We start from the raw sequence: 72,089 nt of genomic DNA, 5'->3' as shown, positions 1-72,089 counted from the left end.
AAATAACAAGTAAACAGCTCATTGTCATTTTATTGAATAGAAAAATAGATACAAAAGAAGTAATAAGAAAATTATCTCTAAAAAGGATCAAATGATCAAGCAAACTCATTTGTTATGTTTTTTTGCCTAAATTGCTTTATAGTATTATTATAATAAGCTATCTAAATAAAATCTTGTAGAATGTTTAATACTATATTACCTAATTTATGAAAACTAAGGGTGGGCAACTACCCACCATAAAATCTTCTATAATATAGCTTGTACACTAAGCCAAATAATTTTATTTTAGCACAAGCTTTATGTCAGAAATAAATCAATAAAAATATTTATTCTACTTCTTTTATTTTATAAACAATTTATTTCAAATTATAGATTTTCATTACCTTAATTGGAATATCATGCATTCCAACCTAGGTTAGGACCAATCACAAATTATGTTAATTTTTATTATATAAATGTATCAAATCAGTGGTGGAGGAGGTTTTCTAACTTTGGTAGCTTTTTCAAAGGCATAAGCTATCTCAATCAATGTTGCATCTGAACCCTGCAACCCAGCAAAGGATATACCGAAAGGAGCACCAGAGTTATTATATCCAGCTGGTACGTTAATAATGGGAAAGCCACCGATCGCCATAGAATGTGACAAACTAAAGCCGGGGAACACCACAGCATCTAAGCTTTCCTCTTGTATAAGATCCTCCATTCCCTCCTTTGAGAGTTGAGCCATTCTCTTAATAGCAATCTTCTCAGTCTCGCCTATGCCATTTGTTTGTTGTGATGCAAGGAAGATTATTTGCCCATATTCTTTCATCCTCTCCTGTGTAAATTGATAATGAACAAGGCCAATTATTTAGTCTTCCTTACATGTAACTATAGATGCACGATGATTATATTATAATTACCTCGATCGAATGCTGATTGTTCAATTCTATGACATCTGCTAGAGATCGTATGGGAGACGACACGAGATCTTTGAGGTAGGCGTTCAATGAAAGTTTGAACTCAGCCAAAAGTGCAGTTGCTTCACCACTTGCCGTTACATTTTGCGTGATCTCCACATTCTTCAATTCAATGTTGTCAACTAAGGTTGCACCTTTTAATCTATGATAAAGAAAATAAATTTTAATTTTCAATTTGAATTCATTTGCTTTTCAAATATATTTACTTAATATTTAAATATTTTTTTCATAGCACCTTTTTTATTTAATTTAAAAAAAAAAATAAAACACCATGCAAATACATTGATCATAATATGCGAACCGCCATAATCAATAATAAGAAGTTGTTTTTGACATCCAGAAATTATAAATTTAGGTTTTTTTTTTTTTTTTGGAAATCGAAGGGGCTTTGAGGGTGATGGAGGGGAAGGGATAAAAATTGTGTTACAAGAAGATTTAGTGTGAATGATTGCATGTAGATGAGGGTATGACATATCTGATGGCTATAGGGGTAATGGAAAGGTTAGGCATGAGTGAGATGTTGGGGAATATGTTGATATGATTGTAAGAGAATGAAGAATTAAGAGATCTAAGTAATTACCTTTGGGGACAACTAAGTCTTCCACCATAAGAACCCGTGGGTTGGGGGCAACCAAGCACACAATCCAAGAAAATAACTAGTTTTTTTATCAAATACAAATTCTACTTTTATTATTAATGCCTGCAAGATTTAAGTTATTACATAAGGCATTATAATGTAAAATTAAAAAAAAAATGGAGTGTAATATAAAATCTACAAACAAATAAGAAAATGAAGTGACACTAATCCACAATTTGCTCCCCACATGGGGTGGTAGAAATCTCCTCATTCCATAACCATCTAATGCTAATTAAAAATGTGGTAAATACAATGAAAGTGTCTTCCACATGGTAATAAATATTAAAAGTTCAAATTTTCAAAATTCTAAGTTTAAAATACTAATAAATATTGAAAGTTCACATTTTTAAAATTCTAAGGTTAAAATTTTTAATTTTTAAACTCAAGTCATTGTAACAATTTTATTTATTTCCAAATCAAGACTTTTTCATCATGCTAGGTTGATGGTCCCCTATTGTCCCTTAATTTCAACCTTTGATTTTGATCTTATCAAAGGGTTATCATAGCTATTGATCTAATCTTGTACTTATTTTGTGGTCACTACAATCTATTGCTTGAAGTTCTACATCAAATAAGGAGCTACTTCAAAAGCCCTTTTAATAAGTTTGAGATCAACTAAGAGCGCAACATAATTCTCTACTTATGGCCAAAGTTCAAAAGATTTTTAATAATAATACCTAAAACTATATCTCTTTTTGGGCACCTTCTAAAATTTTCAAAAGAGTGCATACTTCATCACATCAACATCAAAAGAGGTTCAATTACATTTTTTGTCATAAAGTCTATTGACTTCATTTGCAAATGAGGTTGATAACAACCTCATTTACTTATCCTTTTCCATTAGGATTCCTTTCTTGATAAATATCTCCCTCATAAGACTCTCATGGGCAGACTTCTAATGACTAAGCATTAGTTAGCCACAAAAAAACTAAAAACACTAGGTTAATCGATACCTTATACTCAAACAATTGACTAAAGAAAACCAAATCCTTGAAAGTTACTCTACATTAGGATGTTAGGGAGAATTTTCTATTTGGACTCAATCAATTTTTTCTATACTAAGGAGGGAAGTTAACTAAAATTGCTTCAATATCTCTTTCAAATCTAAATAGAGACATACACACTCCTAAGTTTTTTTAACCTAATTAATTGGCTAAATCAACCAAAAAAATTTTTTAACCTAACAAATTGGCTAGATTAGCCAAAACATTATTTTTAACTAACTAATTGTATTATAGATGAGGAATTATTTCCACTAAGCTTAGTAGAACACACAAGCATAAAACCTAAACCTTAGAGGACAATAGGGCGATATGGTTTGTAGAATGATGTGGGTCTTGGCTAGGAAAACTATGGCTTTATTGGGAGAGATTTGCACTCCCTCTTACTTCTTGATTAAATGCTACTAGGTAGAAGCTTTCTATCCCAAACCAAGCCCATTTCAACTCCCTTAACTACATTGAGGAAGATGATGAAATCATGATTGTTCAACCTATTTTATATAGCTTATATGACTTTGATTGAGTAGAACACACACAAGTCCAATTTTAATTTATATTTTAAAGAATTACCTTAAATTTTTTTTTTCAATCTACATATCCAAATCAAATAAAAATTTAACTAAAAAAACAACAACAACAACAACATCAAGCCTTTGTCCCACTACGTTAGGTCAACAACATGAATCATTTTTCGTCATTGTGTCCTGTTAAAAGTCAAATTCACATTTAAATCTAAAAAATTTAATTTAAAAAAAGAAGATTAAATTAAGCAGAATTTGGGAAAAATATGTTAATGTCAAAATTCCATTATTTTCTAATTTAAAAATCATTCATTACCCTTTTTAATTAAATAATTGATCAAATGGATTGAAAAAATTCCTGAAAAACTTGGAAGTGTCAAATAAAATATAACAAACCTTTGACATAAAGGCTATATGAGCCATAACATACATGTTCATATTTTTAATATTGCTAAGTTTAAAGTTCAAAATTATTAACAAAAATAAAATTTTAATTTAAAATTCTAAAAACTTCATTGGTTGATCATGCATAGTTTTATTAATTACTACATTTATAGAGTAGTCAAAGTGTTTGGCAAATTAAAATTATTTGATTTTCCTTTTTTTTTATTTATGAAAACATATTTTTATAATCCCAAATATTCCCATTAAATTTGGGATGTTCTTTATGTCAAATAAAATAATCCTGAAAATTTTCAGCAATTAATTTGATCAACTGTACTTTTAAAAAGAAAATCAATATTTATAAAATTACCAATTTTTTCTCTTGTTGGGCTCACTACCATGACATTCTTTCTAAACATGTTTCTTTGTATCATAAATATGACATCATTTACGTACTAAGAACTATTTGAGGACTTTTATAATTTTTTATATTGAAAATATTTCAATTATTTGAATAAAAAAACTAAATTAAATACCATTGGTATAGTTTGACTCATTTTGTCATGTCATAGCATAGCATCACATGCAATGATATGACTCTCCAAAATTAAAAGTGTCATAAATGACATTATTTAATCTAAAGATTTAATTTTTTTGAAATGGAAGATTTAATTAAAGTATTAAATAATTTCTTAATATTTTAAAAATTATCATTTGATTTAATGAAACATTTTCATTGACATTATTTAATCTAAAAACATTACTATTGTTGGGTTCCAAGGTGTTGATGAGAAATGTGGAGGGTTTCATTAGGTAGTTGATCGCTATCGAAAAACTTATCTAACAATCATAACAAGAATCATTTAATACAATAAGTTAAAGTTGATGTGTTCCTTAGAGGTGACACAATATATGGCCTGAATATAGGAAAAAGTGAGCAAGGGTTGTTGCAGCAACACTCGAGTAACGTGTTAAATAAGCAAGGATTCCCATATTATGAATGAATGTGGACAAAGATGTTAGTCCATGAAACTAGAATTAGAATAAGAATTTGGAATGTATATTTTCTTACAGACAAATTAATAAAATTAAAAGATATGATACTTCATAGAAAGATAAATATTTTTTGTATTCAAAAAACTAAATGTGTTGGAGAAAGGTTAAATGAATTGATAGTTTATGATTTAAATTATGGTATTCATGTAAAAATCATACTAAAAACTGTGTAGATGTGATTATTATAATAAGAGCTTGAAGGATAATATTATAGAAATTGAAAGAATTGGAGATAAAGTTTGTAATAGCTTGAATTTAACCCAATTAAATAATTTTTTCATGAGTCTTATTAGTCTAAATCATAAACCGTCTTCGTCATAACATAGGTATTATAGTGCTTTAATCACACTAATTTTTTCATATTTTTTTGACATTGGTGTAAATTTTTAAAAAATTGATAACCTGTGAACTTGGATAGAAAAGTGAAGCTAATGAAGCAGAGAAGATTATCCTTCTTTCTTACTATTCAATGTATTACAACTGCTCTATTTATCTATGGAAAGTAATCATAACAGAAATAAAGCATAACAGAAAAATGTTAGTGCTGTGACAGAAGTTTGTTATAATGTAACGTGTAGAGCCAAACGCATGAGACATGAACGATCCTGATGAAGTAGTAACCGAAAGCTGCTGATGAGCGTGTGAGGTTGTTTACAAACCCCCTCAAACTGATGATGTGGAAGCATTTATCAATTTGTTCGACAGCATCTTGAACCGTTGAATGGGAAGGGACTTGGTGAAGATGTCGGCTAGCTGATCCTGAGAGCTGATGTGATGAACGGTGAGATGCTTCGCTTGAATGCAATTCCGAGTGAAGTGACAGTCGACCTCAATGTGCTTGCTACGAGCGTGAAAAATGAGATTATTTTCCAAGGTAATAGTTGAAGTATTATTTTTCATGGTTGGCTTGGATTGAGGAAGATTAAAGTCTACTAGCAGACGTCAAAGCTAGATAATTTCGAAGGCAACGATAGCCAAAGCTTCAGTTGAAGAACGAACCACAGTGGATCGGATTGCTTTTTATCCAGCCATGATCTAAGTGACTTCCCCAGGAAATTGCAGTAACAGGATACTAATTTGCAATCATGAATGTTGCTAGCCCAGCCCAAATCAGCGTAGCTGGAAAATTTGAGGCTATCATTATATAAGGGAAGCCCGATATGAAGTGTACCTTGAACATAGCAAAGTAGCCTCTTTAGATCTTCAAGGTGTGAATTGAGGGGAAGATGCATATACTGACAGAGTTGATGCATAGTGGACTGAATATCATGAGGGCGTGTGAGCGTAAGATATTGCAAAGATCCAATTAAGTGTCTATACAGTTGTGGATTAGAGAACTCAATATTAGAGGTTTTGGTGAGATGAGATTTGCTCGAGATGGGTGTGACTACCGATTTGGAGGTCTGCATACCAGCACTTTCCAAAATCTTCTGAGCATACTGCTGCTGACTTAGGACAATGCCAGAATTTGTTGAGATGGCTTGTATGTCGAGGAACTGAGCCAACAAACTAAGATTCTGCATCACAAATCAAGTGTGTAAGTTGAAGAGAAGTTTGGCTAGCTGCGTGGGTGAATTTTTGGTCAGTAGAATATCGTCAACATAGATAAGGATATACATGAGAACTGAGCCTTATTTATATGTAAGGAGGGAGGGGTCTACAGCACTCCAAATTACTGTAGGTGAGTTGAGAGGGTAGCATACCATTCGCATGGTGATTCTTTGAGTCCATAGAGTGCATTTCTCAACCTACAAATGTGCTGTGGATGAAGGGTATCCGGAGGCTGCTGTATATAGATGGTTTCAGATAGTGTGTCGCGAAAGAACACATCGGATACATCGAGCTAGTAAATGTTCTGATTATGATATAATGCAATGATGATAAGAACATCAACAGTGGGAATTTTTTCTGCCAGCTGAAAGTCTCACTATAATCATGTCCTTGTTATTGGTTGAATCCTTTGGCAACTAATCGGGCTTTGTACCTAGCAACCGAGCCGTCTGAATTGAATTTGGAGCGATACATACACTTACATCCCAAGAGATTTTGATCAGGGGAGGGAGGAACGAGGTCCAAAGTTCCTTGAGCCTAAAGGACTTGAAATTCGTGAGACATGGTTGATCACCAATGTTCAAATTTGACAGCCTGGGCATAGGTGGTAGGTTCAGTAGTTTGAATAAAGTGGGACATATCAAAAGCTACTTTGGGCTTGGTGTGTCCACTTTTGAAGCGTGTTATCATAGGATGGGTGGGAAGGACCGATGTAGTAGTAGGTGGAGATGCTTGAATTGTAGAAGTAGGCGAAGAGACCGGTGTATTGGATGGTGGAGGTAATGTGGATGAGATTGAGTCAGAATTGTGTACATAAATTGGAAAATGGGAAATAGGAGATTATAATCCAGCTGCTGGAACAAGGATTAAAGGTGGAGTTGAAGATATAGTGGATTTTTTGTGGAATATGAGTGTGAGAGAGTTAAGTTTGAGAGAATGGGAAAATTGCTTCGTTAAAGACAACATGGCAGGATGTGTAGATTTTGTTTGTGGTAGGAACAAGGCAACGATATCCTTTTTGGAGAGGAACAAATCCAATGAATACGCAAGGGTGAGACATGGGTGATAATTTGTTGGGTGAATAAGGTCGAAGCCAAGGATAGCTTATGCATCCAAATACTTTAAGATGTTCATAGGTGGGAGGAGTGTCATATAGCAATTCATAAGATGATACATTGCAGGTGTTACGGGATGGTAGATGATTGATTAAGTAGACAGCTGCATGAAGGGTGTCAACCCATAGAGATTAGGGAAGAGAGGCTTCGATGAGAAGAGTGTGAATGGTTTCAGTTAAGTGACGGTGTTTCCTTTCCGCCACTCCATTCTGGGATGGAGAATAGGGGCATGTGAATTGATGTATTATGCCATGTTGCTTTAATAGAGTGTTGAGTTTGTTGTTAATGAATTCGCCGCCACATTCTATGTGAAAGATTTTAATGTAAGCATGAAATTGACGTTCCAACATGTTTTCAAATTCAATGAACTTTTAAATGACATCTTATTTCTGATATAATGGATAGACCCATGTGTATTTAGAGAAGTCATTAATAAACGACACAGAGTAACAACAACCTTGAATGGAATCAGTGGGAGAAGGCCCCCAAACATCTAAATGCACAAGGGAGAATGGTGACTTGCTAACGCTTTGAGATACATTGAAAGGAAGTCAGTGGGTTTGGCCATCCGACAACCATTACAGTGAGTGGGGAGAGAAGAAATACAAATAATACAACTATTCTTAGCTAAGCTAGAGAGTGTTTGAGCAGAGGAATGTCCAAGTCGGCGATGCCAGAGGTCAGGAATAGTTTGGATGGAGATAAGAGCAAGATCCGAAGATGGTGAAGATGTTGAACGTTGTGAGTGGAAGGGATAAAATCCATTAATATATGGACCCATTAAAAGAAGTCGGCGGGTCTTCTGATCCTTGATTGCGTATAGTAGCCATTTGCATAGAAAGTGATGACATAGTTATTATCAGAGGCTAAGCGATGAATAGACACTACAAGAAATTCATCTATTACCGACAATTTTTTCCAGCGGTATACCTGGTATTACCGACGGTTCTGAAAAAAAACCGGTGGCTTTTCGGCGGTTATTAAGCCGCCAGAAAAAACTGCGTCGGAAACCGTTGCCGGCGGTTTTTTTCCTGCTGTTTTTTTCCTCGGCGGCTTTCCAACGGTCTATGGTGCCGGTTATCACCGGAGTTATTAAAAGCGGCTTTCCGGCCGTCCAACTGCCGGACAAGTTACCGGCGGTTCATGCCGACGGAATTGCAAGATTGGGAACAAGATTGAGTTGAGATAGCTGAAGACTACCTGATGGAGTTGGGAGGTTGATGTACCTTCCACCTCAGCACAAGGTAGACCTCCTCGGTCTGTGGACACATATGCCACAGTTTTACAGTTGCAGACTCAGATGGTTGAGATGGCTAGAGCCATGGCGACAATGACCGCTCAATTGACCCTCATAATATATACAAAATAATACATGAGAAACAAATTCTTACATCATGTGACATTACTGTAAATATTGTTTCACACACTATGATGAAATGTCCTAATCAAAACCAGTTGATGATCATCATACCATTAGAGTTGGTGGCTTACGGATTCTTGTAGCTTGCTCAAAAGCATAAGCAATCTCAATCAACTTGTGATCCGAACCCTTCAATCCACCAAAGCAAATGCCAAAAGGAGCTCCAGAGCCACTATAGCCCGCTGGCACGCTTATAGCTGGATAGCCACCAATAGCTAGAGCCGATGATGCCAAAGCGTCTGGGAATACTATAGCATCCAATCTGTTCTCCTTCATCAGCTTCTCCATTCCCTCATTCGAGAGCTGATCCATTTTATTCCTTGCTTCACGCTCAACTGCACCAATTCCATTCGTTTTCTGAGATGCCATTAAAATATCTTGGCCAAACTCTTCCGTTCTTTCCTGTTATAAATAAGGTGATAATACAAAACTTCTTTACTGCACGCAGATAATTTACAAAAATATTCAAAGCATTTGATTGTGCTATATATACTTACGGTTAGGGGTGTCAATATTTGACACCACCCGAAAATCCGACTCGAATTCGATCTGAAAATTCCGGGTTAGGGTCAACCCAGATTCGAAATGGGTTGGGTTCAAAAATTTGACCCGTTTAAATAATCAGGTCGGGTTTGTGTTGACCATTTGATCCAAGATTGACCCGATTTTGACCCGAAAACTAACAATTTTTTGTGTGCCCTCGAATCATTTGTGGTGTCGGGTTGACCCAGACCCGAGGCGGGTCAGGTTCGGGTTTGAAATACCGACCCGTTTGTAAAAACGGGTTGGGTTCGGGTTGACCCGAATAGTGCCGGGTCAGTTTCGGGGAAATTGACACCCCTACTTATGGTAGAAAAGTTCTTATATATTGCACCTCAACTGAGTGGTTGTTGTTGAATGCTATGATGTCATGAAGAGATCTGACTGGGGAGGATACTAGATTTTGGAGGTATGTCTTCAGCGAGAGCTTGAAATCAGCTAAGAGTTGTGTCACCTCACCACTTTCAATTTGGTTAAGCATCAGTGTCACATTTGCCAACTCCAGATTGTCTACTAATATTGCTCCTCGTTGCCTATAAAATTTACTTTTGTGAGCTAAAGATCTGACAAGATGCAGGTTATATATACACTGAAAAATGTAAGGAGGACTACAAATAAGAATTTCAAATATTTTGCAAAGTAAAACAAAATAATAATAAAAAGGAAAACCCTAAACACTTTTCAATTTTAGGCTTCGTTTGGGACGGCATTCTTACTGCTTTATAAAGCTGCTTTTTAGTGTAAAAATATCTTAAAAGTAAGAAAAAAATTGTGGTCTAAAGTTAGCTCAAACGAAACCTTGGGATGACTTTTTTATTACTTCTTAAAGCAGCTTTCTAATATAAAAATTAAAAATTTTGTACTAAAAAGCTGTTTTAAGAAGTAATAAAAAAGCAGTCTCAAATGAAGTCTTAGGCTTCGTTTGGGACGACTTTCTTTCTGCTTCTTAAAGCAGCTTTCTAGTACAAAAATTTTTAACTTTGTACTAGAAAGCTGCTTTAAGCAGCAATAAAAAGGCCGTCCCAAACGAGGCCTTAATAATCACAACCACCATAAATGTAAGAAGAGAAAAGCTCTCATTGCCATTAGAGAATATCATATGATCAGCATCACCACAAATATGAACATCATATGCTCATAAGGCAATCAGAATAATACAAATGAAGCTTTTATTACACTATTATCAAAAAAAAAAAAACTTGTTTTAACTTGTTATTAACCTTTCTGATAGTTGCTTTAGTGATATAAATCTATCTAAACAAAAACAAATTAATTGTTGAGAGAAGACTTTATAAAATGCATCATGGCTGCAAAGGAAAGAAAAAAAAAATTTCCCCCCAACCAGCAATTCATTAGTTAAGTTTATCAAAAAGAATCTGGAAATCACACATCATAAGCCTCAGATCAAAAATTAGGAGGCCAAAGTGAGTGAAAGGTAAGGTAAGTTAACCAATTTAAAACCAACAATGACAGTAAATCTTGCAACATTTGAAGCAAATGTAGAAAAACTGAAAACAAACTTCTGCCATTAGCATGAGTTTTCATCAAATCATTAAGATTTTGTTTGGAACAACTTTTCTACTGCTTTCTAAAACAGTTTTCTAGTTAAAAAAATTTTAAACTAAAAAGCTGCTTTATAAAGCAGTAAGAAAGTTGTACCGAACGAAGCCTTATACCGCTACATTTTTTCTGCTTTTAAGAGATTTTTGTATTAAAAAGCAGTTTCACAATTGTAAAAAAACTGTCCTAAATAAAGCCAAAATCTTTGGAGATAAGCAAATATTCGGAACATTGAGGAAGACTTGGCATGATAAATAAAAAGTAAATTGTCGACAAATATATTCAACACATCATTTTGAATGATAGATTTCATTTAACTTTTATTGCATATTTTTCAATAATAGTCGTAAGTTATCCATGATAATAGTAAAGAGAAAAAGAAAAAGTGAGCATCTTGGCCTCAAACAATTAGAGTAATTAAGATAACCACATAACTAATCATTTTTATAATCATAGAAAAAAGGCAAAAAAAAATGAAGAAAGTTAATTAAAAAACAGGAGGAAAGCCAATACAAGTTAGTCAAAGCAATCAAAAGCTTTCCTAAGATCCATCATAGCACAATCATACTTGTGAAGGATATGAAGTTAAGATTATGTAATCTTTTTGTTAATAGCTTTTCAATTCATATAGGCCTAAAACACAAAATTATATTTGTTGTATTTTTTAGGGATTAAATTATGACTAGGTTTCGTTAGGACAATTTTTTGTCAATATTTTTTAATTATTTTTCAAAAAAAATATCTATATATTAGAAAGCTACTGTAAAAGGCACTTAAGAAACTATCCCAAATGAAGTCTAGAGGTTTAGGCTTCGTTTGAGGCGGCTTTTCTGCTATTTCTTAAATCAACTTTTTAGTACAAAATATTTAGTTTTTGCACTAGAAAGCTGCTTTAAGAAGTAGTATGAAAGCCGTCCCAAACGAAATCTTAAAATAACTTATCATAATCAGATCTTAAGAAAAGGTTTTGGACGGCTTTAATAAACTGAGAGCAAAGTGTCTTTGAAATTTTTTTTGAATTAAAAGCATCATATCCATCCTTGATCTTAACTTGAAATGCTAGAACAATAAAAAGCTATTTTATAAGAATTGGGGGAACTCCTAAAAATATATATTTGGTAAAAGCTAAGTGAGAGAAACTAAGAGCATTCGATGAGTGGCCTTTTTATTCTAAAGTTCCTGCATTTCTAAAATTTTTGGGAGATCAAATATACTCATTTAATTTATGAAATAAGTTTGAGATCGACATTTGGTGGACCCTCAAAGACCAATAAATTAAATTCCAACACGTTTCAAAATTCTTTAAATATGTTTTACCTCATTTAAGTTAAGTGATTAAGTGTGATAATAAGTAATCCATGGCTATGAAAATTCCCAAAAAAAAAATGCAAATCAACTTCAGATCGATACTTCTAAGGTTCTTAAATCATGTCAAAATTGATCTCAAAATTCCCCTAAAATTGTACGAATGATTTCCCCTATTGTAATGAATCTGGGTACTCTCTTTTAGGAGCCCTCCTCTCTCATGTATGACGCTTTGGAGCCTCCAAAGGCTTCAAACACTTCACTGCGTGAAGCCTAGAACCCCTTAGGTGTTGGTGAACCCTTTAAATAAATCTTGGGTCGTCCTAATTTTTGTTGAACTCAATTCAACTTGGATCATCCCAGTTAGCCTCCCCTTTCTTGGTGTCTTTTTGGACACTCATAGGGATTCTCAAATAACCTCTAAAGAATTCAAGAGAGCACTAAGAATTCTTAGGAAAAAAACCTAAGTCCAACTGTTTCTTTTGTTGAGCCCAAAATAAACAATTGATCCTCACCTAAGGCAAAGATCCTAGTCTTAGCCTCGCATATTTACTGAACCCATGTTAAGCAAATGAACCTTCATCCTTTGATACAAAAGTAGAAGAATCCCCTGATGACCTGTATCACTAAAGTTACAAATCATTTCTTGTTTTAATGGACCCTGAGTCCTAGATAATCCCTCATTTTTCTTAGCCTCAAAGCCATTGAAGATCGTCCAATCTTTAGCTCAAAAAGCCATAGGTTATATTACTTATTCCTTAGCCCAAAAGGCTTTGAGAGCCCAACATCACCTTAGACTCAAAGTTATAGGTCCTTAATCACCTTCATTTGCTTGATTCACAATCAAGCAGATGATTTCCTAGCTCTAGGTCTCTGAGACCTTAGCTCCTTCTATTGAACCCAAACCAAATAGGAAACCCTCTCTCTTTGGCTTCAAAACCAAAGTCCACCTACCAACCCAATCAAGTAGATAACTTCTGCATTTAGATGTAAACTCTGAACTTTATCACTTAACTAAAATAAGTGATTTTACTCTTTATAACATTTAAAATATAAGCTTCTAGATTTCCTTTAGAAATATCTTCCTCTTGAAATTCATCTTATTCAATTAGATAAATTTCACGAAGTCCTAAGTCAAACCCTTAGACAGATTTATTTTACATTATTAAGCAAACATCTCTCTTATCCAAACATTAAGAAAATATCTAAAATCTATAAAATTACTTAGTTTTTTTTTGGATGCTAAGATATATCATTCCATCCCAATGTGGAGCATCCACATCTTGAATTTTAGGATTCCATGAATTGCAAATTTTTCTTAAAACAAGCAGTGATCATTTTATGGGATCTTTATAGCCCTCTAAAAATATGAAACACCCTAAAAATCGAATAAAAGTATTAAGTCATATATAATTTAAAGTGAAACCATCTCACAATTATTGGATTAAGAGTATTTAGTTGATGGAAAGCTTTTCCAAATTAAAATGTTAAGAGATTTAGCCAAAAAAGATCACATGCATAGAGGGAGAAGGGAGGGGAGAGAAAAACCAACCCATGGAATAGTAAAGGGATCTTATGAGGGAAGAATTAAGAGAAATCTTATAAGATTGAGCAAAGGAGAGGCCATTGAGAGAAGAGAGAGTATATGAGCAGCAAGACCTTAAACAATAGGGTTTTATGAAGATTAGGATAATAGGCTAATGCAAATTAAGATGGTGGTGGCAACTGGCTTCAGTTGGGGAAGATAGTAGCAGAGGAGAAAACCCTACCAGTAGTGGCCAAGAGCAAAAGAGTCTTAACAATCCTCATAGAGTCCTCATACTATACATTTTTTCAAAATGTTTTTAACTCTCCAAATTAACCATTATATAAAGCAAAGAATAATTGATTGACATGACCACTAAGATAGGAATTTTTCTCATTTATCCCCATCAGAATTAAGCATATCAAAATATAAAATATAGGATGAACTTCAAAATCTTAAATTTATGATAAAATTAATGCTACATATGATGTCCTCAATTATATTAATCTCAATACAAATAAAAAAATTTTAAAATTCATCATGATATATTTTACATTAGAATATCCTCATATAATTTCTCTCATAGAAAATTAGTTTCAATTAGACATATTGATGTGAAACAAACAAACGAGATAATTTCATATTTCTTTGTGCTCATTATAAATAAATATATGATAGGGGTGTAGTGAATCGAGCCGACTCATGAGTTAGCTCAACCTTGACTCGATAAATAGCTCGTGAGCTGAGCTCAATGAGCTAACGAGCAAAGCTTGAGCCAGCCTTGTCTCTCATTTAAGAAATATTAAAGTAAAATACAATTAATCAAATTTAAGAGTTTTAAGTATAAAACTATTAAAAAAAGTTTAATAACTATATCTCACTTTTTATATCAAGTGATTCCTTATTATTTATCTTCAAATTTCTCTTTTTTGACAATTTTAGTACAATAATCAGCAAATCATAGTTATTTTCTATCTTTCATGATAAATTAGCCTGTTCTCTTTTTCTATCTTATTATTTAAGCTCAAGCACCATGTCAAAGTCATGATTAATTAATGAAGCTCAAGCTCACTATAAGAATGATTCAAACGTAGCTCGACACATTTGTAGCTCTAACATATAAGGAATTAATTCATGTGATGATCTCTTTGATTAAAATCATGAGAAGATGCCACATAAAATAATAATAATAATAATAATAAGTAGAGAAGACTTGAATTGTTCCATGCAAATTAAAGTCAACTTAAGTTGAAGTAATGCTCAATTTTGTCTTGCTTGACCAACTTGCTCAGATTCCATGTCAAATATCCCTCACTTTTATTTATATATATATATATATATATATATATATATAGTTTTAATTGGCATATGGCACTTTTTTCAGCCAAGCATCAATTACATTTTTACGAGATTCCCTTTGCAATGCATTTATTTTATATTAGCTTTTGTGCTAAAATGAAGTAGTACCTCATATAAAGTGATGAAAATTTATGAAATGCTTATTTGGAATTTTTAATTTAAAATTAAGTATTTAAATTTAATTTTAAATTATAAATATTTCTAATATTTAAAATAATTTATTTGAATATTCAAAAAAAAAGTAAAAGTTGAACCGATTGATTCAAGAGAACTGTGACCGATTCAATGGTTTTCTGTTAAACCGGTGGTTTATATGATTCTAGCCGGTTTGATGTAGAAGCAGTTTTAAAGATGAACTGAACTGCCATAAAACCAGTTCATAATTGAATCGATGAGACCAGCTGATCCAGATCCGATTTTTAAAACATTGCATTTAACTATCAAAAGATTCATAGCATGATAATTAGAATTTGGAAGAGATATTAATTTTTTAATATCTCAATGTTAAATCTCATATTATAGAATTTATAAATTTAACTTTTATTAAAAGTTCTATTAAAGCATCAAAGAAACTACTAACCTCATGGTTTCAAAATGCGCCGCAAAGGTGGTAGCTTTCATGGATCCTGCTGCGAAATCAAAAAAATTTCGCCGCAGAATCCCCACTCTCTTCCCCTTCAACCCGTCCAAGTTCAAGAACCGCCGGAATCCACCAGACGGAATAAACCTCGCTGCCGCTGAAGTGGCTTCAGCGTCGCGCCGATCGAACCCCACGATGGCATCCAGCACTGTCACCGCGTCCGCCACCGTTCGGCCGAACGGCCCAATCGTGTCCTGTTTCGGTGAAATCGGTATCACTCCGGCACGACTCGTCAGCCCAACCGTCGGCTTAATCCCCACCACCGAGTTCTTCGCTGCCGGGCAGAGGATTGACCCATCTGTCTCCATGCCAAGCGAAACCGCCACCATATTCGCCGCCACGGCAATCGCCGACCCGCTGCTCGACCCGCACGGGTCCTCCTTCTCCGCATAAGGGTTCCTCCCCTGCCCACCTCTCGCGCACCACCCATTCGGGGATTTAGTTGACCGGAAATGGGCCCACTCGCTCATAGTAGACTTGCCGAGGATGATGGCGCCGGTGAGGCGGAGGTGTTTCACGACGCGGGCGTCGCGAGGGACGATGGAGCCGAGGAGGGCGAAGGAGCCGGCGGTGGTGTTGAGGCGGTCGCGGGTGGCAATGCTGTCTTTAAGGAGGATGGGGATGCCGTGGAGAGGGTGGCGAAAAGAGCCGTCTTTTCGTTCTTGGTCAGCGCGGCTTGCGTGGTAGAGGGCATCAGGGTTTATTTCTATGACGGCGCGGAGATAAGGGTTTAAAATTTTGATTTGTTCGAGGTAGTGGATGACGAGTTGTTGGGAAGTGAGGCTGCCGTCGTTGAAGGCAGCTTGGATGTCGAGAATGGTGGCTTCGTGAAAGTCGAAGGCGGTAGCAGTGGCGGCGGTGGAGGCGGCGGCGAAAGATTGGAGGAGGTGGAGGAAGAAGAGGAGTGAAAGGAGTGGGGAAGCCATTTGCCTGTGGGGATTAGAATTGGATTGCAGATTTCCGAATGGAGAAGCGAAAGCATTTTAACAGTGACAGTATATTAGAAACGGTCGGATTGTACGGCAAAGCCGCGCATATGTCGAAGGAAAGGAGGTTTGGCATATTATCTAAGGGTTTTGATAGGACCCAAATCTGATCTGGAAAAATTCGGGTTCCGAAACGGGTCGGGTTTAACAAATCAACCCGTTTTAAAAATCAGATCGGTTGGGGTTCACCAAGCAATCCGAAATTGACCGAAATTGACACGAAAAATCTTATTTGACCCGGAAACCCGAGATTGACCCGATTTTGACCCGAAAATCGAAGATTGACCCGTTTTTTGTCCCCAAAATCGAAGATTTTAGGTAAACTTTAGGTCATTCGTGTCGGGTCGGGTTAACCCGGACCCGAATCTAGTCGGGTTCGGGTCCGGAAACCTGACCCGTTTTAAAAATGGGTCGAGTTCGGGTTGACCCGAATAGTGCCGGGTCAGTCCCGGGTTCAACACAAACCCGACCCATTGACCCAAATTGAAGCCCCTAATATTCTCGTTATTTTTTATCTTTAAATTGTTAAATTTATTTTTTAAGAATAGTATAATATAAATTTAAATTAACTTTTTATATATTATATTCATATACAAGTAAATTCAATATTTTTTTGACTCATTTTGGGCCAATGTTTTAATTGGAATAAATAAATTTGTTACATGCTAAAAAAATCATGATCATAGAAACAAAAATATTTTATGTTATTGTCATTACATGATGATTCTGCACACATATAGTAAATCACGAACAGCTCATAGAAGACACTTGATTTTTTATTTGAAAATACAAAAAATGAAAAATAATAGAGATTAAGTCAATTAAAATGATTTCATTATTGTATGTTACAAATAATGGACCTCCTCATAATTGGAGAAAGTGTTTATATAATATAGTAAGCATGAACTATGAATGGTAGATTCTATGGTAGCAGACTGGCTATTTGGAAAGCCTTGAGGCATTGAAATTATCTTCATGAGATTGTTTATGATATGTTTGTCTAATTTTCTTTGAGAAAGGTATAAATCTTGTTATTGATGTAACGAGTTAGAGTTAGTGTTAACAATGTGCATAGTCCTTATTTGTAGTTATGTGCATCGAATTTGTTGATGAAGGTGGGGACTAGGGGTGTCAATTTTTGATACAACCTGAAACCCGACCAGAAAAAATTCTGGTTCGGGTTGACCTATTTGTGAAGTTGGTCGGGTTCGAGTTCAACAAACTAACACATTTCAAAAATAGGGTCGGTTCGAGTTGACCTGAAAATGGTCTTCTCACGTCTGCTACCCGCCCTGCCCGCTTCTGGTGCTTGGCAAGTCGTGTCACTTCGTGTGTGTTGTCCGACAGGTCGCGTCGCTTTGCTTTGCATCGTGCCTTCACGTCGCTTCGCGTGTTGCTGCTGCTACCAGCTGCTGCGCTGCTGCCCGATGCTATTGCTTCACTAATGGGAGCTCAGCTTGTGCTTTTTCAACCAAATCTCCTAAATACGGGTCAAGTCGTTTCAACACGACAATCCGTACGGGTCGAGTCCAGTTTGAAATAGTCGGTCTGTCTGCAAAAATGAGTCGGGTTTGGATTAACCTGTTTAGTGCCGGTTTAAGTCGAGTTCGACTTGAACCAAACCCGTCAACTCTAATTGACACCCCTAGTGGGGACAAAGCTCAATGGTGTTGGCATTGTGTTGACAGCATGCAATGACCTTATGAGTGTTTGCATTTTTATCGACAACCTACATAAGTCTTACATGTGATGGTGCGGATCATTGTTATTGTTGACAATGATAGACAAAAGTTGAGGGGCATTACCATTTCTATCAATTGCATGCATCATCCTTATAGATGATGGTGTGCATCGACTTTGTTGGGTTCATTGAGTGGTTAAATTGGAGAGAATGGATATCATATTGATGGTGTATAGAAGCCTTATTAATGATACAATATGTTGATGTTACTAGTAGGTGGTTGATGAAGTTGGAGGGCATCATAGTTTGACATAGCAAGCAACAAAGGAAACTTGTATGTCGATGCTTATGCGATGACATGGATCATCCTTATATTCGATGACATGTATTGATGTTTTGGCTGATGGCAGGTGACAAGGTCATAGTGCCTCAATATTTGTGTCAATACTTTGCATTGGTCTTATTGATGACGGAGTGCAGCGATAATATTTGCAATGGCGGTCGATGAAGTTAGTTCAAAAAAGTTCATGATATTATCATAAAAATGGCATCAAAATAAATTTCGAAATTTTATAAATTTATGCTAAGATTAATATTATATTGATATTTTGAATTACATTAATCTCGATATAAATTCAAAAAAATTTAAATTTATCCTACAATATTCTAAATCACAATATCCTCATATAAATTTTCAAATAAAATAATTAAATCTCAATTAAATTTAATGATGTAAAAAAAACAAATGAAATGATTCCATAATTCTTTTTGTTGACCCATTTGCAGGCCACGACAATCTTTGTTAAAACCATGAAAGGGGGCCCCATAAAAAATGAATAAATAGATAACACTTTAATTGTTCCATGCAAATCAAATCAACCTTACAATTTTGTCATTATATATATAGCTAAGATGTATTCAAATTTGTCCCCTTAGACAAACATTCACCTCAGGTCTACAAGATCCCCTTGAACGAAGCAACCCATAATTGACGACAATGATCCTTGCATTCATCATTTTATTTTTAAATTTTAATTCCAAAAATATCCTTACAACCAAAATTTGTTCCGGGGGCGCTACCCCCAGAAACCCCCACAAGGGCGCTGCCCCTTGACCCCGCGACCTGACCGGGTAGGTCGAACCCCGCTGGGGGCGCTGCCCCCTTGCACCCGCGACATTTATTTATAAGCTTGCCCCCCCTGAAAATTGAGGCTGGTTCCGCCCCTGAGCCTACTACATACGGGAAAAGCCAAAGGAAAGGTGCGGGATACTTGTAAAGAATTTTTGCATGGCTCTGTCGATTTTCATGGTGAAGATAGGTCTCACAATTCAGATTCTAGACTTGTGCAATATATATATATATAAAGCAATTTATAAGGTATTTTTCTCTTGTATAATAATTTAATTTAAAATAAAATTTTAAATTTATTTTTTTAAACAATAAAAAATGTTTCAAGATATTTAGATATAAATTGTATAAAATTGGGCGGGGTGATTATTAAATTTGCTTTGAGATTATAGTATAAATATTCATATAATCTCAAAAGAAATTTAATAATTCTCAAAAATATTTTGATAAATTTTATATTAGAATATCAAACTATATTTAATTTTGTTCTCCAAATTGCAAGAGGCATTGAGGTATAAAGCCAAAATTTCTCTAAGAGAGAGACATTAGAAAAACAATAGGAATCTTCGTAGATCGGAACTGGTTGAATACATATCTGAATAGCCAACTCTAACCCTAAAATCAAAGCTTCATACTATGCTTCACTATTAGTATAATGCTTTGAGAAATTGTATGAGAACTACAAAATATGACCCTCATAACATACAAATATAAGGCCCAAGCCTATCATAACCATAGGAGTTAATTGAGGACTTAGTATTTTAATAGAAGATGTGCAATCAAAGTAAAGCACATTGTTAGGGACTTCTGATTTTTTACACTCATGACTAGTTCATATGGTAAATCATTATTTCGTGGAGATTTTGCAAGAGTCGATGGGTGACAAGAAAATTAGCTAGAGCTTACCTTTTGATGGTCCATTGTGAGACAATACTATTGTCAAACTGCAATAAAATCATGGACTATCATGTTAAACGACCATATAGAGTTGGGCAAGCCATCAATTATTGCAAAGGATCGACTCGACAAATGACGTTGATCTTTTTTGAAATTAAATTTTTAGTAAAACAGTATCCATTGAGCATATAGGCGATGGAATACATTGACATTATCGCAGCCATAAAGTTATCATGCAGTACCATTTCTATCGGGGGGTTAATTAACCTTATTGATGATACTGTGCATTAATATTATTGGAGATGATGGGAAATAAAGCATATGAGCATCAACACTTATGCACGCATTCTACATCAGCCTTATTAATAATGACATGCATCAATGCTATTGATGATGATGGGCAATCAAGTTGAAATGTGAAGCCAACTTGATTCACTAACACCCCCTACAATGATATTTATTTTTAGAATTTCAAAATATCTAAAAATTAATTAGAGCAATTTTTCTAAATAATTTAGCTTATTTTAAAAATTATAAAATAAATAAATGTGGTTTAAAAATAAATAAATAAATAACGAAAAGCTTAAATCAGACTCACTACTCTATTAAATATGCAAAACCATCAGCAGCCCCAAAAAATAAAACAAAATTTCTGCATCTCTTCATTTTATTAAAATTCCATTACTTTCAACAGTACAACAAAAAAAGGGTGGGACAGCCATTAATTTAATAGGAGGTCATTATTATTTAATTTTTTTTAATTCCATCCATTATAATGAAATATCATAATCATAATTAGTCAAACAAACAATTTTTTTGATAAATTTTGTATTTATTATGTAAGGATCCACATTAAACCTTCAACAAAAAAAAAACATATATTGTATTTTTTTACTTTATTTTTTATTTTATTTTTTATTTTTAGTTTTTTTTTTTTAATTTTTTTCTTAAATTATTTTATTTTATTTATTTTTTTTTTATTTGAAGCCATTGAAATAGGGAATTAGGGTTTTTAATCTTACACATCTACAACATTGTTATGCTGAGAAAGACTTGATTTTTATTAGTAATGGAAGGGAAATTTGGCCGAAAGCTCATTTTTTACTAAAATAGCCTCGATATAGTATGATTTCTTTTATACGAAAAATTTACTTTAGAAAAAATAAGAAAGCTGTCCGAGACAAAACTTATATCACATTATATGAAGAAAATTATGTCTCTTGCTTTTTACTCACATATTAAGGGCAAATTATTGCGTCCGATCACCTGACATGCGAACATCCAATTCGGACACGCCACCTCATCCGGATGCACTGGGCCCCGGTATTTTTGAGTGACGTCCCGCGTTTTTATTGGTGTCCGGACGAATCCAGACACCGGACACAATAATTTGCCCATATTAAGGGACATTTTTGTTTCAATAAGGGTTTGGAAATTGCTGAAAGTGAGGGCATTGGACTAAGCTTTGATAATATTTCTTTGATTTGATTATGAATTACCTTTCTCTGAATCAGTTTTTGTATTTATTTGGGTTGTAATAAGTTCAATTTTTCCTTATTTTATTATTTTTCTTGTAATAAATTCTCTTCCATCCAGTTAATGCTCTGCTTGATGAGTAGCAATCTCGGATTTGAGGCCAGGATTATGTTCATCACTGTTGGGATTCATGGATAGGGACTTCTTACGATGGTTTAGCTATTATTGTTGTGAAATCTTTTAAGTAAAAGAAAGTTAAATTCTTAAATATTGAGGTACATTTTATTTTAATGATTGAAATTTTATTAAAAAACTCTGCAGTTATCTCGGATAAATTCTGAAATGGGTGAACATTATGTCGATAGTAAAGAATTTAGGTTGTTACAAATGTCAAGTAATTTATCAAGGTAATCTAGGTCACTTATTTTGGTTTTTTTTTTTTTTTATGTATTTTATGTTCGAATCTCATTTGTAGCTATTTATCTTATGTTGTTAAGACTGTCGCTTGGTACTAAGACGGGCACAGTTTGGTACACCCTGGGTCGCTTGCTTAACACCAAACCAGTTGTTCTGCCCACGTGCTCGTGATCATCTGCTAGCACATTGTTTTTAATTTAAACAACAAAATTTAGTCTTGCACAGGCGATGTGGGACTAAACATAAGAAAGAGCGGGAAGGAGACGGATATGCTTAATTATAATATAAACTTAATATAATTAACAAATTTAAACTAAATATAATTAATTTAACTGTGGGCGTATAATATAATTAGTTAATTTAACTTAGTTAATTAGTTAATTTAACTTAGTTAATTAGTTAATTAAAACTTAATATAATTAATTTAACCATGCGCTTGTAATATAATTAGTTAATTTAAACTTTTTATCTAGTCTTGAAGTGTCTCTGGATATTTTATATCTAACTTACTACCTTTAAAAATACTACGAGAAATTTGACTTTCAATTCAACTGCGCGGGCAGGCTGGACAACCGCTCGAGTGGGAGCATAGGATGTGGCGACCATAGCTACCGCGCTAGCTCCAGGTAACGTAGTATTCGCGTTTGTATTTGTTAACATACCCCCATAAGCTAATGATATAGGAGAGACCGTTGGCATGTCTTGAAGGAGAGAGGATCTAGCCTTAGACAACACTTTAGTGAATATATCTACAATCTGATCCTAGGAATTAATGTGATGAACCGTGATGGCCTTTTGTTTAATGTAATCTCTAATGAAATGATAATTCACCTCTACGTGTTTTTGTATGGGCATGGAATACATGTTTGTGAGCAAGAGAAACGACTGAAACATTATCACGATATCATGAGGTAGGGTGAGAGGTTGGACATCAAAATTCCTGTAAGAGGCGTCGAACTTAGATGATGTCAGTGGCAGTAGTTACTAACGAGCGATACTCAGCTTCAGTGGAAGAGCGAGCTACCATTGGTCTCTTTTCGACACACCAAGAAATGAGAGTATCACCAATACTCGATTGTAGATTTTTGATTAATGGAGTCTTCTGCCCAATCAGAGTCTGTGTATGCCGCCAAGGTAAACCTAGAATTGTTGGGAAAACTAAATGTATAGTGCATTGGATATAGTGGAGCAAGTGCTTAAGAGATTGGAAATGATGCAGCGACGGTTTATTCATTGATTGTCAGAGTTTGTTAATGGCAAATGAGATGTCAGGTCTTGTGATAGTTAGATACTGTAAAGACCCAACCAAGTGGTTATATAATTCTGGATTGTCAAACAGGGAATTGGCAACTTAATATGTAGAAACTTTGAGCAAGAAATGCATAATAAAAGGCTTACACTACTCAAAGCCAGCCCAAAGAAGGATTTCTATAGCATATTTTGATTAATGGAGAAATAAACCGGTTGAAGTAGCCACCATTTGGATACATAAGAATTGATTTAAGTTGCCAAGATTGCAAAAGCAAAAATGGTCTTTGAAGATTCGATAGTAAGGCTACAATGGGGGAGGTATTATTGCATGTCAAGAGAAGATCATCCACATACACAAAAAAGTAAATATAATCTGAATTTTGATTATATATGTCAACAAGATGGATCAGCATCACTGTGGAGAAAACCAAGAGATTGTAAGTGAGAAGTAAGCTTGGCAAAGCACTTATGTGGTGACTGTTTAAGTCCATAGATAACCTTCCGTAGAAGGAACACGGAATCACGAAATTGAGGATCCTTAAATTCAGTAGGTTGCTTCATATATACAATTTCTTATAAATCTCCATGTAAGAATGCATTGGAAACATCAAGTTGTGTTATGGTACAATTTATATTAAGGGTAGCAATGATAAAGAGGCGAACATTGGCATCTTTGTAACAAGACTAAATATCTCGGTATAATCTATACCAAATTCCTAATTATATCCTTGCGCCACCAGTCGTGCTTTATAACGCGCAATAGAACCATCAGAGTGAAATTTAATTTTATAAATCCATTTGCAGCCTAAAATAACTTGATCCATTGGTGGAGGAACCAAGAGTACGGTACCCTAAGATTGAAGAGTCTGAGACTCAATGGTTCCTCAACTCCTTAAAAAAGATCCACAACTTTCTTTAGGAACTAATGTGGTCACTCAACTCCTTGAAAAGGGTCATTTTTTTTTTTTCTTAATATTTAATTTTGATGTTAATGGTGTTAAAAATATTTCATTTTGGTCCATCACAAAGAGTTGAGGGAATATTTTGGTCCTTTTCTTGTTTCTTAATTCAATTTAATTCAAAATTATGAATTAAGTGATTAATTAATATGCAACAAGCCCCCCTCCCCATCGTCGGCTTTGAATCGAAATTGGAAGCAGCGACTGGCAACGAGAGCTCAGCTCATGCTTCTTTAGCCAAATCTCGTAAATCTAGGTTGGGTGTCAAACCAGTAACCCACGCAGGTCAGGTCCGGGTTGAAATAGCCGACCTGCTTGCAAAAACAGATCAAGTTCAGATTGATCAGTTTAGAGGGGTCAACTCGAAATCGACCCGACCCATCGACCCGAATCGACACCTCTATTATGAACACTTAGCAAAGTAATATTACTAATATTTATCCTTGAATGTGTCATTATTAAATCTTGATTTGTAATTTCCTAACAAAAAGTTTAAAAAAAAAAAAAAACAAACAAAAACAAAACAAAATATTTTTTCTTTGATTTTTCTTGAAATAAAAAATATAACATATATTTCTTAATTATTTTGACATTTGGAAAATTTCTCTTGATTTGTAATCCATTACGAAAAATTTTTAAAAAACCAAAATATTTATTCATCAATTTTTATTAAAATAAAAAATTACAACATTCTTAATTAATATCATACTTTGTTGTTGCTTAATCATTTTGATATTTTAAAAAGGCACACACGACTTTACACGTGCCCCCCTTAATGTCATGATGTTTTCGGTCTTAGGTCATCTCCAACTGAACGTCAAACAATCATTTGCAATTTGCCACGAGCTTCTACCAAACGCCAAATTCAATAAATATGATAATTTTCCTTCTAAGACATGATCATCTCATCACTATTAGATGGATCCTAAAAGTTAATTCAATAATCCAAGTCAAAAGAAGAGAGAAATAAAATTTTTCCAATTTATTTGTGCTTAAATATCTTATAAGCTTAATTATCTTCATATGATGAGCTTGCTTTATAATCATTTTAATTAAATCTTCTGTCTCCACAATGTCACCAAATGCAATTGTAGAGTTTTGCTTCTTAATTAAGTGAAAAACCTTAAACAAATCTTCAATCTAGAGAATATTCATACAAGTGGGGCTTTGTCAGGGATGCCACCAAAATAAATTATTGAAGACTTCTTGTATATCTTTTTCATACATGAGGCATCTTCACCAACCAAGAAAGAAAATGTCCACAAAAAAAAGCTAGCAGTAAAATATATAAGGCTCGATGTCGATCTTAGGAGTGTAAACGAGTCGAGTCGAGTATTTACCCTATCAAGCCTGACTCGTTTAATCCAGCTCGAGCTCGAGATCGAGCTCTTTTGATATTATAAAAAAATAAACTGTCAAATATTATTAAAAAATAATATTATAAATAAAATATATATAATTATATCGAGTAGCTTGATAAGCTTTCGAGTCGATTCGAGTTGAGCTCGAACTCAAGCTCGTTTATCATACGAGCTCGATAAGCCTGGCTCGGCTCACTTACACTCCTAGTCAATCTTCTTATTTTTGTTAAAAAAAAATTAAGCTGCTAATAACTCGAACTCAAGCTCGTTTATCATACGAGCTCGATAAGCCCGGCTTGGCTTACTTACACTCCTAGTCAATCTTCTTATTTTTGTTAAAAAAATTAAGCTGCTAATAAAGGGAAGAGGGATATAAAAAAATTAGTATTTAAAAAGTATGTTGTTAAAATTTTCTCCTTTTTTTTATTCTAGATATGCAAAAATAGATACATGTCCAAATGATTGTTCGCAGATAGAAAGAGAAGCATAAACTTTTGAATGACAAAAAGAAAAAAAAATATAGTAAAGTGACACAGTTTAGTTAAACATTCATAAAGAAGAGATAAATGTAGCAGGGCAGGAATTATTGGGAATAATGCTCGTCTTGTCTTGCTGTGATCTGCCAGTTTACAAAATCTTAAAGCAAACAAAATTTTGCATGAAAAATGACATCATAAACTTGGCATCCTTCTCAAGAATAGTTAGCCCAGGTATACAAATTGCATAATAATAATTCAAACATAGTAACCTGTGAAGGTGAATCCTCTTCCAGCAATCTCCCCCACGCAGAACCAAGCATATAATTCCAGACCAAACAGAGCAGCAATGCCGAGATCCTCAACCTTCAAGTCTTGCCTGTTCCTCCAAATGTGCTTCACGCCCTCCAGCTCTTTCCAGAATGATTCATAGCGGCCAGGAATGCTGAAAAGAGTGTTGCCAAGTTAATCAAAAGACATTTTTTTTCTCTCAAGATTCAAATCGATAAGCTATGGTGGATTTGATAAAAATGGAATAGAGTGAGGATGTGGGTGTCGGATGCGTAGTCGTAAAGCTTGCATCAAGACTTAGGCTTCGTTTGGGACGACTTTCTTTCTGCTTCTTAAAGCAGCTTTCTAGTGCAAAAATTATTAATTTTGTACTAAAAAGCTAATTTAAGAAGCAATAAGAAAGCCGTCCTAAGCAGGCTTCGTTTGGGACGGCATTCTTATTGCTTCTTAAAGCAACTTTTCAGTATAAATTTTTTAATTTCTGTATTAAAAAGCTGTTTTAAGAAGCAGTAAAAAAGTCATCCCAAACGGAACGTTAAACTACCCCGGTGCCTGCATCCATCCTCCAATCATTCCCCCTAAACTATCTCCACTCACACCATCACAAATATATTGTAAATCACCAACCACACACTTTTCAGCTCCATCTTGTCCATCTTCAAGTCGTTTCCACACTCACCATCAAAAAAAGAATCACTGGTTAAGTATATCCTGAGCACTTTCACAATCGTCGCGTGCACATAACCCATGGCCTTTAAATTCTCCGGTGAGAAGCAAGACCAAAATCCTTTGCCAAAAACTTTTTTTTTTTTTAAATCATATAACAAGCACTTAAAAAACATTACATATAAAACAAAACAAGATTATATAACTACAAACAAAATTTAACATATTAAACGCTGCGATAAAACTTTTAGCATATAAACTCTAAGAAGCATGCTTGTCCACCATAAGAAGTCAACACTGCTTTACAGTCATTGTCGGCTATATGCCCAAACTTGTACAATACCAACTACATCAAGCCTTATCTCTCCAAGTGAGGTCAGCTAAATGAATCATTTTTCTCCATTATGTCTGGTTAAGAGTCAAATTCTTATTTAAATCTAATAAAAAAGTCATTTCTAAGATTTTTTAACCAAGTTTTTTTAGGTCTACCTCTACCTTTTTAACACGGGCCAAATCTAATTCATTTACTCTCCTAACCAAGTCATCAAAAGGACGACGTTTTATGAGACCAAATCATCTAAGGCAAGTCTCTAATCTTATTTGCCACTGGAGCAACTCCAACCTTCTCACATATACATTCTATCTCTAAAAGTAAAGCCACTCATCCACCTGAGCATCCTCAATCTCTCACTCAACTTAATTGTATGCTTCTCTTTTAAGGCCAACAATCTACACGCCATAAAACATTGCAGATCTCACCACCATCTTATAATATTTACCCTTAAGTTTGAGGGGTATATTTCCATCAAACAAAAGACCAGATGCATTTCTCCACTTCAACCATCCAACTTGAATTCTACTAATAATAACCCCATTAATTTCATCATCACTCGAGGCGATAGACCTGAAATATTTAAAATATGTACTCTTATTAATGACTTGATCAACCAAAATCACCATCCCCATTTAGATCTATTACTATTAAAATTATACTCAATGTATTCGGTTTTAGATGTACTCAAACAAATACTTTTGCACTTTAAGGTTAACCCATAATTTAAGTTTACCTTCAACTTACACTCTAGTCTTATCAACAAGAAGAATATCATCAGCAAAAATTATAAACCAAGGTACATCCTCCTGAAAAAGTCTAGCAAGAGCACTATGACTAAAGCAAAAAGACATGGGCTTAAAGTTGATCGTTGTTGTAATCCAACTAAAATAGGAAAATACTTTATCCAACATCCTTGTGTTTGAAAACGAGTAATAGCTCCTACATACATATCCTTAATGACCTGACTATAAACATTATTAACTCCTTTCTTTTCTAAAACTCTGCATAGCACATCTCTTGGAACTTTTATCAAAAGCTTTCTCTAAATCAATAAATATCATATTCAGATCCTCCTTATTCTCCATATACTTCTCCATCAAACCTCTCATAAATGTATAGCTTTCTTAGTAGACCTATCCAGCATGACTCCAAATTGATTTTGAGAAACATTAGTATCACGTCGTAACCTATGCTTAATAACTCTCCCAAAGTTTTGAAGTATGACATATTAACTTAATTCCTCTATAATTCGCACACTCTTACACATCGTCTTTATTCTTAAAAATTGGAATCAACACACTCCTCTACTAATATGGCATCTTTTTAGTCTTCAAAATAATATTGAAAAGCTTCGTAAGCCAAAAATTTTTATCTCCTAAGCATTTTCACAGCTCTATTAAAATATCATTAGGTCTAACAACATTTCCACACTTTATTTTCTTTAAAGCCTCTTTAACTTCAATTTTAATAATACGCTGATAAAAAAAAAATTATTACCAAAGTCAATCGTAGTCTCACAATCTTCATTAAAAAGCTTATCAAAATATCTCATCCACTTTTAATAAAAGCACTTTTTGATCTTCATCCTTAATGCACTTCACTTGAACTAAATCTTTATTTCTCCTATCCTTTTGTTTGGCTAACTGAAATATATATATATATGTATATATGTATATATATATATATATGTATATATATATATGTATATATATATATATATATATATGTATATATCTTTCGTCTTTCTTATCTTTGCATCACATATTATTTATTTAGACACCTTATGGGCATCTTTATATCTTTCACAATTTTTTGAGTTTTACCTTTAAACTAATTTTTATAACAAAGCTTCTTTTTTTTTTCCACATTATGATTTTACTACCAACTATTTTTACTATTAGGAATTTTTCCTTTTGATACTCCAAGCACATCATTTGCAAAATCTTTAATATCATTAGCTATTTTTTTCCACATGGCATTAGCTTACTCATATACATTCAAAATCTTAAGATCTTGAATATTACTCTAAAAAATATTTTCATTAGTGTTATTTAAATAATCCAATCTAATCCTCACACAATATTTTACTATATTTTCATATATTTCCCCTTCATATTAAAGTATAAAACTAATAATAAATGTTGTTGTGTACATAAATTTTCACTCAAAATAACTTTACAATCTTTGCAATCTGTTAGACTAGTCCCTAGTGGACCGGTCCCACTACAACAGGCCCCTAGTGAACCGGTCTGGGTTTACTCCAGGAAGGGGCGGAGATAAAGAGAGGGAGAGGAGTGGGGTCCACTAAGAGTTTAAATTCAAACTCCTTGGAGGGAAAGGAGACGGCGGCATGGGCTGATTAGTAATTTGGGCTTGATTAATTAGTTGTATGCTTTAAGTAGGAAGAAGGAATTAGGATTAGGGTAATGCATGCTTTGAGTTGTTCTCTTTGAGTTTTCTTTGGATCTTGGGCTCTAGATTCATCGTCTAGAGATTGAGAGAGAACGATCCTCCTCTCGAATTGAGGATCAATTGTATCTTGCTTAGTGTTTGTTTTTTGCTTTGATTCCATTATTACAATCTATCATTTTGGATTTGATTTATCAAGTTTTTGCATTATTTCCGTTGTTTTTTATCAATTCTTGCTAGGTTTGCTTGCGAACTCAAGTATTTCCTATCACAATCAAAACAATCTATTTTTCTTATAAGAAAATAATCAATCTAAGTTTTGCTATATTCATTCTTATAAGAGATGAGATGCTCCTCTCTTTTCATAAATAAGGTGTTAGCAATATGAAATCATAATCAAATTCATAACCACCATAAATGCTTTTAAAAACTTCTACCTCTCTACCAACATATCCATTTAAATCTCCTTCAATAAAAACACTTTTTTCAAGAGGTATCTTTTGTATTTCTTTTAGGTCATTCCAAAATTTTAATTTTGAACACATATCAAAATCTACTTAAGGAGCATAAGCACTTAAGATATTAATAATCTTAGCACTAACAACAATATTTAAAGTTATTAAACAAAAAATAATAATATTTAAAGTTATAACTCTATCTTCATTTCTATTAATTTTTACTATATTATCCTTCAAACTCTTATCTATAATCACACCTACCTCATTTCTAGTACAACTCCTACATGAATATCATAGTTTAAACTCTAAACTATCAATCTCTTTAGCCTTCTCTCCAACCCATTTAGTTTCTTAAATACATAAAATATTTATCTTGCTATGAATCATAATATCTATAAATTCCATTAATTTTCCTTGTATGCCCGAACTTGTGCTGAATAAAAAAGGCATAACTATGCGGGAAATGGATGATTTGAACCATGATACTATGCCAAAGTCATTACCAGTGTGCTCTTCCCTTGCATAGAAGGAAACCTCATGTCCATCGGAGATGAATTCACACGTTTGCTTGAGAAAGATAAAGCAAAGATTATTTTCTTCAACCGAAATGCTTGAAACTACTCAATCTGCTATTCATAATTACTTCACTTACTTAGTACTCAAATAAAAGGTGGGTGGGTTGGATTTGACGAACAATCAAATACCAATACAAACTATAGGAATCAGACAAAATAGACTCGTAGCCATCATATATATATATATATATATATATATATATATATATATAGAGAGAGAGAGAGAGAGAGAGAGAGAGAGAGGCATGTATGCGTGCCTTCTGCTTTCAGATTTCATACGCCAGAAACAAAAGCAAAAAGGGTCTCAAGGACAATGTCTTCAAGAATAATAATCACGTAAAGGGAAGCAAGGCCTTGAATAAATACTTCGTCCCCCCTCAAAGGAGGCCTTGCCTGCTTTACTAATACATATTATTGTGAAACATCTAAAATATATGCATAGGCAAGGACATGGCATAAATCTTCCTGCACCACATACATCACAAATTTACCACAGAACAAAGAAACAAATCATGAAGGAGACTGCAATTCCAAGGTATAATTTGTCATACCTATCACCTTCATTATTAAAATTTCAAACCTTATAACTCATAAACATCAATAAAAGGTATTCTCCATCTGCATTTATGCCATTTCTTGGTCCAAATTTAAACAAAATTAATCCACGTTAATAATTCAAAATACAGAATAAATATTGGCATGCAAATTAATATTTTTCTTCCCTTAACATTTCAAAGATATCAAGCAAGCAAGCATGCAAAAATACAAAAAATAAGTAATGCCTTTTAGAGTGTTACATAGCTACATTGTCATAATCACACTTGGCCTAGCTAATAATTGATCGTGATTTCTAGCAAGCGATAAGAAAGAATCGAACAATTTTAAGTTTCCATCTATAAAATAATAGCTTGGCAATTTAAGAGTAAGATTCCTAGATTAACCCCTCCCCATTGAAATGAACCCATGCACTTAATATAACCTCTTTTTTTCCTAGAAGACCATAATAGAGCCTGAAAAAGGTTCAAGAAAATTTTAACAGAAAGCTACATATATCGAGGGACCAAAAAATTTTTTTGAAGATGAAAATTCCATTTCTAAAGAAGGAAAAGTAGCAGCCAATACCCAGCCTCTGCCAGTTATATAAAAATGTCAATTAAAACTCAGAAAAGTCAACACACAAATTTCATCGTAATAATGATATGCCAAAAAAGGATGAATCATGGAACAAAGAAAACAAGTAATAATCAACAGCATATATATTAAATGGACTATATATATATATTAAATGGAATAAAAGAGGACTTCAAAAAAAAAAAAAGACGAATTGTAAAGGTTATACAATGTTGGGGGAAAAATGGGAAAAGCTATGCAGAAAAAATTTTGCCCACCAACACTTCTTGAGAGCGAATTTATGGAATGATGATCTCAGATTTGAATATATCGCCAGGAAACACAAGCATTTGCAAGATATAAATCAAATATCCTAGCAAAAGGCCAATGTGATATACTCAGACTTTTATCATGAGAAAAAAGGCCAAACAAGCAGAAAAACTTACCATATAGCCCGTAAAAGTGGTCAGCCTACTAAATAAAAACCACTAATTTTCTCGATGGGGTGCTAATCTAAAAGAAAATTGAAGGATAAGTTGTATTAGAAAACAAGCTAGGTAGAAAAGCATATCCAATATGTTTTTATCTAGTTCTGGAAGCAGAGAAGGATGATTATGTAAAGATTGCCCCAAATTTGTTAATGAGACTGCTACATTGATTTGGTGAACAGCATTGCATGGGATATATTGTTGTTGCCAGGACAGGTACAAAATTGAAAACAAATGGTTTTGGGATTGATTTTCTTCAACAAGAATAAGTTCAAAAAAATTTTACAAATTATGCTATTATGGAGCTGGAAATTAAAATTAGAACAATATTTTAATTTTAATTTTCATCTCCTTAATAAATACCTAGAAATATAAGAGGAAAAGCAAGTGTCCTTGAATATTGCAATCAACTGCTGTAGAGAAATAGAAAAAAAAAGGGGGGGGAAGAGATAGAAGACGTGTGTTCTGAACTTTGAGGAGCATCTCACAAGAGATATTGTATGATTTGGGTCTATGTAATTATTATCAACTTGAGCGGCCATGTATTTCTACAAGATGTTAGCAAAGTTTCCTATAAAGTCAATCTAGGAGAAAACTTGACTCTATCTTAAAAGTATAATGACAACAATCAAGAAAAAGAACCATCATAGGATAAAATGATGGAATTTGAAATATGAAAAATTGTAAATTTTGAAGATATGTTGCTAAGGGAAGTAAATTAGAATTCATTAGTTGGGTCAAAGCTGATATGAAATAAGATGTTTGGTTCCATTTAAGAAGATTAGTAGAAGCTCTAGGATAGTTTGGAAATATATATTAGTAATGAGATTTGATGACGAAGCAAGAAGTTAAAAAAAAAAAACTATAAAAGAAAAAAAATGTGCTTTTAAGGCATAGTAAAAGATAAATATTATTAGACGTAACAATAATTATAAGACAATTAAGAGTTTTGCAAAGGATATAAAGAGCAGAGCAAAAACTACACCTTAAAATAATTTGTATAATAGATTTGGCATAAAATGAAACTATATAAAATAGCAAAGAATCGGAAGATTTAGAAAATTTAATCAATTAAGATGTACTTTAGAAACAAATCTTAGTTAAAGATGAAAATGTTTTCTTTAAAAAATTGTTAATATTTTTTTGAAAGAATATAATAAATAAAATAATGGCATATATTATAGATATATCCAAAAAAGTGAAGTAAATTGATGCAAATCAAAAAACTTTGAGTTTCGATATTACTTTAGTTGATTTTATTTGAATAATTTTACTAATTTTATATTAGATATTTTGGGTGAAAGCATGCCTATAATGATGATCCCTATTTGCGTTCTCTAACTATGTTAGTCCAGTCCAATTCGCTATTGGCTCTTTGGTTTAATTCCCACTATTGGTTCCCTGCAGTAACCATTGGTTCACCAGTGTTTCACTAATTAGATCTTTATTTTCTTTTTTTTTTTAATTAGATCTTTATTTAGTTCTCCACCATAGCAGCTAATTCCTACTCTTGCTCCTATCCAGTTTCCTTCAGTCCTTGCTTCCATTCCTGCTCCAATTTGGTTTCCTTTAGTAGACGTAATATACTTATCTAATGTTTTTGCCTTTTTGGTGATCACCGACTTTTGTAGTTCCTATGGCAAATTGGCACAGTAACTGAAAACTGGGACTCACAATTTTTGCATTATAGCATAATGAACTGCTGTCGAAGTCTCTGAATTCTATGACCGTTGATTTGCCATGCCTTGTGGTTGTTGAATTATTGTTGCAAATTTGAAACCATATTTCCACATGTGCCAAAGCTTAGGATTACTGAATTAGACTTATTGAAGATCCTCTATTTCCTTTTATGTGTGATCCTTTTCTAGCTTGTGATTATCATAATATAGCATTTATGAGAATTGCTGGAATCAGGACTTGTGGTTCTGATAACAAGACTACCAACTTAAGCCCTTTGTGATTATAAATAGGAATATTGAAGCATGCTAAAAAAAGTCTAACAAAATTTCAAATCTCCAACTAATGTACTCAATGGATGTGAATTCTTCGAGCGTGGTGCAAGTGCTGATAGAAAATTTTTAAGGAAAGCCATCTCTTTTACTGTTGTGTGACATGGATTCTTATTTGTTGAATTCTTCCTTATCTCTATTTTTACTATCCAATATTAGTGGTTGATTTTGTTGGGATTGATTAATTTCATATTTAGTACAATGTGGCTCTTTCAATAGCAGTGTGAGTTCCAATCATCATGTAGTTTTTATTGGTCCTAAATTTCTAAATGAAATTTCTATTTGGGTGATAATTAAATTACCATTGGAATGATTTTCATGTATTTTTTAGTACTAATTAAAAGAAATGAATTCTTGTTTTAAATAAAACTTTATGAATGCAAATTTATTCTTGTGTGAGTGATCATGATCCAAAATCCACTGAGATAGGCATATATAGCCATCCAAATGGAGGAGATCACAATACAAAATTTTTTGAGTAAATTTTGGATACTCAAACGAAAAATGATTATAATCAAAGAAAGATTGTCATGTGATAAAGATTATTATGTGAATGGCCCAAAAGAGTTTGTGTTGGATGAAACATTGAACCAAGCACGCGCATGGGATTTGCTTTTAGAAGTTTAGAAAGTTAGGATTACCAATAATAGATAACTGACCTTCTCCTTGTGTGTTTGTTGTCTTCGATCTTCTCTATTTTTAGGGCCATGATAGTGAATAACGCATAAAATGAATAAATACACTCTTAAACTAGTTTAGCAAGCAAATAACAGCTACAATTCCCAGTTCTTCCTTAATGGCTGCAGTTGGCGGCTATAATAGCAGAATGGTTTTCCCTAGCTCTAGCGCAACCTTTAGACAGAAGCAGAAAGAGGGAAAAGGAAAAGAGGCAAGCCCCTAATGCGCTTGGAAATGGAAACCAACAGGGAAGGAAATGGAAAACAAGTATAGGAGAAGAAAGGAAAGGCTAGATGAGTTGAAGGAAAAATTCAATTCATTGGGGATTCAAACGACAAAGTACAAAGGGCTAATTTATAGCCAAAATGATAAACAAAATAAATAAAACCAAAATCCAAAAACTAAAGCAACTTATCTAAATGAAGATAAGCTATTTGATAAGGTAAGTCCTTATCTAAATCGGTTGATAAGTGGAGTGCCAAGCATCCATCATTATGGCCTAAGATTAATGGGATATCTAATTCCATTTGTTCCCCTAGCTTTCATCTCTTTGGATGGAAAAACTTCTTAAAGCATAAGTGTAGATCAAACTCAAGTCTATATTGAAACTAAGATACTCATACAAGTTAATACTTAATCCGTTCTAAATCAGATAAATTCAACTCTAAAAAAGTTTGAAAATAAATTTTTTTCAAAACTGATTACTTGTACCTCTATTAGAGATTTTGCAAAAATGTTTGATGTTGGGTAAATATCTCCACAAATGAATGAACCAAATCAAAATGAAAAAATGAAAAGATTTGTGCAATTTGTGCAAGTTATAAATACCATCAACACTTCGAAGTAAAGCAAGAATTAAAATGTTTGATACTTGACTCACCACAATTTATTTAAATATTAATAGAAAATACCAAGATAGTATTCCAAAGAAATATTCTCTTCCCAGTATAGGTGGCCACAAAAGAGAGGGAGATTTCCATACAGTGAATTCTGGAGGGTTATCTTGCTACTCTTTCATTCCCACCTCTCTTACTGGACACCCCCATTCTTTTTAGAAGATTTCATTAAATTTTTGGATTGCTTCTTGATATCCTCTATTTATGTGGAGATTCGAATATTCCTTGGATCTAAACTTAATATCTCCTTGTTTGTCCACCCCCATCATTATGGGAACTTGAATTGGCAATTCTACATTTTCATCCTCCATATTTGCTTGCTTGTATTTCATGCATTGGCCTTTGTAGAAATTTGGGTTTGATTATCAAACCTTCTACACCATATGGAATCCTCTAAAAGTCTCGAAAAATTACTAGTAACTTATTTTGACACATACATTTTTGTATATCTTTGGTTTAATGAGTTTGGAGAATAGTTTATTATCAATATTCTCCTAGACCAAATCATTTACTTCGTATCCTAGATTTGCATCAAACAACCATAGACCCTAAGACATCTTGCATCATAAAGTTAGCATTATAAATGATGTATAAAGGAAAAGTTTTATATTCATATAAGATAACTATTGAGATTTGGGAAGTTAAAGAAATATCATAGTGGTTAGGTTAAAAGTCTTTGTAATGGAATTTTAAGACAAAAGAGGCCAAGTGATAGAAGATGCAATATGTTGAAAGTAATATTTAAAAATAAAAAAAAAATTATTAAAAATTGTGATGACTATAAAATAATTATAAGTATTAGTCATGTTATGAAATTAAAGTAGAGAATCAAAAAACATAGACAGAAAAATTAAATTCATATTTTACTCATGCCAAAAAGATCCACTATGAAAGTGTTTATTGTGTTAGATAGTTAATGTAAAGTAATAAGAAAAAAGAAATAATTTTTATATAAATTATATTGATCTCGAGAAGGCATATTATCAAGTAACAAATTAATTGATTTGATTGGAATTAAAGAAAAAATGTATGTCAATATGCTCAAGTTTATATATATATCTATATATATATATATATATACATATATACATATATATATATATGTATATATATATACATATATGGGTATATATGGGGGCATGTCTTCGAAGCAGCAGCTGATATATTGAATTTAGAAGTAGAAGCATGATCACACGAAAATTTTAAAAAGAGCAAACAAGCCAAACCGTTTAGCACATTCAAAGAATGCGCCAATTAGGATGGCGCATTCAAAGAATGCGCCAATTAGGATGGAGCATTCTATCTGCTCCGCTGGCTGGCTAGCACATTTTTTCCGAAAATTTTTGTCCGTTGCGGGGACAAGATCCGCTTATCCCGTGAAATTGCATAGATTTCAGTGCGGGATGAATTAATTGAGGTGGTTGGACGAGAAGGCTGAAGGCGGGTAAAGGTTTATAAAAAGGGTGTCGTAGTGAGGCAAATGCGGTTCAGAGAAATTGAAAGCCTCCGATTTGAGAAGGAATGTTAGTTTTTTTTTTTTTTTTTTTTTTTTTGAAGTTTGATTTTGTTATGTAAAAATTTTTTTATGTTAAAGTTATAGTGATTTTGTTATAGATTTTATCATGGGAAAGTTATAGAAAAATTTTATGTTAAAATTGTAGAAATTTTTTTATGGTAAAGTTATTATTTTCTTATTTTTTTCTGTTGAAATTTTATTTATGTTAAAGTTAAAATTTATGTCTATCTATTTTTATTTGTAGATCAATTTCACTCGCATTATTTTGTTTAAAGTTGTTTGATCAGGTTCCTTTGTTAAACTTTTCTTTATGTTAAATTTAAAATTTTTTAATCATCATTTTAAAAAATTATTAATCGTTAAGCTATTTTAACTGAACATACAGGAAAATTTTGTACTTTTTTTTTGGAAAATTTTGTACTATGTTACAATAAATTCCACCATAATAAATGATATAAATTTCTTGCAATAATCACTTCAATCATCCCTATGCAATTGCTCCAATTATATCTGTGATATGTGGAGGAATGTTGACACGTTTTTTAATTTTTTTATCTGTCATGCTTTTTATGAAAAGGGAAAGAGAGAGGGAAGAGAGAGAGAGAGTAGAAAAGGGTTTTTAAATTATTTTTTTATAATATTTACATAATTTTTTAATTTTATATTTCATTTTTTATATATTTGAAATAATCACAATACTTATAAATATATATTGTAGGAGTTCGATTCTTCAAGAATTCAACAAGGCAAGAATTCAATAAGGAAAAGGAAAATTGAGATTTGAGGTAATTATTAATTAAATTAATATTTATAAATATTAATTTATTAAACTTTTTATAAATGATATTGTTTCTAAATATTTAAATCTTAGCGGTTGCGCATTCTTTGAATGCGCTAAACAGTTTGACTTGTTTGCTTGTTTTAAAATTTTCATGTGATCATGCTCCTACTTCTAAATTCAATATATAAGCTGCTGCTTCTTAAAATTTGGCCTATATATATGATGGAGCTCATATTAGTATTAAAAGAAATAAAATAGTGATCAAATAGTTTCCATTTATGGTAGTATTGCAACAAGAGTGAAATTTAGCTACTTTTTTTGCATTGGTTATGAAGAGGCTTATAAAAGCTATTCAATATTAATGGAATTAGCATATGCTTTTGGCAAATGACAATGTTCTAATAAGAGAGTCGATTGTTGAAATAAGGGAAAAAGAAAATACAATGGAGAAAATATAGAGAATATAGAAGGGCTTAGAATTAGTGAAACAAAGACTAAGTACATGATAATACAATTTTGGTAGCATTATCAATCAATATTTAATGAAGATAACGTAAGAAAGGTCTGATGGGTTTGAGTACATTGGATGTATAATATAAAATAATGAAAATATATATGAGAATAAAATTTTAGAATTAATGCTTGGTGGTTAAAATGGAAAAGTGTCATTGGAGTTTGGAGTAGTATGCTATAAGGGGATATTATGGATATTTTAAGATAAATTTTATAAAACTTCAATTAGATGTGCTATGCATATGGTTTTGAATGTTCGACAGTATAAAAAAGTCGTTGACAACCAAGCTGAGCTTCATAGGTATGAGAATACAAAGATGGATAAATAATCAAACTAATGACTATATTATTACAAGAACAGATAGAATAGTATCCATTAAGGATTAGATATTTGAAGTAGTTTTGGCATGTATGATGAAAAATAGAAAATGCACATATTAAACAAGTAGACAAAATTAGCAGCAAAGTATTAGGAAGAAAAAAAATCTACATAAGCAATATGGATAGAAGCTGTTCAAATGATTTGCAAAGAATGGGTTTAGCACCCCATGTAAAACTCAACAATAATGAAAAGATAATAAGGATTCATAAAGCAATCCCAAATAGTTGGCATATATATAAAACAAAAGAAAATTAGAAAATCACCATATTTATTTGGCCTGAGAGGTTTGATTCTTCAATTATAGTGAGATGAAAGTACTTGAGTATAGGAAATAGTGTAATTTCTCTCGTACACATGAGGCTTCTTGATAATAAATAAATAAGTTCCTCTATCCTATTCAGTGGATGGTCATTATTTTATCCAAATCATGTAATTTTTTGTGTATTCTATTTGGCATAATCTATTTGTTATTCCTCTCATGTTCATTGAGCAGGTTACTGGTCAGTATAAATATGTAGATTTATCCCAACAAATAGCACATAGTTGGTAGTTAAAAACAATGGTTCACCTAGTTTGTGGCTCTCATAGGTTTTTAATATTTTCTATTATAGCTGAGCAAGATTCACAAGTGATAACTCCCAAATAGCTCCACTTTGTTGAATGGACTCGTGGTGGATAATACTTGATGAGCCATAAAAGCATCTATTTAAAGAGAATGGTTATTGATATAGCGAGCTAGCATGAGAAGGCAAATAATTAAGGCATGTAAAAATATTGGGATTCAAGCTTGAGTGCTTACTTTAGGTTGTCTGATTTTCGAAGTATGTGATTATAACAGAGTTAGTTTAATAGCATAGCTCAAGTTATTTAAACATGTTAAAACATGTTATTTTGTGAACTGCTTTATTGATTTGCATGCAACATAATTGACTTTGATGAGAATATCAATAATTTGATCTGATGTGAGTATGTAGACCATACATATCACACCATTGTAAATTTTTTAATTAATACAATGTTTGGCAAATTCTAGATTTTTTTTATGTCGTGTAAAATAGTGTTATATGTTATAAAGATTGCAGCTTTATTGTTACAACAGGCTTTAACGGTATTGGGGAGAAAAACTTTTTTTTTTTAATTCATTATCTATAACACTTCACAAGAACCATGTGTAACAAATTAAAATTTGACTTTAGCACTATTTCAAGCAACAACACTTTTTGCTTCTCCAAGCAGCAATCAGGTTAACTCCTTAAAAGGAAAAATATCCGGAGGTAAATATTCTATAATTGATGTCTCCTACTCAATTAACACTTGTGAAGGTTTCTACCTAGAGATGGCCTTTATTTTGAAACAAGAGTTATTTTCGTGAAGTCCTTTTGAGATATCTCAAGATATAGAACACATGTTCAAAATGAATGAATACAAGTGAATGCATAAACTAGCTTACCATACTTACAACCTGAGCTATTTCTGAACGAGTATGGGCTACATAGATTACCTTCTCAAGTAATCTTTGATAGCAATCAAAGATCCACTATTTTAATTTCAGTGGCTAGCTTTAATTTAAATTGGGCTCAGTTGGAGTTTCTATGGCTTTACAATTCATCCCTATTTCTTTGAGCAAATAAAGGATATACTTGCATTGGATGATAAAAATGCCTTTCTTGGATCAGGCAAACTCCATGACAAGGAAATACTTTAGCTTTCCAAGGTCTCTTTGATATCAAATTTGACCTCCATTTTTTCAAGTTCTAATTTCAATAAAATCATCTTCGTTTTACTATGAATACACATTTAGTCATTTACTTCCAACTATCTTCTTGTTTTTAGGTAGAATAACAATATTCCATGCGTTTTTTCTAAAGCATTCATTTCTTCCATCACAGCTAAATTTCAATTTAGATCCTCTATTGCTTCCTGAATAATTCTTAAAATAAATAAGTTAGATATTTTATACACAAATGCTTTAGCTATTTGATAAATTTTCATAGAATAACTACTTTGTAATGGGATGTTTGCTACATGTTTGAGATTCATTTATAAATGCAATAGAAATATCAAAATCATAAGATAGAGTGGGTGTGGAAGAAATGTTATCCTAAGAAAGTAAAATCATCCCTTTTTTTTCTTTTCTTTTTTTAAGTAAAATTATCCCTTAGTGAATCAAATTGGACATCTATTTGAGAAACAATTGGAGACACAATTGGAGCAGTAGTACTTCTGGAAAATTTCTTTCATAGATAAACCTCAAGTTCTGACTGAGAATGATAATCCACTTGTAGTACTTCTCTCCCTGCTTTTGATAAAGCAATATAATGGTAGGTGTCTTTATAGTACTAGTTTTCATATTATTATTGATGTCAAAATTAATAGATGAAATTGCTAAAATTTCCAAAAAATTATTTTCCACTACCACGTTCTCCCATTGAATAGAATTTCTTTAAAAGAAAGATTAATCTTCAATAAAGCTAACATCCATACTTTAGAACATCTTTTTATTATAAGATTATAGTATTTTTACCATTTTTATTGGAAGTATAGAAGAGCAACCAAATTTTTCAGCTTTAGGGTCAAGTTTTGTTAAGTGTGCACACAACAGATGTAACCACAACCTTTAAGAGTAAAATCAGCTGTGATCCGAGATATAAAAATATATAAGAAAATAATTTTTGAGCATTTGTGAACGTGTTTTAAATTTCAGAACTATCGATAGCATCTATTAAGTAAACAACAAGCAGTCAATAAAGTATTTCTCCAGTGGTATTTAAGTATTTTGAAACATTCAACAAAGATATAATGGCATGAGCAACTTAAAGAAAAAAAAAGTGCTCATTTTTTTCTTTCGGCTATGCTATTCGTTATTGGGTATCCCGACATTTTGTTTGGTCAAAACCCATTTTTTCAATAGAAATGTTTCTACGCATCGGTTAAAATACTCAATTCTGTTTTCATTTCTAAAAATATCAATTTTAGTTTGAAGTTGATCTTCAATCCTAAGCAAAAAAAAAAAATTTACTCAACCTCAGGACTTCTCATCAAAAAAATAAACGCAACATAATCTCATGTAGTCTCAATAAAAATTACAAACCATTTTTTTACCAAACAGTGTTTTGACCTTAGAAGGACCTCAAACATCACTATGAAACAGATAAAATGATTTTATGGCAAAGTAATATTTTATTGTAAAAGACGCACGATGGTCTTTAGCTAAATGAAAAACTTGTAATAACCGGTTTAGGCTTGGCCGGTTCAACCGAACCGGCCAGCCTTCTATTTTTAGCCGCGACCCAACAGAGGGTCCTACAGGCTCTTTCGCGCGAAACAGAGAAGGGCGAGCGACGGAGCGTTCGTGTGAGGGATCAAAGTGAGTTTCATTTTTCCAAATTTAGCACACGATTGTTTTCAATGATAGGAAATAATAATTCATTTTCATTCTTATCGTTATCAGAGTATTATTTTGGGAGAGATTTGAAGAACGAGAGAAACGGACGAGAAGGATTAAGGGAAGAAGGTTGGTTGAATTTCTTTCTCTCTTTTCTTATACATTTCGTAGATTTCTTCACTTAAACGCGAATAATAATATTCACAGAGAATAAGGAAGAGATTGAAGCGAAGAGACAAAGGAATTTGGGGGAGAAAGGATCTTGGGAGTTTGAGAAGTTGCCATTTGTAAGTGGAATTCTCCTTATATAATTTTTTATTATATTTTGTTATGGAAGTAAAAAAAAAATTATATTTATATGAAGGTTATTGTTTGAATTTTAGGGTTTCAGGATGGGGGAGATCAAGTCGTAAGAATTGAAAACAACGAGGATTCAACAGGGAGGAAAATTGATTCAAGGTTTCAAAGGCCTGAAATTTTCAAAGTGGGTATTTATAAAAGTTTAAATTTCTTTATTTCAATTCTATTTTCATTTAGAAAGAAGTATATATGAAATCGTTAGACTTATGATTTCTGCTACTGTTTGAAATGATTTCCTGAAATAAGCAATGACATGTATGAGTACAATTATGAAAAAGAAAAAAGATATGTAATGAGTATATCAAAGAAATAGAAAGTAAAAGTTTAGAAAGAAAACATACATATGTATATGATTCATATATGCAAATGATAAGTAATATTTATAGAGATATATATAGATATGTTGTATGCAATGGTAACAATACAGATGAAAATGAGAAAAGAAGAGAAAAGAGAATAAAGGAAAATGTATTGAAAATGACAGGAGTTCACCCCCTGATGGTATTGGCTGGGGACGCCGTACTCGTGCACGAAAAAGAAAAAGGAAAATGCTATGGAAATGGAAAAGGAAATCAAATGGAAAATGTTGTACCTTTGGGTAGTTTGAGATGGTGCTCCTGTGCAAATCAAATGGGAAAAGGAAATATAAATGAAATACTAAATATAACGAATGTTTTAAATTGTTTTAAATAAAAACATCCAAAGAAGTATAAATCAATGAAATGAAAGAATTAAGATTAAGAAAAGATATAATCCACATATCTTTATGCATATTAATTGTTTTAATTAAATACCCACTGAGTTTACTTAGTAAACTCAACCCACGAGTTTAAATGTTTCATGTAAGTTCTTAAGAAAGAAATGGCTGAAAGAGAAGAACATGTTTAAGAAGACGACGTGCAGATATCAACAGGTAATTTATATTTTGTGTTTAGTGGCTCTTTAGCAAATGAAGTAGTATATTGTTTAAGAAATTTTTTTTTTCGTCCGACTTTTCGTACCCACCTCGTTAGATCGAGCTTCCGGGCCGTGTCGTGACAAAACTTCACAATGAAATTTAAACAATCAATTCCCTTAATAAGAATATATAAACTATTAGAGTTTGTATGCATAGCTCTTATGTTTTTTACGTGCTCCAATCAATATCTTGATGGGGCCCGCAGTGACTATAACTGGCATGTAAGAGCCAATTTTCAGAATGACTAGTTGCCCAAAAGATATGATTTTGGGGAACCACATACTTATACATCTATGGCTTACTAGGGCTTTCTCTCAATAAATACCCCTCATGTTTTGCTTTCAAGATGGACATTTAGAAAAGTGAAGAGTGCTTCATAATTATATCCATGTGGTATAGTTTTGTGTTCTGGATCTTCCCTTTGAAAGATAGTAATTCAACTTTCACTTCTAAATCCTTTTGTTGTCACCCCGCCATAATCTATGGAGGTTGTGGAATGATTCCCTTGTCAACAATCAAGAAGCGGTTCATCCTAGCTCATAAGAAAATAAGAGATTTATTATGCTCACCAAGTATGGAAGAAAGTAGGAAGTTGTAATGATTTCTCCGCTAATGTGCAAAGGAAGGAGTATAGTGATTTTCCAAAAGAGACGTACTAGGGATTGACTATAAAAAATCAGAGCCAAACCACATAAAAATCAATTAGCATACTCTTAGTTATCCTCTTTTACTAGTAGTTATACTTATAACAATTGTATATGTTGTATTCACACGGCTTTGTGATAATCTTGTTTGAGTGGACATGTACTATTGTTCTTATATTTTACATCACTCTCATATATATAACTACTTAATCATCCTCTTATATCCTCTTATACATTGCTTGCACATTTAACTTCATATTTATATCAACACCATTAGATAACTTACGTGCACTTGTGCATGTATTTGTGTTGAATTAATTTTTGCTTGATGTTATACATATTGTGACGGATTTGGATTTGAAATGGAGGAGTTTTTACACAACTAAGGCTGCGCAAAAAATGATAAATCCAAAAATATGCACAAAACCTGATAAATTGATAGATTCGGTTTGGTTTTTATTTTGTCTATATTGACTTATTTAGGTTTGCTTGGGTTTTAACTTTTGTATGTTCAAAATAAACCAAATTGAAATGATTAAACAAAATATATAAAGATAAATCCAATTCTTAAACTCTATTACCAAACAACCGTTAACTTCACTCAATTGGAACCATAACCCTTCGCTGATTTACTTCTATAAAACCTTATTGATGCTTCAATGATTCATCAATGTAGAACAAAATGTCAAGTTAGCCTCCAACCAAACCATTAAAAACCCTTTAAAACCAAACTAAAATAACCTAAACTGAACCAAAACCCTAAAAAACAATTCCTAAATATTTCTTTTCTTAAACCAAAAAAGTAATTGCAATGAAACTGAACAACTCCGATTGGATTGGCTTGGTTTGTCATAATGGCAGTTTGATTTGGTTTTAAATATAGGTGGGTTTGAAATCAAATTGAATCATGCCTTCACTCTACATCATTTGTTCTTAGGCCTTTGGATGAAAGGCAGTACAATTGTATTTAAAGTGGGGCGTTAACTTCTTTATAAGGAATATGGAGGTCAAAAATTATCCAGTTAGTTGAGATTAATCTTTGGCTGTGTCCATCTTCAAGAGATGGAGTCTTGGAGACTTTCATCTAATTTGGGCTTTGGATTTGTATGTGAATGAAAATAATTTCACCAGAAACCTTGATAAACCTCACCTATCTACAACGATCGAACCCAACATCAAGAATTTAGAGTGATGAGTTTTAGAGAAAATTTTATATTTTGGAAGGAGACTTTATGCTATATTCGGACCACCTTCAGGTTGTGTGTATTTTGGGGTTATGGTATTTAAAGGTGTAGACGATGCTACTAATCAAATGGTTATAAATTAATGATAATTGTACCAACATTGAGGAAAGAAAATCTTCCATATAGTATATTCTTCTTTTAAGCTTAAGAGCAATTAATAGCATTGGTGAGCTCTCCAATTATGATTCTTCAATATTTATGCCCATCATCGAGGTGAAGGAGTCCTGGAGCATGTTCATTTGAGTTTAGAGGAAGCTTGCAGTATTTGGGTGCATCTGATGATGATCTTCTAATGACCACATTTATCATTTGGGTGAGGGATTGCTTTTGGATTTGTTAAGTGACGGTTCAACAAGGACATTGATTTCAAATTGATATAGATATCAAAACAAAAAAAATGCACTCGATTGACTCAAAGATGTTAGCTTGACAAGCTAATCATACATGGAAGGACGATTTTTAGATTCTTCACATCATATGTTTTAAGTTCATTGGCATGCTAATGTGTGAATCAAGGAAGCAAGTGCATCTATTGATTCAGCTGTTGTAATGATTATGATAATGAATGATGAACTATTTTCTGTCCCAGATGAATCAATAACTAGTTAATATGTAGATTTTAGCTATTCATCCTAACTTTCACTAAAAAAATTAATATTTTCTTATTGTATACCTTAGTTTGATATGAAAGCTTTTACATTGAGGTAAAGATTGCTGTTGCCTATCCTTTGGAAAAAGCTTCAAGATTTACGTTGTAATTGTATCTGCAGGAAATTCCATAGATGCATATGGTACATATAACATTTATATTTGCAAACAAATCAAAGAGGAACAGAATGCTAAAAGTTTTTAAGGGATTTCGTTTCTCATTTAAATTAAAAAAAAAAACTACTTAAATAAAGCTTTAAAAAAAAACAGTACAAAACGCGAAGGTAAAGCCAATGCTAAAATGAAGAAAAAAAAGACGAATCGACATAAGAAGAGGGAAATGTCCCTTTAGAAAACTAACCTTGCCAGCCTAGTGTAAAGCAGCTGCTTTGAAAGCTCCTGACATTTCTCAACTGTTGGTGGCTGGACAATATATTGCTTATTCTGCTCCAGCAATTGCTTATAGTAGGAAGTTCCGTGCTTAGCAACAAATTGTGAAGCTTGCACAGCTTTAGTCTGCAGCTGATGGAGCTTCGATGCCATCTGCTCAAAATTCCAAATTTAAACACTTGAATCTCATTACGCGAAGATTAAAACCACGGGATAACATAAACGTGGCAACGGATCCAAGCACATAGGTACAGATTGGCATGGCACAATCACGCAATTATCGTAGCAGATCCGCAAAGAAAAGCGAACAAGCTCGGCAACAATGATGACCAAATATGCTAAGAAGAATAAATAAAATGAAATAGAAGAGTGGGAGATGAGATCATCGAGAATATTTTCGCAAAAACCCTAGATTAGAACAAATGCTGAAGAAAGAACCCAAGAATAATTAAAGATGGGACTTGCCTATGGAACAAGCCTGCGATTATTACCTCTCCACAATCCTCGCAGAAACAAATGGAGAATCTAAGTGATCGGATTCTTCTACGAGAGAAAGAGAAGTAAAAGCCGACGGAGAAGGGACGCTTGGCGCTGGAGGTTTTCTATCTTCGTTGAATGCCAGGGGTGTTTCAGTAATTTGGTTAATCTAGGGTTTATGAAATAATATTTTGCTGAATTTGATATAATATGAATATAAATAAATAATAATAATAATTAATAATTAATTAAATATAGAAATATATATTATAATATTTGGTGTGATGGAGTGGAGATTAGGGTTTCAATAGATGAGCCAACCAGACAATCCAATCTGAGTCTGGATAAAAAAATTTGGGTTCAGGTTGACTTGTTTAATAAAACGGTCGTATTTTATTTTGGAATTTTGCATTTTAATTGGTGGATCGAGTTCAGGTTGATACGTGAACCTGATTTGACCTAAAAAATGATATTTAATTTATTTTCGTAAATTTTGTTGTTCGTTGGTATATTTTTTATCACAACAATAAGGTCTCTCATTCCTAAGTCGATTGAATTGAAAGGCTCTTTTCTGCCCAAGTTAGATTCAAGTCAAACACAAACTCATCGAGCTCATCAACATTAAAATAAACAAAACATGAACATGTTATTGTCAAGTAAATTTGAATACGAACTATTTTTGAACAACTATAGGATCCAAACAAATGGAACACAAAAAAGCATCTAGGTTACTCTAGCTTAGCTCATTTACAACCCTAGATAGACTGGGCATAAATTAAAAATAAATAAAAATAACAACAAATAATGAGTCTATTTGGTGGCTTTTTTTTTTTAATAATACTTTTGGTTGGGGTTCATGTACATATTTGAATACTGTGCCTCAAAATGAGATAATTATTAGATGTGACATCTATAAATGTGCGACAATCATGGAATAACATTTCTAGACTATCATCATCACTGTGTGGTCGATGATTTTCTTGACTTTAAAGCGAACACCTTTGAATACTGTTGATGCCAATCATATTTCCTCTTTACAACATCAAAGATCCTCTTAGGAGTCCTATTCTTTGCTTTCATGCATTTGGATAGTCCCCAAATCAATGAGCCAACTCATCTTATAATCATTAAATTTTCATGAATTATCAAATAATACAAATTATGCATAAATCTCTTCATAGAATGTAAACTGCCACTAAGAAAAAAAATTAAGCCCAAAGAAGTTTAATTGTTATATAAGTATTGTTGCGGGCTAGAATATACGTGGCGATAGAGTTAAAAGTATTTGTCTTAGCGTTGTACGGATATTCAGCACACAAACAGAAGATGAAAGAACACTAAGATTTTTACGTGGAAAATCTTGAAAAGGGAAAAACCCATGGGGACACGCCCAGTTGAAATAATTTCACTAATGTTTGTTTGATGTACAAGAGGCTGACTCGTCCTTAAAATTTAGAACGATCAGATTACATTGCTTCAATTCCGGATTGAAATCCAATTACATTTTTTCGGCGTTACTTGAACGTCAAGCAGAATTCCGGCGTCGGGTAGAATTTCGACGTCACTGGGGCGTCGAGCATAAATCAGGCGTCACTTGGGCGTCGGGCAGAACTCCGGCATCACTTGGGCGTCAGGCAGAACTCCGGCGGTGGTCGAGGAGGAGTTTCTTCCCTCCTATCCTACTCTTCTTCATCTCCTCTTCCTCTCTTCTCTTCTTCTTGCTTGGGTCCCCTCTCAAGAGAAATGAGGGGCTATTTATAGTATTTTGAGTATGGCATGACCCATAAATAAGAGGAGGATCAAGGGCAAAGGTGCAGTGGTTTGGATGGATGACTGATATTGAATCCCTATATCGTATAACATTCACCAGACATTTGAAGGTATAAATGATGTCGGAATTTGGTAATCTTGGACTCGTTGGATTCGTCTTGTTGATCTGCACGATTCGACTATAAGCACATCATATTTGGAAATCGTTTGGTAACTCAAATTGTTGTATGAACTTTCCAATAGCGCTTCGTGTGCTTGATTTGGACTCATTTGGGCTTGGATTGAGACGAATTTGGTGTCTTTGAGTTTGTATTTTTTTTAGACGCTAAGTTTGACTATAATTTCGTTGAAATCAGAGTTCAGGTGATCCTAGATTTAAGTTTGAAGTTTCATGGATTTTGCCTTGAGATTCGTGCCTGATGAAGGTAATTTTTTTGATGATATATCAATTATAAAAATTATACCACCAATATTTGATGTGTGATACTGAAGTTGTTAGCATGATTGTCATAGTTCCTGCTAAAGTTGTAAGTAATTTTGATATTATCTTATTTATTCCTTGGATGCTATGGTTAGCAACCTTGAAACCTTGGCTTTGATAAAAATATAATAGAGCTTGGTCGTGAAATGATCTTTATGGAGACCATGAATTTGCTTTTAGCACTTAGTGGATATAATAGGTTAATCTCTGGAGTTGATTTTTGCTAGCTAAGGTTAAGATTTATTGGGTTTGGATAGCTAGTTGATAGGTAAAGTGATAATGAATATTTTGCGGAGTTATGGAAAGAGAGGGGATCAAATTTTGGGTTCAGTGGAGGGTGATCAGACCTAGGGATTAGGGTTTCTGGTTTATTAGGAGGGGGAGTGAAAAAGAAGGCTATGTAGACGTGGCATAAGGTATTGACGGATGTCATCCAAGGATAGAAGAATGGTGCATCAGCCAAGTATAATGGGAAGAACTTTAGACTGATAGAAAAGATGAGGGAGGAGGTGGGAAGGGGAAGGTGGTGGCTAAATAAACATAATATTAATTAAGTATAATATATATTGAATCTACTCCAAATATAATCACAGTCAACAAGCCATATGTGAAATTTTGGAACCCCTCATTGATTGTGATCTTTACATGTTTTTATTAAAGGAGTTGATCAAACAATTAAAATGATAATTAATGAAACATATTTTTAGCACATTGAATTGACAAATAGAGTTAGATGGTCAAGCATGAGTTCAATTCCATGTGTTTTTAAGTTTGTGAAGGATTTTAATGATTTTTTTTTTTAATTTTTGATTCAAGACTTCTATTTGAGATCTTATTATTCATATGTGTAAATGATGAGTTTAATCATTTTGCAATCTTGGTAACTACCATGTGTCTCATCCCAAAATCTAATTTGAAAGATTTCCTTATTTTATCTATTATTATATAATAATCAGAGCTATTTAATTTCATCTATCAGTGATAAACCGCATAACAAATTCTATAATTTAAAACATCAATACATATCTATATTCAATGAGTTAAAAATACTTCTTATATAATAACATAGAAATCATATAATCATAATTTGCCATTTCATTCATGAGTATAAAAAAAAACTTAAAAAAAAAAAAACATAACATGAGGAATCTTGATCAGTCTCACACTTTTGAACCTCGTACTTGATGTGAAATTATTTAAATCACATATAATGAGCTAAACAAACCAACATGTCACTAAAATCCTATAACTAAATTCAAAGTATGTTAAAGAAGCAATATACATGTCTTCAATATTCATAATAGTAATAATCATATGATTAAGAATTAGTAATTAAATAATAAAAATCACATATAATAGTAGTAAAATTTTTAAATAATAAAATAATATGTTATAGAAGCCAATAAAATAATATAGTTGAGAAATTAGTAAACCAATGTGGGTGTCGAATTAATAAAGCTGTCATCATATCAGTATTATCAATTAGTAAATCAATTGTATAAAGCGTTAAAACTAAAGCACTGATAAAGAAATGTCAAATTCATATCAATGTAGTAAATCTTATAACTACATATACATGCTTGCCAGTAATTTTTTATCAATATCAAATCAGTATGTTAATCACATACTTATTATATTATCTTCTTAATATGTCACATGCTCAATATTAGCAGAAGTATCAAATAGGATCAATGCCTATATCATTAACAATAAAATTAGTGGCATGAGCAGTAAAAGTTAATCCATATAATAACAATAAATCCGTACAATGATAGTAAATCAATACAATATCAATGAAGTTATATAGTAATAATGAATTTATAACATGAATTTTAGTAGTCCTAATAAATAAGCAAAAAGTTCTGACTACCATGATATTTTTTTGTAAATAGTAGTTGGCAATCGTTGGCTCAATATACATAATTATCACTCTTTGCCCATCGACACAGTAATAAGTCTCAAATAAATATTTAAAATGCTCATAATCTCAATCTTATAATGTATAAAAAAGTACATAATAAAAGTTTTACCAATACAAAATTATTCTTATTTTTTGTTCTCAAATAAATATTTAAAATGCTCATAATCTCAATCTTATAATGTATAAAAAAGTACATAATAAAAGTTTTACCAATACAAAATTATTCTTATTATTTTTTGTAACGAAAATACAAATTTATAGTAAAAATATAAAAAATACCAAATTATTCAAATAAAAAATAGGATGATGATTCTTTATAATGAGACGAGCAAATCTTCCGATAGAATCGACTAACAAAAATCGCTCTACAGCCTCTAAATTCTAGGTTTATTTTTATCTCTCTTCCATTTTCTCTCTAATTTTCTTTTCTGATTCTTTGTTAGCTAAAAGGAGAGAAAGGGGATTTCAATGGCTTAAAATAATTTCATAATAAAATAATAATATATATATACAATTTAATCAATTCTTAGTATGAAATTTATATAAATCCTTTTGAGGCTTCAAAAATTATAGAAAAATATTCATAAAATAGCTCATTTTATTTAAAATTTTTTGGTGATATGAGTTTGCAAAACAAACACTTGATGGTCTCAAAATCAACTTGTACTATCATATCTTAATTTTTTAAAGATTTGCATCAATGCCCAAAAATTACGGAAAAATTAGTGTGATTAAATCACTATATTATCTATATTACGGGCAAGACATTTTATGATTTGGACTTATATTGACTCTTTAAAAAATTTATTTGACTCAATTAAAATGCAAACAATTACACTATAAATCCATTGATAACCTCTCATACTAGAATCTATATGCTTAATTATTTAAATCACTTGCAACACACTCTTTCTTCAAAATAATATAGTCTTAGTTTTTTGTTTCATCACTACTTACAATTAATAGCTTTTAAAAAAGCTATTTTCTTCATAACAATTTTATAATTACATTATAATTAAGAGGCTATAGTCATCCCAAATAGCAAGCAGCTATTAATTTTTTAAACAAATATTTATAGGGAAATTTAAATACATACCACTATATACTTATGATTTTACATATATAACACGCCTCATTTATTAATATTACAATTATACCACTCAAATTTCTATTTCACCTCATTTCTACCACTCCGTCTACCACATACATCACATGCACGACATCTTCTTTATGCGAAAATCACCTCTTCGCCCCAAACATGTCTTGAACTTACGGCCATCATACGTTCCCCGCGTTCTGCTTCTCCCGACCTTTGGAAAACCAGCTTGTCGCTAGGCGAACTGGTTCCCTTCGATCTTCGCCGCATTATGCTGCAGGCGTTCTACTCCCAGGTTCATTTTTATCACGTTATGCTTCCGACGTTCCTCATTTTGTAGGTTAGCAATGCTCGTCTAACAGTAAGATTACCGAATGAGAAGGTAGATGAAAGCATACTTGTTATCAAGGTTGCCAATGGAGTAAGCCGTGCTCGTTTGTTTTAGTTTAGAATACTGAAACTAAAGAATTCATATTGTTTAATTTCGGTTCTGTGAGCATCTGCAGCGGGTAGGACACATAAAAGTTCACCAAAGCGGTCCGACCTCAATAGTGTGAAGGGAAAGTCAAAAAAAGCTTATATCATCTACATCTCAAATCGAAACAAAGTTTTCATTCTTTTACCTTGGATTGTGAAGATGTCCGACTCAATGGAGTTATCCCCCTCCTCAACTTCACCCGTTAATGTCCTAAAAATGAAAAATTGGAAGACATTGTTAGTGTGCGAATAAGACGTCGTGATGGACTGGGTAGACAGAGTGGTAGAAATGATGTGAAATAGGAATTTGAGTGATATAGTTGTAATATTAATAGATAAGTTGTTAGATATGTAAAATCATAAGTTTCTAATGGTATGTATGTAAATTTCCCATATTTATAATATCACAATAGATTTACCACTAACGACCCTTAACTATTCACTGTAAAATGTTGCGTAACCCTAACTAATCCAACGGCCAAAACCTCCCCAAATTTCTCTCTCCAGCCGTCCGATCCCAATGCCCACCCACACGTAAAATGCCCCGATGACGTGGCCGGCGAGGCGACCCACCTCACCGCTGTAGCGTACTTCGCTTATAAAGTACGCGCGCGCGGCCGTTAGTGGAGAGAAAGAAACAGGAAGGGTTTCATATTCTGCTCCCTTTCTCTCTCCTCAGATATTCGGGAGAGATGGTCGGCGATCGGTTGAAAGGTACTGTGAAGTGGTTCAATGCAACCAAGCGGTTCGGCTTTATCACGCCGGACGATGGTCGGGAGGAGTTGTTCGTTCACCAGTCCTCCATCAAGGCTGATGGCTTCCAAAGGCTGGCCGAGGGTGAGGTGGTAGAGTTCGCGATCGCCGTTGGTGAAGATGGCCGGACAAAGGCCGTCGATGTGATCAGCTCAGGAAGGGATTTTGTTCAGGGAGGTAACTCCGCCGCCGCCGGCGGTCGGAGGGGTGGTTACGTCGGCGGAGGTGGGAGAGGAGGTGGAAGGTATGGAGGAGGGGGTTATGGATTTAGTGGCAACAGTGGAGGCGGTAGGGGTGGAGGATGGAGAGGTGGCGGAGGCGGTGGTTCTTGCTACAGCTGTGGTGAGCCGGGACATATTGCAAGAGATTGCTACAACGGCGGCGGTCGCGGGAGGTATGTTGGCGGTGGCGGTGGCGGTGGCGGTGGTGGAGGCGGCGTATGCTACAGCTGTGGGGAGACTGGTCATTTCGCAAGGGAATGCCCTTCTGGACCGAAGTAAGTGAATTTATCGTGCGTATTTTACAGCTTCTGGACTGAATGATCACTTGGGATTTGGTTGCTTTTCCGTTGAACAGAAATCGTTTGATTTTGTTTTGGTAATTATTGTATTTTGAAGTAAGGGCGAAGCATCAGGTGATTGCAAGACTCGCTTCTTGTATTTTAAGAAATAATTTTCAGATGGCTGGCTATACAAACGTGCATGTTGGCTTCCAAGCAGTAATTTCAAACGAGACGGCTTTCTCGCTAAATAGTTTTATAGTTCCAAAGGTTTTTTTGGAACAGGATATCTACCTGCCTCTATTTTAAAGGGAGTGTTTGGCCTCGGGCCCACGCTTGATTTGCCCCATTGAAGATGTGATGCCGTAGTTAGGGGTGTCAAATTTTGACACGACCCAAAACACGACCTGAGCCGACATGGAAAAATCCGAGTTCGGGTCAACCTGGATGACAAACAGGTCGGGTTCCGGTTCAAAAATCTGACCTGATTTGAGTTTCGGATCGAATTCGGGTTGACACAAAAATCCAAAATTAACCCTAAATTGACCTGGAAATTGCTCTACCCATATGTGTTGCACGACGTGCCCGCACTGCCCAAGAAATGACCCGACGCTACGAGCCTTCGACGCGTCAAGTCGCTTTGTCACTTTGTCAGGCATCACGTTACTCATGCAGCTCACACGGTTCGGACGGGAAATGACCCGCGCTGGCTCGTTGTTGTTGCCCGGCCGCAGCGTGGCCGCCCGCAGCCGCTATCTGCCGCTGTGGCGCCGCTCACTTGGTCACGCTAGTTCTTCCTCCTTCAACTCCTCCGACGATGTTCTTTCCTGTAAAATCGAAAGTCGGGACAGTCGAACAGCTCGCCGCGGCGCCGCCTCACCGGAACTGGACTTAGCGACGGGAGCTCGACGCTTTCCTTCATGTCGAATCGGAAAATCCGTATCGGGTCGGGTTGACCCAAACTCGAAGCGGGTCAGGTTCGGGTCCCAAAAACCGTTTTTACAAACAATTCGGGTTCTGGTTGACCCGCATAGTGCCGAGTCAGTTCCGGGTTCAACTCGAACCCGACTCGTGACTCGAAATTGACACCCCTAGCTATAGTAGAGGAGATTTGAATCCGAGATAGGGGGTTCCTAATCGTGCTCGCCCACCAACAACCCTAAGCCTTGGTGGGTAAAATTTTTTATTTCAAAATTTTTTTAAACTTTTTTTTATTAAAAAGTTATTTTAAAAGTAGTAAGAAAACCGTTCAAAACGAAGTCTTGATCCTTTGAGAGATTATTACATGCGAAGTACATAGAACTGTTTGGATTTTGTGAGTGTGCGCAGTAAAAGTACAGTAAAAACACAATTGTTCTACATAATGTGATTTTACTGTGCACACTCATAAAATCCGGACGTAATAATCTCTCCAATCCTTTCACATAAAATGCTTTTGCTTCATTTTCAGCTGTGGGTTCAGCCAAATCTTCGATCAAAGTAGCTTTAATAATTTTTGTTGAAGTTCTTTCAGGCTGCGTTTGGTTTGGAGGAATTGAGTTGATGGAAATGTTTTTTGTCACATAATTTCGTTTTATTCCTCTTCAATTAAATAAGTGGATGAAAATTGATTTCAATTAAATATTATATTTTTTTCATTAAAAAAATTTGCAAAAGAACACCTTGACATAATTCGTATCAGAATGAGCATAAACACTCGATTAGATTCTTGATGTAGCCCTCCATGATTTTTTTTTCTTTACTCTTTTTTTATTCCTTTTGTTGTTGAGGTTCTCAACTTATTTGTTTGTCATGTTATTCTTATGAGTAGGGGTGTCAATTTTTGACACGACCCGAAATAAGACTTGAATCCGATCCGGAAAAATTCGGGTTCGGGTCAACCCGAATCCGAAACTGGTCGGGTTCGGGTTCAGGTTCAACAAATCAACCCGTTTTAAAAATTAGGTCGGGTTCGGGTTGACCCATCAACCCGAAATTGATCCGAAAGTGACGTGAAAACTCATATTGACCCGAAAACCCGAGATAGACCCGTTTTTTACCCTAAAATCCGATATTGACCTGATTTTTGACCCGAAAACTAGCAATTTTGGGTCAACCCCGGGTCATTAGTGTCGGGTCGGGTTGACCCGGACCCGAATCGGGTCGGGTTCGGGTCTAGAAACCTGACCCGTTTTTAAAAACGAGTCAGGTTCGGGTTGACCCGAATAGTGCCGGGTCATTTCCGGGTTCGACCCAAACCCGACCCGTTGACCCAAATTGACACCCCTACTTATGAGTAATGATTGTATAAAAAAATATATAGGAAATGATTTGAAATTTATTTTTATAGTTAGATCAATTAAATTTGAGAGTCATTCATTTCATTTGAGAAAAAAAAATTATTCATTTGCATCATCAAATATTAATTATTGTTATTGTAAGGTGCTATTTAGTTGGTTGTTTAAAAATTAATATATTTTAGAAATATGTTTGTATTTAAAAATGTATGGATTGTTTGGTTGGTTGAAATTCAAATATATGGTTTTGGGTCTGGCCAATCCGTTTGACAAACGGGTCGGATTTGAGTTTCATATTTTGACATATTACAATTTCAGGTTGGATATGGGTTAACCGAAAACTTGAAAGTAACTCTAAATTGACCTGGTCACTTCAACATTTTAATTGAACAATTAAATTGTCTTGAAATTTTGCGTGTTTTAAAAATAATAGTATAGTATTTAATATCTCTTTGTTAGTTTTTTTTAACGCAATGCTGATATTTATTGTAATTATTAAATATTATCATTTTTTAAAATATATCAATAAGCCAAAAAATAAAATTTTTCAAAGGAAATCGATTCGGCGGGTCGTGTTGAGTTGGGCCGGGTTAAAGGTATGTCGGGTTCGGGTCCAGGCTTGTGATTCATTTCACAGAAATCTAATCGGGTGAGTTGAAGGTGGGTTAACTTGTGGTTGGACTTGAACTAGATCAAAAATCCATTTTGACACCCTTAATATTTACCTATGGGTGTAAATTTTTGTTTTAAAGAAATTTTTTAAAGAGGCAAATATTTTATTTTTTTGGGCAATTACAACGCTTATGTTTCTTAAAATAATTTAGAAAAGCTTTTAGGAATTCTTTAAATAAATAAACTCTATGCTATTAACTAATTTAGAAATTCTTTTGCTCTTCGTTCTTGATTATGTTAACCATTCTTAAAATTTTGAACTCACAATTTTAAATAAGCTATTTTAAATATAATTTGTTCATTTAGATTTATAATTGGTTCGTTTAAATTCATAACTTTAAATATATTAATATTACTTAACTTATTTAGTCCCACATCATTTGAAGACGTAAAACAAATAATGTTTATGTAGTATGATTTTTAAGATTAGCAAGTTAGGCTCATTTATTGGGTGAATTATTCTGTGTGGATGTTAAACGCCGTCCGTATATCAATCAGAATGCATCACATCACCTCCTGCTCAGTACCCGGTCGGTACTGAGCTTAGTACCGTTGACGTGGTGCATTCTGGTTGGCCTCCGTACGGTGAACTACATTCGGTGTCCGCACAGAATAATCTCTCCATTTTTTGAGCTCATTTGTCTTTTTAAACAAATTGTTAAGTTAAACCTTGATAGTTATAAAATTAAACAAACTCAAGCCAAGCCCAAATTAAGTTCAGATAAGCATCAATCTAAACGAAAACAATTTAAAAGTACTATACGCTCGTTTGGGGCAGCTTCTTTGGCTTTCCTTTTCCTCATTGAAAGGGTGAATAATTTAATTTTGAATTTATTTATGATTTGTTTGCGACAATTTTATTAATATTTGTACTAGAAAGTTCTAAGAAAACTGACTCAAATAAAATCTGAAGATTAATTTGAAACCATTTTTTGTCGCTGTTTTTTTGCTATTTTCAAAGCTGCTTTAAAAAGTAGTAAGAAAACTATCTAAAAGAAGTCTTAGGCTTCGTTTGGAACAACTTTTTTGTTGCTTTCTAAAACGTCTTTTTAGTACAAAATTTTTTTGAATTAGAAAATTTTATACGAAAAAGCCGTTTTAGGAAGCAGTACGAAAGGTGTATCAAACCAAGCCTTAGGCTTCGTTTGGAACTATTTTCTAAAGCAACTTTTAAGTACAAAATTTTTTGAAGTAGAAACTTTTGTACTACAAAGTTGCTTTAAAAAGCAATAAAAAAACTGTCACAAACGAAATCTTAATCACCACTTGAATAGGCTTATGGTTCGATTCAATTTGATTTTGATTTAGCTTAACTCGACTTCAATTAACTTGATGTCTAATTTTCTTGAACTTGAATTGTCTAGCTTGATTTATTTATTTATTTATTTATTTTAATATTCAAACCATATGTATTTTAAAACTCGGATGTATTTTCATAAAAAGCCGTTTATTAGATCATAAATTTGTTTTAAATTATCAATAAGCATCTATATTTTCTATTATATTTTTGATGATTTTAATATTAAAAGTAAAACTATGAAGAGTTATATATAATATAATTCATTTTCAAATAAAACTATCAGCCCTATTTTAATGAATGCTTGTATTTTTATTTTATTTTATTTTTTATTGACTGTTTCCAATGAGTCTGTCCAAGCTTTCAATATTTGAAATTTGGTGCTGTAATTTAAAAAAAAAATAGTAGAATTTTATTATGTGCAAATTAAATAATATGTGTTTGATGGTGTTTGTGACTAATATTTTCATTTTAGACATATAAGATTATTATAGGATTCAAACTTATATGTGAGTGATACCTAAATTTTATTTCTAGGACTTACAAGTCTCACAACATAAGGGTAGATAAAGAGAAAAAAATGATTGTCATATATGAATGCGATTATGCGAGGTTTATTATGTTGCTCGCATGCATGTCGAAATTGTGTCAATCCCGGGTTGACGGGTCGGACTCAAAATCAGCAAAATGAAATAAAAGGGTTAACAAAGAAGATAGGAACCCGATCGGTTTGTTATACATGTAAACCCAAATTCGAATTCTTTTAGTCCGGGTTTTTCGTTCGTGTCTTTAATTGACAGACATAGTGTTTGTGGATAATAAATTCTTATTTTATTTATTTTAGACATGCAAGATTATTATTGAGTTCAAATATGTGTGTGAGTGATACCCGAATTTTACTTCTAGGACTTATATGTAGGGATGAAAAAGAGTCGAGCTCGAGCTCGAGTCAAGCCTAACTCGAGCTCGAGCTCAGCTCGTTTCACTAAAAACGGTTTGTCGAGCTGCTCGATTACCTAGTTCGAGCTCCGATTCTGCCCCGCGACTCCGTGATTCTGCCGTCCGGGCCCGCGTACAAGTTCCACATCCAAGTTTCATCATCCAAGTTCCGATTTTGAGTTCTGCTGTCCGATCCCGCTTGCCCCGTGATTCCACCGTCTGAACCTCGCCGCCATGCGATTCCTCTGTCCCCATTCGAGCCCTCCTTCAGCATCAAAGTTTTGCATCCAAGGCTTCAAGCCTTCCTTCTGGGTCACGATTTCTTCCGCCATTAGGATTCGAGGGCTCGGTGAGTAATCGAGCCAAGCATCACGAGGATTGAACTCAAGTTTGATAAACCAGCGAGCTCGAAATCCTGCTCAAGCTCAACTCACGAGCTCATTAACAAGTCAAGCCAGTTTGACTCGATTGCACCCTAACACACAAGACTCGCATCATAACAATAGGTAAAGAGAAAAAAAAAAATGAAAAAAGCGACAAAGTGAGAAACAGAGAGATTCACAACATAATAATTGATATACACTAGATAAAGAGTCAGAAAACGAGAGATTCTTAGAATCATATTATTAAATCCAGGTGCTCCTGAGGCTTCATTTTAGAGATTTTTTTTTTTCACTATTTTTAGTACAATTTTTTTTTAATCATTGATATATCCTCAAAAAAAAAAATTATCTTGATCGGGCACAAATCTCGAGGCAAAATCGAGCTGAAAATTTCAAAAATTAAATCCGGGATCACCTAAACTATAATTTCAGCGAACTTACAGTCAAACTGAGCGTCTCGAAAATACAAACTCAACGACACCAAATTCGACTAAATCCGAGCCCAAATAAGTCCAGATCAAGCACCCGAAGTGCTAATAGAAAGTTCAAACCATAATTTGAGTTACCAAACGATTTCCGAACATGAAATTCTTATAGTCGAATCGAGCGCCTCGACGAGGCAAATCCAACAAGCCCAAGATCGCCAAATTCTGACATCATTAAGACTTTCAAATATGTGACGAACGGTGCACGATCAAGGGATTCAATATCGCCCGTCCATCCGACAACTCCCTATTTACCCCTGATCTCTCACCTATTTACAAGTCATGCCACTCCATAATATCTATAAATAGACCTCTCATTTTTCATGAGAGGGGACCCATGCAAGAAGAAGAGAAGAAGAAGAGAAGGATAGGAGGGAAAAAGTTCTCCTCGACCACCGCCAGAGTTCTGCTTGACACCAGAATTTTGCCGGACATCCAAACGATGTCAGAGTTCTGCTCGACGCCGGAATTCTGCCTGACTTCCGAACGACGTCGGAGTTATGTCCGACGCTCAAGTGACGCTAGAGTTCTGCTCGACGTCATAATTCCGCTCCATTTCCGAAACGACGCCGGAATTCTACCCGACCTCCGAATGATTCCAAATTTACACCCAATCTCTAAGTGATGCCGGAACTCTGTTCGGCGTTGTAACTGATTTTCAATCCTGAAGAGATTCATTGTAATCTGATCGTCCTAAATTTTAAGGACGAGTCAGCCACTTGTATTTCAAGCAAACACTAGTGGAACTCTTTCAACTGGGCGTGACCCCGTGATTTTTTCTCCTTCTAGGGTTTTCCACGTAAAAATCCTAGTGTTGCTATTTCTCCTCTGTTTGTGTGCTAGATATCCGTACAACGCTGAGATGGAAGTCTTTTTAACTCTATCGCCGCGTATATTCTAGTCCGCAACAATCATAAATTTTGGTACTTAAAAGCTGCTTTTGAAAACATTAAAAAAAATCTCAAACAAATACTAAATGATTTTCTACTCTATTGAAATTGCCCTACTAGGGATATGGAGCTATTAAAAAAAACCATATAAATAGTCATATTTAGCCAAGCATTTCAAAAAGTACATAACTAGAAAGTTACAAAATATACATGAGCAGTTGATATTGGTCTAGTGGGGCCATCAATTGGAGAGATAATTATGTATGTAGTCCGGACGTAGAGCTGCGTTAGCACTTTCTTGTACATACACTGTGTACATTTGTATGTACACAGTGTGTGTAAATATGTACGCACATATTATGTACGCACATACGTACAACTGTGTGCATAGTATGTGTACACACATTTACACACACTGCGACGAGTATAATCATGTCGAGTGATAAGTAACGAGTGGTCCTTAACCTTTGGCCTTAGCCGCAAGGCATATTAAGCTTGACATATTTTTATATACAATTACTTAATTTTCATATAAAAATGGTTGTTCAGATCATTTGCTCGGATCTCCACCGTTCGTGGATTTTCATTTTTACAGAGGATTTTATTCTCTTCTATTTTTTACGTGCCGTTCTTGGTGCTTTGAGGAATCACGATGATAAGAAAGTTCTTTTGAGCAATTTGCCACCATGTAATTGAATTATTTAGTATTAGTTGCTTGACTTCAGCAGTGTTTTAGAAAGTGATAAAGTTTGGCAAAGCTTATCCAAACGTGGTGGAATCAAGAAACATTTTCACAGTAAGAAAAAAAAAAGGTTATTTGATCATAGATAGATTTTCTCATAAGATATTTGATTTTATATGCATTATAGTGTATATAATTAAATATAATGAAAAAATATTTCAGTAATTTATTTTGTTAAGGAGTTATATTTAAAAATTTATATTTTCTAATATATATATATATATATATTTATTTATTTATTTCAGACAAAATAATAGTAGATATATTTTATTTGGGGGTATGTTTGTTGAATATCCAAAAACGATATCTATAAAATTATAAATAGCATTGCTACCTTGAAACTAAATTTAGATCATTAATCTTATTTTTATTTTATTTATAATCTAATATAAAAGTACAATTTATTTCATATTCTTATATATTTATTATTTAAAAAATAAAAAATAAAATAAAATATTGTCATTATTGTTGTTGATATGATTAGTGATTTTTTTTTTGGAACTATCGATAACATAATCATCCATTGACCTCTGCACCATCAGTCTATATTGCAATTGTCAATATCTAATTTGGAGCTATCGCGGATCATAGTAGTAAATATTTAAGATAGACATATAGTCGCCTTCGTATAATGAACCAGTTAACAAGCTAATACAGGTTTTAATCAATCAAATTGGCATCAAATTGATCCTAAATTGAAATTAATTTGCTTTAGTAATATTGAAAATCATGTATGCTTCCATGTTTTTTGCAATGAAGTTTTTTTTTTCATACACTCTGCTATGATAAAATAAATGTGCGTCAAAACACAATAATGCTCTCTCTCTCTATCTCTCTCTCTAATGGGTAATTGGATTAATGAGGATGAACCTTAGTTGATCTTATGCATCTATATTCATTTGGGTCAAGTGAATCAGAATATTATGAATACGACTGTGCCTGACAAATCGTTGATTGTGAAATGGTATGAACAACCTAAATATAAAACTCTCCAAGGAGATATTTTGTGAAATTATACATTAAGATTGATATCCCCCAATTCAGGTTTCTAAATGCATTAAATTTGATTTAAATCATCAAAACCTAAACTTATACATTTTTTTGCTCATGGAGCAAACCCTAATTAATATCACTGTTGGTTGAGCGTTATATATAAAATAAAAATCAATGACATAATTCGCTTTTGAATCCTAGCATAATTTGTATCCTTTAGTTCATCCCTAGATGGGAGGGACTTAGGCAAAGTTCATATAACCTAACACTTTTTAATCTTAATTTATCTCTCTATAAATAGAGCATGGTTTTTTAGGCCAAAATCCACACTGAAGTCCCCTTAATTTCTTAATGGAGCTTATAATCCTAATTCTTTTCTACATAGAGTGAACATGGACTAGGTTTATGGAGCCTCACAACATCAACTTTATAAGTTATCCTAAATTATATCCCTACAAGCTATAGTGGCATGAGTATGCAAATTTATAATAAATAGCATCTTGGATCTTTAGTGGAGTTCAAGCATTCATTTAGTGCATTCCATTGCAAAATGAATCAATTTTATGTTTAGAAAGCCTAACCACAATCCTAATTTGATCTATATGGGTAGAGTGTTGTTTAGGTAAAACAAATTACATGAATATCTTCGTACTCCTTTGTTTAAAATCTCTTTTACCTCCCACCAAGAAAAAAATTATTCTGTGCAGACGCCCGAAGACCAACCAAAATGCGTCATGTCACCCTTTTGTTGTACCGTGACTCGGTACTGCTCGAAACCGCTGACGTGGCTGCACATGATTCGCTTTCAGGCGTAAAGCTGTGTCCAGTATCCGCACATAATAATCTCTCCCCACCAAGGATATGTATGATTTGGAATTTTATAGTCCCACTTTACTCATGGATATTTCAATTTAGTTCTCCTAAAAAAGTGCAAACTTACTTTGAGAAACCAAACATAAAACATCAACATAGACTCTCTTATGGGTCTCTTTTCCAAATCACTTTATTGAGCTCCTCACTTTATAGACCTTCATTACACTTTTTAGTCAAGCCCATTATGACTTCCTAAGGCTAGCCTAAACCTATCAGTCAAGCATTAAACTCAATTGTACTAAACAAAAACAATTTACCTTATTTAAGCCAACACATTAAGAACCATATGTTGAGTTTCCATTAGAGTCTAAGGCTTCGTTTGGGGGAGCTTTTTTATTACTTTCTAAAATGAAATTTTAGTACAAAAATAAAAAAATTTGTACTAAAACTCCATTTTAGAAAGCAGTAAAAAAGTCATCCCAAACGAAGCCTAAAGCTCGCATCTCTACATTTACTACTCTTTATCATAGTCATGCAAGCCCTAATTTGACAAACTTGAGCAAAACTAATATAGTGCTCCTTAATTCTTGTATGGTCAGGTTATTCTTATTTGTTATGAAACATAGTCAACTTTATGTAAACTTAGGCTTCATTTGGGACGACTTTCTTGTTACTTCTTAAAACATCATTTTAATATAAAAATTAATTAATTTTTACTAAAAAACTGCTTTAAGAAGCATTAAAAAAGCCATCCCAAATGAAGGCTTAGTCACTCATCATTAGGACTAGATTATTGTAACATGAGCTTATACCAATATGACATTACTAATGTAATGTAATTCTCAAAAAATCATCAATCACCTAACCTAATCGCAAGTTCATGGTGAATTCATTGTTAAACTTTGTCATTTATGACTAGGGTTATATATTAGTCAAGTCGAGCTTAACTCACACCTAACTTGACTCTATTCGTCCAAACAACAATGGACTTGAACTGGAGCTTGAGCTCGACAAGCTTGTGTATTAAGTTCGACCTCAATACGTTAAAATAAATGTAAGCTTTAGCTTGACTGGTTAACTCGAGTTCCTCATAGAAGCTCATCGGCGTTGCAGAAGCCCGCCGGAGAAGGCGTTGCAAGAGTAGCTCGTCAGAACAGAAGTCATTTATATGGAAATCATGGATAGAGCTCAATGGAGAGAGAGAGAGAGATTATTATCTGCAGACGTCGAATGCGTCTGGAGGTCAATCATGAGCTGCCACGTCACCCAATGCAATCACAATTCCTAATTGGCATCCGAATGTGTCCGAGATCTGCACGTAATAATTTTTCTAATAAAGAAGGATCGTAAGCCACTAGGAGTGCAGCTTGGCTTTGTAAGAACAGAAAATTTTGGTGGAGGAAATGACAGGCTTTACCACAATTGTACTTGCATAGCTTTCAATTAATTTTAGAAGACTGAAAATTTTATTTTAAATTTTTTTTTTCTCCAGTTTTCAAAATGGCAGCATCAGGCATTGAAGTTTTCTCCATATTTTTAAAAATTTTAAATACCAAAATAGTATTTGAAATTTTGTTTGAAAAAATAAGACCTTGGTTTTTCAGGTTATGTTCAGGTATAATTTTAGACCAAATTATTATTCGTGTCGAATTCAGGTTGATAATATAATCCAATTATTATTGGATTTTTACATTCTATTGTGATTTATATAGGGGAGCCCATTTAATCTATATGAGTTGACCAAATTTTATTCGAGTTGACTTGAATAACTCTAAATTAATTGAAAACTGACTCATTTATTATTAAGCTTTTCAGTTAGGCGGGTTTCTATAAAACTAGTTTGATTAAATGGGTCATATTCAAATTAATTGGGTTATAATAATCTAAAAAATTACACGATCAATGTAATATACTTAAAAACTTAACAATACATTTGTCTCATTAAATTTAAAAATATTTTTAATTTATCTAATACAATTTTTATTCAAATATTCAAAGCTTTTTTTTTTTCTTCCATTGTAAGGTGATTTATTAAGGTGGTCAATAAATGATCTGACATGATAATCCCATCCAATCCTAACTCAAAAATCTAAATCCGGGTTTGCTCGATTAATATTTGGATTAGATTCTGGTATAATCTTAGACCTTTATTATTCAAGTCATTTCATGTTGATAATAAATGACCCGGTCCAATAACTTGATTCAAACAGAACTTAAAAAACATGTCTGGGTTAAACGGGTCACATTCAAATTAATTGAGTTATAATGATCTAAAAAGTTATATTATCAATATAATAAATAAGTTAGATCGGTCAAAATCGTGTCGAATTAAATAGGTTTAAATCAAATCAAATTCAGGTCAAATATCTGTCCTAATTTCAAAGACACATTTGACAGGTAAATCTAACCTACCCAATGCTCTCATATACACAAGAAAGTGCATTGAAAGGTGATGTCGTGTTGACAAAGAAAGAAAGAAAACATCTTTTGCTTTCTATTCTCATTAGCAAGCAATCAAAATCATTGGCTTAGAAAACCTAAAGTTTGCTTAGTTATTCTGAATATGTATCACTGTATTCAGCATTATCTTCATCGAATATTTCCTATCTCTAAGTTTTTGTATCTATTTTGTACTATCATATTCATATAATGTATTCCCACGTCTCTCTTTATCATTTTTGTTTGTTTTGCTTAGAATAAGTAGTTGATAAAACAAAGTTATTTCAAGAGATTCAATGGCAAATTTAAGAAAGGTTGTGCAAATTTAATGGGGGGATGACAAGGCATTATGACTTCTTAACCACTATGTTTTGCAAGTAGGGTCTCAACTTAGGATTCGTTCGGGACAATTTTTTTATTGCTTTCTAAAATAATTTTTTAGTACAAAGGATTTTTTTTTTTAAAATTGTATTAAAAAACTGCTTTATATAGCAATATGAAAGCTGCTATACGTACTAGATAAAATAACCAAGAAGTTGGATTGAATGATTATAGAGGAAGGGAAAGTTTCTTGGTTGGATTGCCTTAGATTTGATTCGACTTTCATTTTCCTCATACGTTGCATCAACATTATAAATGAAAAGACTACAATCAATCTCATGGCTACTAACAATTATTAGGTCAGGTCACCTAACGTAGCTCTACATTCAGACGCCAATAACATGTCGTCACGTGTTCTTATTCTTTTACCGTGCGGCCCGACAACCCGATCCAAACCCGGACCCGGTATTGCTATGCTGATTTGTGCAGACCGGGGTATTGCTAGGTATTGCTAAGTATTGCTTGGCAATAACGAGAAATATCATTCTGTCAAGACCAATACCTAGCAATACCGAGCAATTCCCCAATTTTGCTAGGTATGGCTCGGTATTGGTCTTGAAAGAGCGATATTTCTCGTTATTGCTAAGTAATACCTAGCAATACCGAGCTATACATAGCAATACCAAGCAATACCTTGCAATACACGAATATAGCAATACCGGGTTACGGTCCGGTCGCGTCGTTGGGCCGTGCAATAACGAGTAAGAGCACGTGGCGATATGTTATTGATGTCCGGATGTAGAGCTACGTCAGGTGTCCTAACCAAATAAAAGTTCCATGGCTACATTGACTAAAATATCACTACAGGAAATTCAGTTGTTACCGGCGGTCTTGACCGGCGGTTATATAGCCGCCGGTAAGAATGACGGTTTGGCTGAATTTCCTGTAGTGTATATAAGAAGATGGCAGTCTAAAAAATAGTATTATTAATGAAGATATTAGACAACACTTCAATGACAGAGAACCTGAATAATCAGAACACTATGATGAGTAGTTGTGTTTCGTGATCTTAAAATTTAATGATCTTGAGTTTGTTGGATTCTTTTCGTCAAGTCCCTCGATTTGACTATAAGCATGTTGGATTAATGACTGTTTGATTCTTCAATTAATGACATGGAGCTTCTAAATACGCTTCAAGTGTTTGATTTGGGTTAATTTTGACTTTTATCAATTCATGTGTGATGTCGATGAATTTGCTTGATTGAAACGTTCAATTAAACTATAAACTTATCGAAATAGGAGTTCTAATGATTCTAAAATTAATCTTAATAGTTATAAATTCAAATATCGTCTTGGGACCCTAATAAAGTGAATATATATATCAAAATAGGAATATAAAATATATGCATGGAAATATGTACACATAATGCTCATACAAACAAATATGTATTTAAATTTCATTCTAATTTTAGATTTCATTTGGACGACTTTTTTACTGTTTTGTAAAGCTGCTTTTAACACAAAAATCTCTTAAAACCAGAAAAAAAAATAGTGGTCTAAAATTGTCTCAAACGAAGTTTTAATCTCTTTTATTAGAACCATATTGTCTATTAATCGTATTTAATAAACGTAAAATTATTAATATTTACTATCAATATTTTTCTTCCATAAAAAAGAGACAATTATTCAAGTTTCATTTGAACCTTTCCTTAAGAGAAATTTTTCAGTCCAATGAATAAGATTCTGAAGCAATAGCAGATCACTAAACCTAATCCAATCTTCCCTTTGGCCTATATGGAATCAATTCCCTCTCGTTGTCTATATTTCTTTTTTTTTTTTTCATATATCGCCATCACTCAGTGATTTTAGGCTTCATTTGGGACATTTTTTATTATTTTTTAAATTAATTTTTTAGAATAAACATTTTTTGAGCTAATAATAAAGCAGCTGAAAGCTATCCCAAACGAAGACTTAATTTTTTTTTTTTTTTTTTTTTTTTCTTTTTTTTTGGTGTTTGATATTTTTTACAAGCTTCCATCAACATGGCCTTGACTTTGTTGGATTTCATGTGTTTATCCATGGAGAATCAATCCCAAGCAATCATTAGTGTATCATTGAATGGGATTTTTCCACTTCTTTAGCTTTTGTTTAGTTATTTAAATAAGATAGAAAAAGTTTCAATTTAATCAAGTTTGAATTCGGGTTTGTTCGGCTCGACCATCATAATTGGTCATATTTAGAGCGAGGTCTGAAACGGTTGGTTTAGTGCGAATTTATAGATAAGTTAGGTTTGTATGAAGTTGACTAGAATTGGCTCTCTTGTAGATTATATTGGTGGAAAAATCCCACCATTTCGACCATGCATATCTTGTTTTCCAATGGTACAAAACAACTAAAATTCAGACAAATTCTGATTTATCAATCTTTTTGATCGTTTCCCGTCATTCACATTACGAACAAATTAAGTTTGGTCTTTTTTTTTTTTTGTTAAAATTCACATAGGGGCCTACACATTAAATAAAATGGAAGGTTACAAGTCCTTCAAAGATATAGCAGCTCACTGAAAGATACAATCTTTGAAGAAAAACCTAAGAGCCAACAGATCTTTACTATTACAATCAATACTAGAAAAAAGAAAAAGAAGCCCAACATAAAACAAATTGGCTCAGAAAACTCACCAACAACCTAACATGATCACAAAAACAACACAGAGACAACACTATCACAGGCCAAAATAACCCACGAAAGAGGACCCAGCAGCCCCTAGACAAGAAAAACCCAAACAAAGGTGAAGAGAAAATCCCAAACTCATTTCTTTTTAGATTTCTTCCGTTTAGATTGATTAAGTTTTTTTTTAAATAACCATCATCATCAATTTGAATCACATTAAGATCCTATATTTCCTTGGAGTGCATCCCATGCACCTCACTCGGTTTCCTAGCATCCCAATTAGATGCAGAATCACAATCTTCAAGCCAATCACCTTGAGCAGCCCCATTGTCGTCCGAATAAGCAGTTATGCGAACATCAATGAGAGGAACACGGTTCGAAGTAACATGCTTAGCACCATCAAAAGCACCAACACCATTAAAAGCCTTAGCATCCGGTCGAACCCCAACACATGAAGAGTTAAATTTGGCCTTATTTGATTAAGACTTGTAATAATAGGGTTTATCATATTCTCATAATAGTTTGTCTACTTAAAATGTATTTTTAATAATAATGATGTAATAATATAAATTTATGATAAAAAGTGAATTTAGTTCACATTTAATATAACATTTGTTCTTATATAATTTATAAATTTAATATAAATTATTGTTAATTCGTATTATTAGTCTAAAAATAAATTAATAGTTTAAGAAGATATACTTAATTCACATTATAAATTTACGTCAAATCATTATTAATTGATAAGTAGATTATAAGTAGATAATAAATTAATCATATGCAGTGTATAGTTATATATATATATAAATTTAATAGATAACAATTAAATATTATTAATTAAAAAGTTAACTATTATTTACATTATAAAAGACTAATTAAAAATATATTTATAAATATTTAGTGCATTTTTATTAGTAGGAGTGTCAAAGTAGGGTTGCGGGTCGGGTCCTGATCGAACCCAATTTTGGCCTGTTACTATTTGATACGACCAGAATCCGATCCATTTTTGTAGAAAGGACAGAAATTCAACCCAGACTTGACCCGATGCGAAACCACAGTTCGAGTATGCAAGATTTGGCCGAAGAAGCCCACAAATGGGAGAAAATGGTTACCTTTGGATCAAGCAAGCTCCCTCCTGTCGTCGTTACTTCCAATCCAACAACAAAACAATGAGCTGTCGTCTTCCGACCCAACAGGAAGGAACGTCGTCGAAGGAGGCGGAGTTTTATTGACTCGTTCAAAAATTTGCCTCACGACAGTGAAGCAGGCGAAGTCGATTAGATACGAATAACAAGGGAAGAGGAAAAGCAAACCCTAGGCATGCAAGACTACGCTTGCGAGAGCGCAGGTGGACTGGCGGAGGCGCGGGACTATGCCTGGGCAAGGGAATAGTGTCAGATATGGGACAACTTCCAGTAAGCAGGTTGACCCATACCCAACCCAATTTTTCAAATGGTTCAAATTTTGGAAAACGAACCTGACCTTTTTTTTGTAACGAACCTGACCTGTTTGTCAAACATGTTGATCATAACCCGAATTTTTTTTATCAAGTTCAGGTCGAGTTTTCGGGTCATGTCAAATATTGAAACCTCTAATTATTAACTTAGAGAATTTTAACTAAGTTTATTAGTGCCACATCACTTGGAACTTTATCTTAGTATTGTTTATATATTATTTTTTATTTCTAGTGCATCTCATGGATGCCCATATAAGGTGGTGGGGTATATGACAAAAGCCATCATTTATCCCTTCCTCAAGAGTGGTGAGCCTCAGGGCCTTAGGCCTACATTAACTAAGGTTAGTGCACAATTTTGTACCTTTTAAGCTCTTTTGCTTGGCTTAGGGTTAGAAGTGTTGGACTCCCTCCCTTCTATTTAATGTTCCTTCATAGGCCTTAGGTAAATTTATTATGATTAATTAGAACAATTTGATTGAATCAATTTTCAATTGGGCCAATTAGGTTTGTATTAAACGGGTCAAATTTCGATAAAATGAGTCGTGTTGATCTAAAAAAATTGCATGACCTACATAATAAATGCGATAAATGAGTTGAGCCTAGTTCAGGTTAAATTATTTGACCTGTTTAGTAAATAGGTCGAGTTCAGATCAATCTTACTCAGGTCAAGGCAAATTTAGATCAGGCACGAATACAATCTGCAAACTTAATTGACACTAAAACAACTTTTATCATAAGTACCGCATCAATGTGGTCGCAATTAAAAATTAGAGTAGTAAGAAAACTATACCAAACGAAATCTTTATTTTCATTAGAATAAGGATAGACAGAGTTACATCTCAAGTTCACAATGATAAAGAAAGAGAAGTTGTTGCGTCTAAAGCACTAAAAATATAAAATTCTTGAAGGTTATGTGTCAAATATTTCTAGTCTTCTAATTCTAAATGAGTCTAAGATAGGGACGCCGAAGAGTCATAATTGTCATATTTTTATCAATTTTTTTTTCTAGTACCCTTAAATTTTATGATCTATAAGAAAAAGTTGGATCATTATTATGAAAATATCATAGTTTCTAAAACTAATTTGTGTTAGAGTTATTAAATCAAAGTAGGGCTGTCAAAATCGGTCACGGGTTGGGCTTAGGTCCAACCCGGAACTAACCCGACACAAGTTAACCCGGCTTGAACCTGACCCGTTCTGACAAACGAGTCATTTTTTGGGACCCGGATCAACCTGACATTACCCACAAATCTGAGAATACGACGTTTGACGAGGGCGACATCGTTCGTCCCAGAGGC

The 72,089-nt window shown here is 33.5% G+C and overlaps 3 protein-coding genes across 4 annotated transcripts; 1 reads left to right on the top strand and 2 right to left on the bottom strand.

Annotated features, from left to right (window-relative positions):
* Positions 1 to 8,689: 8,689 nt before the first annotated feature.
* LOC110098904 (probable amidase At4g34880) lies at positions 8,690 to 16,499 on the bottom strand. The gene is made up of 3 exons (XM_020825853.1): positions 15,514 to 16,499; positions 9,519 to 9,717; positions 8,690 to 9,046 (listed from the first exon to the last, which is right to left on the bottom strand). The coding sequence occupies exons 1-3, from the start codon at positions 16,497 to 16,499 to the stop codon at positions 8,690 to 8,692; spliced, it is 1,542 nt and encodes a 513-aa protein (XP_020681512.1).
* Positions 16,500 to 26,248: 9,749 nt separating this feature from the next.
* LOC110098886 lies at positions 26,249 to 47,574 on the bottom strand. 2 transcript variants are annotated; one of them, XM_020825832.2, is made up of 3 exons: positions 47,433 to 47,574; positions 46,913 to 47,094; positions 26,249 to 26,651 (listed from the first exon to the last, which is right to left on the bottom strand). In XM_020825832.2, exons 2-3 carry the CDS (start codon positions 47,092 to 47,094, stop codon positions 26,465 to 26,467), a joined length of 369 nt encoding a protein of 122 aa, XP_020681491.1. In that variant the 5' UTR covers positions 47,433 to 47,574; the 3' UTR covers positions 26,249 to 26,464. The 2 variants fall into 2 exon arrangements, with proteins under 2 accessions (XP_020681491.1, XP_020681492.1); XM_020825833.2 differs by having other exon boundaries at positions 47,407 to 47,557.
* A 6,206-nt stretch (positions 47,575 to 53,780) lies between these two features.
* On the top strand, positions 53,781 to 54,645 carry LOC110098893 (cold shock domain-containing protein 4). Its single transcript, XM_020825841.2, has one exon. It carries the CDS (start codon positions 53,856 to 53,858, stop codon positions 54,414 to 54,416), a length of 561 nt encoding a protein of 186 aa, XP_020681500.1. The 5' UTR covers positions 53,781 to 53,855; the 3' UTR covers positions 54,417 to 54,645.
* The last annotated feature ends 17,444 nt before the right edge of the window (positions 54,646 to 72,089 follow it).

Source organism: Dendrobium catenatum, unplaced genomic scaffold, assembly GCF_001605985.2.
Source record: "Dendrobium catenatum unplaced genomic scaffold, ASM160598v2 fragScaff_scaffold_1381, whole genome shotgun sequence".
Classification (NCBI taxonomy): Eukaryota; Viridiplantae; Streptophyta; class Magnoliopsida; order Asparagales; family Orchidaceae; genus Dendrobium; species Dendrobium catenatum.
The sequence above is the reverse complement of the archived record's forward strand: the minus strand, read 5'-3'. Positions and strand labels throughout refer to the sequence as shown.

What these genes read in the sequence shown, in the direction of transcription:
- LOC110098904 (XM_020825853.1), bottom strand. Translation starts at nt 16,499, where the DNA reads ATGGCTTCCCCACTCCTTTCACTCCTCTTCTTCCTCCACCTCCTCCAA. An exon ending in GCGCATTTTGAAACCATGAG is followed by an intron (nt 9,718 to 15,513) that starts GTTAGTAGTTTC and finishes TAAATTTTATAG; the next exon opens with GCAACGAGGAGCAATATTAG. An exon ending in ACAACAACCACTCAGTTGAG is followed by an intron (nt 9,047 to 9,518) that starts GTGCAATATATA and finishes TATTTATAACAG; the next exon opens with GAAAGAACGGAAGAGTTTGG.
- LOC110098886 (XM_020825832.2), bottom strand. Translation starts at nt 47,094, where the DNA reads ATGGCATCGAAGCTCCATCAGCTGCAGACTAAAGCTGTGCAAGCTTCA. An exon ending in CTTTACACTAGGCTGGCAAG is followed by an intron (nt 26,652 to 46,912) that starts GTTAGTTTTCTA and finishes CACTCTTTTCAG; the next exon opens with CATTCCTGGCCGCTATGAAT.
- LOC110098893 (XM_020825841.2), top strand. Translation starts at nt 53,856, where the DNA reads ATGGTCGGCGATCGGTTGAAAGGTACTGTGAAGTGGTTCAATGCAACC.